The following is a 70,396-nucleotide window of genomic DNA, read 5'->3' as shown; positions in this document are numbered from 1 at the left end:
ACTTTTTCCCAGTCTTTTGCTACTATGCAATGGTGCATGAATAATTTGTGCCCCACTCATTCAGCATCTGCGAAGTGTATCTGCAGGAAAAATTCCTAGAAGTGGAATTGCTGAATCAAAATTATGTGTCTTTATAATGGTAATAGCTTTTGCTGAATTGCTTACCAAAAATCTATGGAGTATCAGTGTCTCCACACCCTCTTCCACACTGTGTGTTAGTGAGATTTTTGATCTTTAACAGCATGATGGGTGAAAAATAGTATCTCAGGGTTGTTTTAACTTGCATTTTGTTTTTACTATATATAGGTTGAAAAAATGATGTTATCTCATGGGGTTGTTGTGAGGATCAGATGTATTAAGACGATTAACTCATATCAAGTTATTAGCCAACAGTACCCAGAACCCCAGAACATAGTAAGCACTTGATAAATGTTCAGTGCTATTACTATTACATGTTATGTGAAGGTGGTGGAAGAATAAGGCACAGGGCAATATGTATAATATGCTTACTATCTGCGGGTGAAAATGAAGCAAGAATATATATACACACACATATACATACATACATACATGTGTATATATGTACTTGTGTATATATGCATACATAACAGTCCTCAGGAAAGATATGCAAAAGTAGAAAACATTGATGCCTCTAAGGAAGGAAATGGTTGCTGGTGACAAGAGTGAGAGATTTTTCACCTCATTTCCTTTATTTCAAAATTTTTAAACCAGATGCACAAATCATTTAGTCTCAAATGTCTGTAGTTCCTGATATCCTCCTGCAGCGGGAGGGGAAGATTCCAGCCCAATGGTTTCGGCCCCAGTCCCCAGGAAGCGGCCACAGCCCCTCTTGCCGCGTTCCCACCCTTGCCTTTTGAGAGTGCCAGACTCAGCCCTGAAGACAGTTCAAAAGAAACAAGGTTTACACAAGCTGAGGAATTGAAAGGTTGGTGTTCATTCTCCCCCATCTCCCCACCTTCTCCAGCCCCTATCACTGTATCCATGCCCATCAAGGTAGGAGGAGAAAAGCCAATGCAAAAAGGAGGGAACCTGAAGCCTCTGCCATCTTCAAGACTCCCTGAGGGGTAAACAGAAAACAGTCCTGGACTTGGGTGCCCTGAGCCTCAGCCCCCTACTTGCCACTGACCTCCTGTGGAGGCAAGAGCCATCACCTCCCTGGGTCTCAGTTTCCTCAGAGTTAAAAGTGTTACTGACACATAGCCTCCATCAGGGCATTTGGATTAAACGAAGTAAGAAATGTGTAGGCACAATGAAAAATACCAAAGTGTAATGTTGGTGAGGCTTCCCGAATGTAAGAGTAGAGTAACAGGCAGTGCTCTGGAGCTGTCACCAGAGAGGGGTGTCTCTTGGTATCACTGCCAGTGCCACTCCACGGGGCACCTGCTGCCAGCATAGACCTCCAACCCAGGAGGACCTCCTCTCATTCAAGAGAATGAATGAAACACCTGGCCATGCACTACCGGATGTCACAGTCACTGTATAGAGCATGAAGAGAATGATGCAGGAAAAAGAAGTCAACTCCACGTTTAGTAAGTGTCTGCAGGAACTTTGCAGAATGCATTAAAACATCAACCATTGATGAAACCCATGGATTTAAAACTTACGTGCTCAGCCATTAAAAGGAAGGAAACTCTGACCCATGCTACGGCATGGGCGAGCCTTGAAGGCATTAAGCTAAGTGAGCCAGTCACAGAAAGACAAAGATTGTATGATTCCACTTAGATGAGATATCTAGGATAGGCAAAGTCATAGGCACCAGAAGTAGAATAGAGCTGCCAGGGGTTACAGAAGGGAAGTGGGGAATCATTGTTTGATACCTTCTGAGTTTCAGTTTGGGGTGATGGGAAGTTCTGGAGATGGGTAGTAGTGATGGCTGTACAACACTGTGAAAATACTTAATGCCACTGAATTATAAACTCAAAAATGCTTGCAATGTTCAATTTTATGTTATATATTTTTACCACAATAAAAAATTGTTCCCTCCAAAAAAAAAAAGAAGAAAAAAATTTCCCAACTTAATGCTTAAAGCAAAATTTGAACAATCACCATAGCAGATACTGAACTAGTTTGGAAATAAGAGCCTTGAAATAAACATTCAATCCCAAGACCAGCAGTTGTGGGCTTGGAGCAGTGTGGAGAGCTGAAGGGAGCAGCAGGGCCTGTCAGAAGAGGGACCCACCAGGTCCAAGCAGACGTAGTCTCCTGGCCACGCTGTTTGAGGTTCCCATCAGTTATTGATGAGGAGCCAGTGGGCAGTGAGACTAGAAGCCACTGTGTAATTTTTTTTTTTTTTTGAGATGGAATCTCGCTGTGTTGCCCAAGCTAGAGTGCAGTGGCACAATCTCAGCTCACTACAGCCTCTGCCTTCCAGGTTTCAAGCCATTCTCTTGCCTCAGCCCCCCGAGTAGCTGAGATTACAGGTATGCACCACCACACCTGGCTAATTGTTGTATTTTTAGTAGAGACGGGGTTTCACCAGGTTGCCCAGGCTGGTCTCAAACTCCTGACCTCAAGAAATCTGCCACCTCAACCTCCCAAAGTGCTGGGATTACAGGCATGAGCCACCGTGCACGGCCACCACTGTGGAATCTTTATGGTCCTGTAGATCTAAGTCTGCATAAGCAATGTCACAAAATGTGTATGGTTCTCATGTTACATTGTGATGTCACTCATGCTAAAATGGATCCTTTTTAATGGATACTTCATATAGCCCTGATTAAGCAAAGGGGAGGACACATCTAGCGGATTGCCTGGGTCGGGTGAACCTCACGTCTCAGTCCATTTGAGTTGTTGTGACACGGTACCATAGGCTGTGTGGCTTCTAAACAACAGAAATGTATTTCTTGAAGTTCTGGAGTCTGGAAGGCTGAGCTCAGGGTGCCAGCATGGTCAGGTGCTGCTGAGGCCTCTCCTGGGTTACAAGCTGCCCTCCTGAGTGGTGTGCTCACACAGTGAAAGAGGGTGTGAGAGGTCCCCAGGGCTCCTATGAATCCCATTCATGAGGGCCCCACCCTCATAACCTCATAACCTCTGAACAGCCTCACCTCTGAGTACCATCACATCGGGGTTAGAATGTCAACATATGAATTAGGCGGGACACAAATATTCTGTGCATAACACCTAGCCATTAAAATAGAGATTCTACTCTTCTGAGTGGGCGACATCAGGAAAGCTCCGGTCCCGTACCTCCTAATAGAATTCTGTCCTCAGGAGGCTTAGTTTGATTTGGGTGTGTGACCCATGACTGTTCTCAGGGAGAAATGATGTTATTAAGCAGTGTCCACCTCTGTGCTGTTGCCACCTCTGTTCCTGAACAGACAGAGCCTGAGAAGAGAAGGAGGTTGGGATACAGACACAGCTCAGGGGGAAGAGAGCTGGAGTCAGAAGCAAACTGTGAGTAGTTCCCCAAGGCCGGGAGAAGGGTTTGCTCTTGTTGTTTGCAGAATCAGTCCCCTGCACAGGCAAGGGGAATGACCACCAACACCTAGAGAAAGCCTGACCACTTGTAGTACCTGCCACCTCATCGGCCAAGACCTGACATACCCCTCAGAGCATGAGTGTCCCATGGCCTGATTAAGGAGAGCAGCACATGTTAAAAGTACTAAGCCACATCTCACTTTGGAGAATGTATTCTTTGGGATAAAATTTGGCTGTCATGACAGAGACCCAAAGCTCCCCAAATGTTATGCCCATCACAGCACACAGAGAAAATCATAATAATTGTGTAGCTCATGGGGGTAAAAGAATAAGGCTGTGTCTTAGTTCTTTCAGACTGCTAAAACAAAATACCATAAATTGGATAGCTTATAAACAGAAATTTATTTCTCACAGTTCTGGAGACTGGGAAGTCCAAGATCAAGACACTGGCAGAGTGGTGTCTGGTGAAGGCCTGCTTTTAGTTCATGGATAGTGTCTTTTTGCTGTGTCCTCATATGGTGGAAAGGGAAAAATCTCTGGTCTTGCTAGTCCCTTATAAGGGCACTAATCCCATTCATGAAAGTTCCACCCTCATGACCTAATCACCTCCTAAAATCATCACATTGGGAATTAGGTTTCAACATATGGATTTTGGAGAGACACAAACATTCAGTTCATGGCAGGCTGCTTATATGCAGAAGCAACTGGCCTTGAGACAAAGGGTATCAGTAGCTTCATACACCTGCAACCCACTGACAACACTCCAGGAAGGCCCAACATTGGTTGGAAAGCTCTGGCTTAATTAATATAGACGTTCATGTTCCTCTCATGTAGAAGTCTGAGTTGTTATGCTGACCCTGTCCTATGAAGCCATCAAGGGCCCAGACCCCCTCTATGTTGTTGCTCCTCCATCCCTAGCATGTTTCCCTTATCTGCAAGATCCCAGATGGCACACTGCACATCTACCTTCCATCCACATAGAGGGTAAAGGAAAAGGGAAGACCAACCCATCCTTTTAAGGGCATGTGTCAGTTGTCTATTATTGCAAAACAATTACCCCAAAACTGGGTTGTTTAAAACAATAAACATTTATTATCTCAGTTTCTGTGGGTCGGGAATTCAGAGTTTATAGTCAAGATGTCATCCAGCATCACAGTCACCTGAAGGCTGCTTGGGGGGTTAAGGACTTGCTTTCAAAATGGCTCACTCACATGACTTTTGGCAGGAAGCCTCGGTTCTTTGCCACATGGATCTTCTCTCCACAGGACTGCTCCTACGTTGTCCTCATGACATGGCAGCTGATTTTCCCCAGAGTAGATGATACAAGAGACAGAGAGCAAGAAGGAAGCCAACTGCCTCTTCGATTCAACCTCAGGTGTTCATTGCTTCTACCACATTCTATGCATTAGAAGCAAGTCACAAAGTGCAGACTATGCTTAAAGGAAGGGAATTCAGCCTCCACCTAAATGAAAGGATTGTCAAATAATTTATGGCCATATACAGAACTACCTAGCACAGGGCACATCCAGGCAGTTGTATACATACCTCTTCTGCTTGCACCCATTGACTAGAACTCAGTCCCACAGCCATACAGAGCCCCACGGGAAGCTGAGATACGTTGTCTTCATTGTAGTAGCTGTCCACACAACTAGAAATTGGTGATCTATTACTATGGGAGAGAAATGGGAAATGAATAACATTTCTGCCTCAGAGGAAGCAAAAACACAGATATGCTAGGAGGGAAAAAAAAGAATCCTGTGGAATATAATTTACATTCTAGGAGAAGAAAACATGTTTTTTCATCATTGACATTCTTGAAAATGCTCATGACATATAGTTGAATGAAAAATGCAGGTTGAATAAAGCATGATGCCATTTATGACAATGTGCACATGTATATCTCAATGAGTATGGAGGCAGAGAGGTGCCTGGAAGGATGTTCACCAACACAGTCACTGTGGTTATCTCCAGGTGATTGGTCATTTCCTCATATATTTCTATGTCACTTTTCTATATCTCAAAACAAAACAAAAAAAAAAAAACAGAAAAAGTGGTAAAAATATTTCTTCCTATTCTTTCTAATCAGTGCCACTTCCCTGCCAACCCCAAGCCAACCTAGAGGAAGAAGATTGATGAGGAATTCCTGGCATTGTGCAGTGAGTCTGGCTAGTGAACCTGTCAGCTCTGAGTCATGCCAAGCGCAGGGCAGGCAGGTGGGGCAGGGCCAGGGACCTGGTTAGATAGTCAGGATGTGCCAGTGAACACAGCATCAGGGCATGAAGTCACAGCTGGGACAATGTGAGTGAAGAGGGCTTATGCCAAAAATCATGAAAGCAGAGGTCAGAGGCTGGAGAGTCAGCCCAAACAGTGAGAGTGGCCAAGGTGTGGCATTGGAGGGGATGTTTCAGGGTCCAGGGTCCACATGTTGGCCCTGAATGTCAATGATGAAAAAAACATGTGGACCTTGCACCAGGGCCAAGCATTAGGCTGAGCATAATGTTCCCATTTCCAACAAGACCCCAAGGCTGGGAGAAGAAGAGATTCCAGAAAGCTGTGCTCTGTATAAGAGATGGGAGCCAGTGCAGGTTGAAAAGACCCCAGGTGCCTCTCTCACCCCCAGGGCATGGCTAGGCAGGAGGAACCAACTGGATTGCAGCCCCAACATAGCCACGAGGGCTGCCAGGGAGCCTGTTGCTGCCCCAGCAAGAGAGTTCGCTGCCAGGGCTGACTGCGCTGCCCCCTGCTCAGGCAAGGATGGTGACTGGGTTTAATGTCGCCTGCCAGCTCTGATCTGTGAGCAGTAGCTCCCTGGACTATGGGGCTGAGAAAGATTCTAAGGCTGAGCTGGAGCTTAGGAGGAACTGCTGAAGTGATTAATTAGTGATGTCTGCCAAGGCACAAAAAGGAGGGTATGTTAGCCCAAGTGCCACCATTCCAGCAGGCACTCTTTTTTCACTAGGGGTTCACCCTTACCTCTTCTTCCCCCACTTGTCTGCCTTCCATTGCAAGGAAAACTTCCATGTAAGAAAAATTACCCACAATCCTGTGTTTTCATTCTGGCCATTCACTGCTAGAGTTTTCTGCATACAGAGAGCCTTTTTATATCATTCTCATCAGAAAGTGCATCCTAACTGTAAATGTTTTTCCACAAGGGTTTTCCTATGATTGTTTTTTAATATCCTTTTTTAAAAAGTAACACAAGATCATTGTAGAAAGTACAGAGTACCAACAAGAAAAAAAATCTTAAAACCTTTCATTCTAAAACCCATAGAGGACCCCAGAGCCTGCCAGGCAGTAGCAGACCAGGAGGGTCCTTATACTAGAGCAATAGCGCTGGGAATGGCCATAAGTATCAGAATTACCTGGGATGCTTTAAAAAACAAAAATACAGATTACCTCTTACACACATGTTAGAAAACATCAGTCCTCCCCTACCCACCTCCCCTGTAAAAACAAAAACGGGCAAAGGCTATAATAAACAAGACAATCCACAGAAACATAAATTCAAGTGGTCAATAAACATGAACAATGTTCTCTATTAGGCAGGAAAATGAAAATTAAAACAATGAGATGCCTTCCCTGCTTCCCTAGAAGACTGGCAAGAACTTAAGTGTGATAACATCCAGCACAGGCAGAGAGAAATGGGCATGAATTGCTACAACCTCTTGGGAAAGTAATCTGGAGTTGTTTATTAAAATTAAAAATACTCTATACATACACTGGACAGAATAACCACACTTCCAGGATCTCTTCTACAGAAGTCAAATCACCAGGACATCAAGATACATGTACAAGTACACTTAATGAAGCACTCATCCATTTGCACAACAAATATTTGTTCATCAGCTACTAGGGACTGAGGACAGCATTCCTCATTCCAACAAGCCCCAAGGGGGCACTGTTTAGACACAAGGGATACAGTGGTCAGCAAAACAAAAACCCCAGCTCCCATGAACTTTATGGTCTAGAGGCAGGTGATAGTGTTTTCAAACTGACACAGCGTGGCAGTGGGTGATGAGTACTACGGAGAAAATAAAGCAGGAGAGAGAGGGCTAGGGGAAGTAGGGGAGAATTGCAATTTAAAATAGAGCCATTGGCTGGGTGTGGTGGCTCACACTTGTAATTCCAGAACTTTGGGAGGCTGAGGCGGGTGGATCACTTGAGGTCAGGAGTTCGAGAACAGCCTGGCAAACATAGTGAAACCCCATCTCTACTAAAAATACAAAAATTAACCAGGCATGATAGCACACACCTATAATCCCAGCTACTTGGAGGCTGAGGCAGAAGAATCACTTGAACCTGGGAAGTTGCAGTGATCCAAGATTGAGCCACTGCACTCCAACCTGGGTGACAGAGTGAGATTCTGTCTCAAAAAACAAACACACACACAAACAAACAAATAAATAAATAAAATCGAGCTATCATAGAAGGGTTTGCTAAGAAGGTGGTGGTCGATCAGAGAACTGAAGATAATGAGGGAGTGAGCCAAGCGGATACTGAGGAAAGCATTCCAGGCAGGGGAAACAGCTGATGCAAAGGCCTAATGCAAAGGGTTGCTGGATTTGGTGTGTCAAAGAACCACACAGATGACGACAGCAGTGAAGGTGAGGTCAGGGAGGTGAGGTCAGCAGGTGGTGCAGGGCCTTGAAGGCAAGGACTCAGCTTCGCTCTGGGTGGTGCAGATAGGAATATCTATTGTGATAGACAGAGCGATATCTGTTCCTATCCATCTCTGGGCTACAGACAGGAAATGGAAGTCAGCAGCCTACAAAGGGTGCGATCCTGAGTGAATGGGGAGCCCCAAGGACTGAGCCCTGGGGTGTGACAACAGGCAAAGGGGGCCTGGAAGGAGCAGCCAGAGAAGCAGGAGACAAACCAGGGAGACAGAGCTGCAGAGCCAGTGAAGACAGCGTCTCAGCAGGGGAACGGGCTGCGCCGATGCCTGACACATCCAGTCCAGTGAGGCCTAAGGCTCGACCCGTGGAGTCAGCACCATGGACACCCTGAAGAGACCAGCTCAGGGGAAGGACGTGGATTGCTGCTGGTGGGCACTTGAATAAGCCCCTCAGGGAGGAGAGTGGGAAGGACCTCTGAGAGCAGGGACGGCAGCTGACAGGCCCGGGGCAGCAGCTGCGGAGGGGCAGCTGTGTTTCTCCGGAGAACAATGGGGGACCCTGTGTCCTTGAGCTCCAAGGCGGGCGTCTCTCTCCCAGAGCCAGGAGGAAAGCTGATCCCTGCGTTAATTAAGTCTCATCAGCAGCAAGGCAGTGCTTGCCAAGGTCCTGCCTCTGAGGAAGCACTGGGCAGCAGGGACAGGCGCTGGCTCCTTGGGAAAGTGCTCAGGCCTGGGAGGAAATGAGCCCTGCCTAAGGTCCCGGCCAGAGGAAGGCCACAGCCCTGGGAGGGGCCCAGAGGACCTGGGCAAGGACAGGCTGACCGAGGCCAGTGCTGAGGGAGAAGGCAGACAGAATGAAATGTCTCTGCCTGCCTGTTGTGGATGATGCCCAGTGGGGCAGGGCTGGCTCTAAACGCTGGGTTTAGACTGGAAATTCCTTAGATATTTAACTCAGTCTGTTGTTGAATGAGCAGATATTATCCTATCCGTCTCTGGGATAGAGACAGGCATTGGAAGTCAGCAGCCTGAGTGGGGAGTCCTGAGGACTGAGCCCGGGAGTGTGACAACAGGTGAAGGGGGCCTGGAAGGAGCAGCCAGAGAAGCAGGAGCCAAACCAGGGAGATGGAGGTGCAGAGCAAGTGAAGACAGTGTCTCAGCAGGCGAAAGGGCTGCATCAGTTAGGTACCTGGAAGAGGCTTGAGTCATCATCTCTTCCAACCACTTTTTACAAAGGGAGAAACTGAGACTCAGGGAAGGGAGCGACTTGCCCTGGGTCACACAGCCGGTGAGTGGCAGGGCCAAGAACCAGCACAAGGGCCCTTGGCACCCTGTGACCACCTGCGGGCCAGACGGTGCCTAGCAGATGTTGCTGCCACTGGAATCCACCCACTGAGGACAGCAGCTGAGGCAGAATGGGCCAGGATAGAGCGAGGAGAGCCGAGAGAGGGCTGGCTCTGAGAGGGTTGGACTCTGTGGGGAGGAAATGGGGTCCTGAGGACAGGCCTGGCTCAGTGGGAAACAGAGACGAAGCTCTGGAGGGAGGCAGGCCTCAAGGTAGGCTCAGGACCTGGGGCTGGGGGCTGCAGGCAGGCCCTGGGAGGAATGGACACTGCCACCTTGCGAGCGAGACATTCACTTCGATCGCTCCGAATGGCTTTGGGTTGGAGAAGCGCAGTACTTCTCACTGTGCGCTCCGTCTGGTTCCAGCTCCTTAGCCATTTTGTGCCCAGAGTATTCATTCTAATTCAGACTTCCTTCCCACACCTGACTCTGCTGGGCTCTGCAGGATAACCCCAGGGCTGGGCTGGGCTGGGCTGCGCTAAGGTGGGCAGGACCCTGCAGCCCCTCACCAGGGCAGAGAATCTCGAACAGCTTTTCTAGCCCGGGCCGGCAGCGCTGCCTCAACACAGGTCCTGAGGGCCGTTCTGCCTGGGGCAGATGACCAGACACACTCACCACCTTCCAGGAGTGCACGACGGAGCCGGGAAGACAGATGGAGATGCAAGGAACCAGGCCACGGGGGAGACAGGATGTGTCCTGGGAAGCCCAGGCACAGGGAGGTCTGGCCAAGGTCAAGGGAGCTTTAGTTGAGCAGCAGGTTTGAGGTCTGGGGAGAGGAGCTTTATCCAGATTTGAAGGGTGAACCCCCGTTTATTTGTAATTCCTCTGGAGATGCTGTGTTGTTTTGTTTAACAACTCTGGAAGGTCTTTGCTCTTTCAAATAATTCTCTGGCTCAGAAGAAAATCTCTCAGGAGGGGAAATACAGCTGTTCCAGCAAAAACAGGGAGGGTCCTCGGCCTCCGGGGGCAGTAGAGCCCGCAAGGGGAGTTTTTTTTGTTTTGTTTTTTGTTTTTGTTTTTTTTTTTGAGATGGAGTCTTGCTCTGTCGCCCAGGCTGGAGTGCAGTGGCCCGATCTCAGCTCACTGCAAGCTCTGCCTCCCGGGTTCAGGCCATTCTCCTGCCTCAGCCTCCCGAGTAGCTGGGACTACAGGCGCCCGCCACCTCGCCCGGCTAGTTTTTTTGTATTTTTTAGTAGAGACGGGGTTTCACCTTGTTAGCCAGGATGGTCTCGATCTCCTGACCTCGTGATCCACCCGTCTCGGCCTCCCAAAGTGCTGGCCGGGCGCGGTGGCTCAAGCCTGTAATCCCAGCACTTTGGGAGTTTTAATCTGACCCTGAATGCCAGCTTCGGGGCAGGACAAAGCAGTGTGAGGCCCAGGTGGGAGACTGCCAAGCCAGGAGCGACCTCAGAGGTTACAGGCATGGAGTGGAGGATCAGGCCAAGCTGGAGACAAGGCCTTCGGGTTGCTAGAGGGGCCCATGTTGTCCATGTGGACAACATGGAAGCTCGACTCTGGGCGTCTCCTCACTTGCCTGAACTGGGGTTCTGGGCCCCCTAACCCATTAATCCCCAGCATGCCTGCCCGCTAGAAAGGGGTCTCCGTGGGAGGTGCTGACAGGGAAGGGCAGGGGCAGTTGTTCAGAACAGCGTGTCCAGTTCCTTGTAGGAACAGAACCTGTGAGGCTGCCAAAAGGGGCCAGGGCCTCCCGGGCAACTGCTTCCCTCAAACTTGGCTCCTCTCCAGCCCTGTTCTCAAAACCAGGGACGGCAGCCCTGACAGATGGCACCAACCCTGAGCTGTCAGCCTTCCCAGCAGGCCCCACAACCCAGCAGGACCAAGTGTCTTATGGGGTTTAGAGAACAAGGCTAGCCCTGGCTTTCCGCCCAGGGCTAACCACTGACCACCACTCCCCAGGTACCTCCCAGATAGCTTCTCCACTCAGGGCTTCAGCCTTTGCCTTAAGTTTAGAGACTGGGCTGACTGAAGGCCTTCTGTCAGTGCCTGGGGCAACCGTGTGGGTAAGAGCATGAACATCCTGGGTCCTTCTAAATCCAAACATTCTAGTGGCTCCAAAAACCAACAGTGCCCAGACTGTGTTCTGGGGACCTTTCCTGGTGTCCCATGAAGAGAAGGATCCCTGAAATAAAGGATAAGCATTCTCTGTCAACAGAGATGTGATCTGTTCATACAATGGAGCATTGTTCAGCCATGGAAAGTAATGAAATTCTGACACATGCCAACACGCAGATGGACCTTGAAAACCTTCCGCATAGCGAAATAAGCCAACAGAGAAGCACAAATATTGTGTGATTCCACTTATATGAAGCCCCTAGAATAGGCAAGTTCATAGAGACAGGAAGTAGAATAAAGGTTATCAGGTCTGTGGGGAGGCGGGGAAGGAGAGTTATTGTTTAATGGGTGCAGAGTTTTTGTTGGCTTGAAAACGTTTGGGGTATAGATAATGGTGATGGTTGCACACATTATGAATGTATTTAACGCCACTGAATTGTACAGTTAACGGTCAAAATGCTAAATATTATTTTATGTATATTTTACCATAATAAAATTTTTTTAAAGGATAAGTGTTCATAAAAGTTTGAGAGGCACTGAGTACAAAAAGTTAAATGAGATTTTCTACTGCAGGACTTTTCAGAGCCTTTAGGAAAAGGATATATTACATTGTGGTCCTCAGTGGACAGGATCATTGAATCAGTTGCTCTTAGACAGCCTAATCTTATTCATCTTGGAGCTGCTCCCCAGATTACGATATTGGACTTCCTCGACTGCTTCTCACACCAGGACCTGTCCAGAAAAAGCACTTGAATCCTCATCAAACCTCTTGTCCTGATTTTTATTTAGGAAATAAAGGTCAGTGTAGCCATCTCAAAGCATACTAAAAATAAAGAAATAAATAAACTTGTTGTTTTTGCTCTATTTTCTTCTGCAAAAATAGAAATTCCTTTCCTGGGATTTAGAAGCATTTTTGAGTTCTTTATTTATAAAAAAAAAAAAAAAAGGGTGTGTGTGGGTGCGTGTGTGTATGTGTGTATCATGTGCATGTGTGTGCTTGCCAGAGGGGAATTCTCTAGAAACTTCTGGTTGTGGTGCTGGAAATGAAATCCCAAAGGATGAAAGCACGTTGTCTGTGGGCCAGATGGCTTTGGAGGTGGTTGGGGGCATGGGCTTGGCTCTGCCGGTTTCTTGGGGAGGGGGCAGGCTCTGTCCTGGTCTCACTCCCTGCTGTGTGGCCCATCTGCTGCCTTTGGACAAGCCTTGGTGACAGGAGAGCCTGGGGAGAGGCTGGCTGGTCCAGGGAGGTGCATCTTTCCTCCCAGAGGTGAGATCTTGGATACTTGCTCGGCCAAGGGTAGGTGAGCGCCCTCACCAGCTGCTGTATTTGCTCATAGTCTATCCATTAGCCACCATATTGGTGGTGATGGGCATGGAGTGGGGCAGGGGAAGATGTTAGAATGAAGAAAAAGTACTAGATTTAAGTGCCAGCTGTGGGACAACCTCGGGTGAGTCACAGCCCAGAAATGTAGCACCAGGGAGTGAAGCCAGAGGGGAAAAAAGTTACAACTGCCGGAAACATGATGAACCTGTCAAAAATACATGAAATCAGCTGCGTAAGTTAGGAAGTAAAAGGCAAGGTCCTGTTTGTTTTTTCACGCGTGTAAGCATTTAAAAAAATTCATCAGGAATGGAAAAAATAATTCCTCTCCACACCACTGCCTTGGGTGAGGGATATATTGGGGAAATCGAGGAAAGGTGTCTGTGTTCTCTTGAAGGCCGCAAGGTAGAGAGAAGGAAGCAGCCTTAGGGGGCCCCTGAGCAAGAGATGAATTCAGTAGACCCCAAAGATCAAAGCCAAGGATGTAAGTCCCTCGAAAATCCTCAGAGACATGGGCAATGCTGGCTGGCTTCCCACTGAACATGGTGCCCGGGAGTGGAGATGTTTTTATTTACATGTGAAAAAAGATGAGCTCCGGGAGCAGAAAGGCGACCACCGAGGTTGTTGCTGTCAGGTTACGTAGGGCCTCTCCGTCCGCTGATTGAAAGAACTAGAGTTCCCCAGGGACCCAGGGGCTAGGCAGGACACAATGACGGGTAATATTAGGACAAAAAGGAACTGTTTCCTTTGCAGCAAACATTAAGGTCAGAAAGAATCTTGTTTCATGGGCAGCCAGAGAGGACACAGGGCCACGGCTGAGGAAGAGGAGCTGTTAGTGATTAACGATATCTGAGGATGGGATTCGGCCACCACCTCCAGATGGCCAAGCTGTGGGCATGCCGAGACCCGGTGGTGACAGGGAGATGTTGTGGACCTGGAGGGCACATGAGACCATCATGATGGGCAACTAAGGAGCCTGGGCTGTAGTCTGGAGGCGATGGGCCCAGGGAGGAAGTTTGGAAATAAACCTCAATCAGCCATGGCAGAGGCAGGGTGGGAAGGGACAGATCATTGACAGGGAGGCCAGTCAGGAGGCAGCCACATGGCCTGTGAACAACAGTGAAGGTGAACTCCTGATATAGCCTCAAACACGCCATGCTGGGGTGGCCCAAGGAGGCTGGCCCACTCCAGGGAGGCCACGGGACCAGGGCGGCTGAAGGAGCTCATCTCTCCAATTGATTAGTAGTAACTGCTTGGAGCATTGTCTGGAGCAGAACTCAGGCAGTGTGGGAGCCCCTCCAGAAAAACAGCCACTGTCGGTTGGTGATGTCCGAGGTGGGGCTGTAAGGAGGCGACGTTCACTCATTCATCTCCACATTCAACAACCGTTCGTTCAGAGCCTGTGTGCCAGCACGTGTGCCGCGATGCTGTCCTCCGTTCACTCATTCATCTCCACATTCAACAACCGTTCGTTCACAGCCTGTGTGCCGGCACCTGTGCCGCGATGCTGTCCTCTTCGCTCAGCTCTCAAAGGCTCGGCCACATAAACAGCAAAAAGTCCATGGCCAGGCTTCTCTCGGCTCTAAGCCCCTCTTCCTTCAAGCCTCTCCAAAGTCATATAAAAGATCACCTGGCCCGGGTCCTGTTTTCTCCAGGTCTTGAACAAATTAGATGCTTGGGAGTTATTTGTGGAAGGAAGAAAACAAAAATGAGTGAATTACCACATTTTCCATGTTTTATTCATTCATTCAGCAAAGAAACCAATATATACACTTTGCAAGAAGGCCCTTTCAAGGATTGGGGGTTGAATTAGATCCAAACTTTACTCTCCAGGAATTTATAGTACCATCTGAGATTAGACACATACCCACAGTTCTGGAAAACACTGTCATTGTTTGTCCAAGTTCCTCGGGGTGCCTGGCTTCAGGGAGGTAGGCATAATTTGTCTGGGGTCTGGGTCACCAGAAGGGAGACAGGTGGGACAGCAAAACCCGGGGGCAAAGGGTGAAGCCAGCCCCTCCCCACAAAGCAGGGACCCTGTGCCCCACTGTCTTCCTGGAACCAGGAAACAGAAAGCAGCTGTGAAGGTGGCAGGGCAGCAAGAGGGCAAGAAGAGAACGACGACGGTACAGATCCACTCGAAGGGTGTCCTTGAAGATGTCTGAGTCTTGCTGTTTGTTGCCTGGACGGCTGGCAGTGACCACTTCGTGGCTCAGGAAGCAGCATAGGAGGGATGCAGGTGTAACCCCAACTCCAGCCCACTAGCCGGCTTCCCATGGCTGACCACAGCGCGGCCCCTGTCTTATCCTAATTAGCTGCACCTGTGCCTCTATCCAGGCTCACTGGCAAGCTCTTGAGCAGAGAGTTCTGTTTGTACCTGCACATGGCAATGCTACCCAGTTCCTGGCCCCTGGGACCTGCCTACTCATGCCTCCGCTAGCTGTGAGAAAGGGGAATTTGATGGAGGTGGAGAAATCCAGAAAAAAAGAGAACAGCACAGAGCCTTGAAGGATGTGGCCATGGAGACAGGAAGGAGCATGGTGTGGGGAGATGGACACTTGCTCAAAACCTCATCTGCAGAACTTAACCCTCTCTTCTGGGATAGTCTCAAGCCAGACCCAGGAAGCAGCACAGTCTGTGGGCAGTCTTTGGAGAGTCTTGCAAAGCTTGGCCTGTGAGCTGAGATCTCCAACTCCCAGAGCCATTCTTTCTGGTTTGGTCTTGCAGAGAGCAGGAGGCTGGCACACATGCATGAAGATGGGTGTGCACACGTGGGGCTTCATGCAGATACACCCATGAAGATCTTTCGGGCCCCTGGAGAGGGTCCCCTCATCCCTTAAAGGCCTGTGCCTGGTGACTCAGAGCAGACAAGGCAAGGAGAGTGTGCAGGTGACTCTGTGACCACAAACCAGAGGCTGGACTGCAAAGCGTTTCACAGGCCCCATGAGGGCAGCTCCTCATCATTTATATTTTGCTGAGGGTCTTCTTGAATGGCTGCCTGCATAAAACTATTTAGAAGATTGCTGGTGGAATCTGAATCTATCCGAAATAGAATTCCATTTTCTGGAAATGTACACGAGTGTGTGTGTGGGTGTGCATGTGCCCATGAGAGGGAGTGTGCGTGTGTGTGCATATGAACACAAGTTGCTGTGCTGGAGAGGAAGCTGGGAAAGGAGAGGAGAGCATGCATTTAGTCATCCACATACATACATATATGTACACACACATGCATTCACCCACAGCCTGTCTCCCAAATCCATGGCTCGAAGTCACTTTCTTTTCATAGACCAGACCTCACTTAGACCAGCAGCTTCAACCTTGCCTGCACATTAAGATCACTTGAGGAGCTTATAAAAATCCCAATGACCAGGCCACACCCTAGACCAATACCTCAGAATTTCTGGAGATGAAATTGGGCTTCAATACTTCATATCAATATGTAATAATCTCCTTTGGCGATTCCAATTTCCTGCCAGCGCTGAGTGCTCCTCTGCCTAGAAAGCCCTTCTCCTACTCCCCTGCTCAGAAAGCTTCTACTCACCCTTTAAGACCCAAGTCCCATGGCTACTTTCCAGGAAAATCCTTCCTGAGAACCTCCCCAGGAGTTAGTTCTTCCTTTCCTGAAGCTCCCAACAACACCTTAGTCATCTGAATGTAATCATAATTATTTGCTTGTCTACCTGTCTGTCCCACCCTCCGTACAGAATCCGGAGCTCCATGATGCCATGCACTACACTAGATCCATCTCTTCATTCCCCCTGCCTGTCTTAGTGTCTGACAGGCAGCTGGTCATCAATGACGCTTCAGAATGCAAGGCAAGTATGTAATGAAGTATGTATGCAGGAGGGGGATGGGAGGTGGAGGATGGGCTGTTTCTGGGTGGTAAGGCCATGAGTCTGCTCCTTTGGCAGCAGAATGGAGTACACTCCCTTTAGTAATAGAAAGCGTCCTCTATGTCAACAGTTAGATGCTGGTCGGTCCACATGTCCTGCTTCCTTAGGAAGTACCGTCAGGGTTACTCAGAGGCTCCGAGGGAAAACAGAGCGGTGCTGTTATCTGTGCCAGGTCACAGGGTGACTGAACCTTCCTAACGGACCCTCCTGGCCCCATTCCATGCCCACTCTGTCCAGTCTGCATCCAGAGCGCCTTTGCTCTGAGGAGTGCTCAGGGCCACCTGGGTCCCCTGTTTCTGTGCCAGTGCAGGGATCCAGGACAGCATGGACACTATGGTCCTCAGTAAAGGGCCAGCCTGAGAAACACTACTGCAAGAGGGGCTCCCTGCAGCCTACCCCAGCCCAGCCCAGGAGTCAGGTAGCAGAGATGAGAAAGTGACACTGGTGAAACCAAGGGACAAACTGTGTCCTGCATGGCTGCAGCCTCTGGTCCCCTCCTATCCCCCTTTCCTTGGCCAGCCCTGTCCCTTCTGCCTTGATAGTGCTCTCCTATTTTTTATCTTATCACCCCTTCCCCCAGTCCCAGTGGGCCTTTATTGTCCCTACCTTAGGCCCACTGAGGTGAAGCAATGTGACAAGGCCACACAGAGACTTTGGGCTGGGACTGATGATGGGGCTGGAAAAGGTTTGAGAGCACAGGATTTGAAGTAAGGCCATCCTGATTCAACAACTGGCTCTGTCACCAACTGGCCCTGTCTCCTTGGGGCCTTAGTTTTCTCATCTGTGAAGTGGGGTTAATAATAGGGGCCCCTCCATCTCATAAATCCATGGTGCAGAATGAGTGCAGTGTGGACAGAGAGGGCTCCTCATGTGTTCCTGAACAGGCCTCCTGGTCACTAGTCCAGGCTAAGACTACTGTGAGAACCACCCTTCACCCCCTTCCACACACAGACACACACACTCTCACCCACACAGCACTTGCTCCTGAAGGGCTCTCAACCTGTCGCTAGAGACCGACCCCTCCCTCACACTCCCCAGCCGATGACCAGCCAAAGTCCTGGTCACCCACAGAGTCCACTCGACACAAGTATTTTCTTGACATCTTGGGGCTTTTACTTCAATTTGAAGCAGATGGTTGAGCACAGACGTGAACAGCTTTGGCCATTTGAGCACAAGGAAGGGGCAGGCCTTGGCTTTGAACACGCCCCCCTGCTCCCATCCTCCACATACTGGCCCAGTCCCCTGGTCCCTTCCTCCTCTGCCCCTGCACACCCTGTAACAGACCACCGTCCTCCAAGTGGGGCTCCATCTTGCCCAGTAGGACGGCTCCAGTCAACCCAGCCTCTACTCCTTCCTCAGGCCACGGGCAGGGTAAACAAGAGAAAAACTCTTTCTGTCCATGGCAGGGCCCGCTCATGGTGCTGGCTGCCTGGGATGCGGGCCCATGGGGATGGGTCACAGTGAGGGGAGGCTGGCTAGGGGAGCAAAGACCCGTAGGTAGCTGCCCTGGTGCAAGTCCCTGGTGTAGGGGAGGGAGTAGTATTGCTTCTCTCCCTGCTTACTCCCTTCTGGTGATGCTCAGGGCCCAAGGAGCCTGGACCCAGGGGACACTGAGAACTGGGACCGGCGGCCTAGGCAGCCAATGAAGGGGAAACAGTGGGCAGGGAACTCAGGCCCCACTCCTGGCCCTGCCCAGGCACCCCAGCCTCCCTTTCACAGCCCCTAAGACTTGTCTTGCACTCAGTCAGTGCAAGGCCTGGTGGAGAGAGAGCACCAGGTCAGAGGGCCCAGTGCCCCAGGGCTCATCAAATGCCCAACCCTTCCATGAGCTCCTGGCAGAACCACTGACTCATCTTCGGCTTGAGATGGGGCTCAGGCAACAGGAGGAGCAAAAGTCACAGAGCAACGGTGTGGCTTTTCACTGTGGGGTTTCGTCACCCCATTTCCTTCGGTGTCTCTGTCGAATCTTTGGCAACGAATTTCTGCAGCTGGACAGTGGGCCTTGGGCTCTGAGTGAGTGGGGGACTGAGCTCTCCCCTCCCCACCAGGCAGAGGGCAAAGTGCGAAGCAGCCTCGGAGTGGCTGGGTGAGGGCGGAGGGGAGAGGGAGGCAGACGTGCTCCGATCCGACCCTGAGAGGCTGTAGGCCGGGCGTCTGGCGGTATCTTGGAGAAGACCACGAGGCTGGACTCAGCGAGCTCACCTTGTCCTCAGGCCTGACTGGAAGGAAGGCCCACAGTGGTGGCCTTGGTCTCACCCGCAGCCAGTCACTCCTGAAAGACATGACCAGCCATTAGAAGCTGCCCCTACTCCACCTGGTTCCTATTTCCGGACACCTGCAGAATGTCCCCTCACTGAGTCCTCCAGGCACGGGCCTCCATCTTGAAGGGTTCGATAAGTGGAAGAGCCAGGATTCAAACCCAGGCCTGGCTGCCTCCAGAGCCCACACTGCCCCCCTCCTCCTTAGTGCTACATTTCAGAGGCCTTGCGTTTTGGTTGGTTTGGGGAAAGAAGAGGACCACAGTGGGTAGTGGGAGCCAGGGCCGCTGGAAGCTCAGGGACACCTGGGGCTGACACCACAATCTCCAGGGCCACCCCTTTGAGGGATCTCAGAGGCCTGTCCCCACCTGGGGTGGCAGGCTCCTCTGCAGGCTCAGCCCCACTGGAATGGCCGTCTGCAGCTTCCTTGCGCTGTCCTAGGAGTCACAAGGCCCATTCTAATTGTAGCACATTCACCTGCCAGCTGGGTGACCTCAAACAAATCACTTGACTTCTCTAGGCCTCAGTGTCCTCATCTGTGAAATGGCATGGCTGGAGCAGATCGATGAAAGCTCCTTTTAAGCAGGAGACGGAAGTACGTGTTAGCTAATACAGAAAACATGGTTCTGTCTATTTGGTGCAGTGGAGTCAGGGGACACAGAGGGAGGGGGACCCAGAGACCTACTGCATTCCTTCCAACAGAGAGCCTGGGACATGTCTGAGAATCAGGGTGCTAAGGAGCACGGTTTGAAAATTGCTGGGTTAGACCACCTTTAAGTTCCCTGCAGCCCTGATCTGTGCAATCCTCATTCTGGCAGCTGAACTTGGCGCTGAGCAGAGGTTGTAACTGGCTACCAGGAAGCAATGGGACAGGGGGCAAGGTCATGGGGGCTGTGGGGTTTCAGCTCTCTGGGGAGGTCAGAGCTGGTGGGGAGGCTCTGTGAGACCTCCAGATCCAACCAGGATGAAAAATAACAAAGTCCCTGAACCTGGTACAACACATCCCTCTTAAAGCAACTCCAAACACCCTTTTGATTCGTGCTCCAACCCTCAACCAACAGCTATTAATAAGTAGTTATTTTTAAAGTAAAACATCTGTCAGGCGCCTCCGACCTGCCAGGGAGCACTCTCATTCCCCCTCTCATGAGGGAGCAATCCCAGGCTCCGAGAAGGAAGTGCTGGAAGTTGCCAGGGCCAGGATTTGAATCCAGATCGACAGTGTTCATTCTACCACACAGAGGCTGCTCTCACTGAGACAGAGGCTTGGGGAGCCAGGATGGAGCCAAACCACGACGTTGGAGGGCCTGCTAACCACAGGCCCTGGTGAGCCCCGTGGGCCGGGGCGGCCAGCCAAGATGCAAGGCTGGGGCAAGGCTGAAGTGGGGTCCAAGGAGGGTGAGGGAGCCGGGCCAGAGGGAGGGAGTGCTCTCCAGCTAATAGCGGCTCAGGAGGGAGAAAAGGAAAAGTGAGAGGCGGGAGCATCTTGATGTGGTAAATCCCAGGCTCACATTCTCCAAGCCCACTGCGCATGGCTGGCCCCAGCAGGAATCTGCTTTGTGTTACCGAGTCTGAGGAGGAGGATTAAGAAGCGGAAAGGAAACCCGTGGGGATGGCACTGGGTCTGTGGTCCACGGGGTGATTTACAGCCCGCGTCATCCCGGCGCTGGCTGCCTGGGCGGGCCCTGCCATGGGCAGAAAAAGTTTCTCTCTTGTTCAGCCTGCCCGTGGGCTGAGGAAGAAGGGGAGGCTGGGTTAGCTGGAGCCGTCCTCCTGGCCATGCTGTAAAGGCGGTCGGGGCAGCCTGGGGCCAGCCCCAAGCCCTCTGTTGGCTCTTAGTCCCTGCTGAAGCCACAGCTACCATCCAGGATTAAAGGAGACAGGGGTTTCTCTGGCCAAGGCCTGATCTTCAGTTCTTGACCCCACCCTTTTCCTGGTGTCTACACTGGACCACCACCACCTCAGCCCAGGAATCTCAGCACGTACATCATCTATCCAAGGAAGTCTTATGACAACTGGGATGTAATGGGAAGAACACTGGGAGGCCTCAGGTGCCAGGACTTCCTCTGCAATTCAGCAGCTGTGTGACCTTGGGTAGCTCACTCTCCCACTCTGTGCTTTCATTCCCTCACTTGTACAGTGAGGGGAAGGGAGGCAGATTGGCATTGCCCAAAAGGTGTTCTGTGAAACATGAGCTCGGTGAGGCATTCCATGAATTTGGGAAATACCACATACCTTGACCCCAACTTGGAAAGTCGCTGCATGTATTACGATATCAAAGGCTCCGAAAAGTCCTGTAGCGAAGAAATTTGTGTGGCTTTAATGACCCAGTTTCCCAACTGACTTTTTTTTTTGAAACAGGGTCTCACTCTGTCACTTAGGCTGAGTGTAGTGGCGAGATCATGGCTCAGCGCAGTCTTGACCTTCCAGGCTCAAGCGATCTTCCCACCTCAGCCTCCCAAGGAGCTGGGACTACAGGCATGCACCACCACGCCTGGCTAATTTTTGATTTTATTTTTTGTAGATTCAAGGCCTCACTATGTTGCCCAGGCTGGTCTTGAACTCCCAGACACAAGCAATCCTCTCGCCTCAGCTTCCCAAAGTTACAGGCGTGAGCCACTGCAGCCAGCCTTCCCAACTGATTTGATCATGTAATTGCTACTGCATTGTGAGGAGCAGAAACTCACTTCAACCCTCCAGGAAAGGGAAGCTCATTTAAAGTTACAAAAGGGTGTTTCACAGAGACCGGGGGAAGGTCTCAGAAAAGGTAGCAAAGGGCTTGCAAAGGTCAGTAGGGGCAGTCTGTGGCCCTGCCCTCTAGATGCCTGCTAACAGTCACTTGCAGGTATCTGCCTTCCTCCCTGACTACCGACTGGCCTGGTCTCCCGGCATGCCAATCCCCGAGACCCAGTGGAGGATGCTCATTGGTCTAGCCTAGGTCTGATTTATTCCCCTGGACCAATCAGCTGTGGCCAAGGGATAGGAGACAAAGATGCCAATGATACTTCTTCATAAGAGGCTGCGTGTGGGGTGGGTTGCATGTGGGGATGCATAATTGCAAATATGGAGGATAGCAAGCATCCCCACTGTGACCACCACACCACAGAACCCCTTTCATGGAACGCCTGGCAACATCCTGTGTCCCATGTGAGGGGCACAGTGCGAGAGGCTTGCATTCCCCCCAGCTCTGGCCCTTTGTGGGTTTTTGTGTTTCTGCTGCCAGCCAAGGCTCTGGGTCTGGCTTACTCCCTAGCTTACTGTCCTCAGAACCTCTGCCACCACGGAAGATGTCCTTTATTTATGTATTTATTAATTAATTAATTTATTTATTTATTTATTTTTATTTGTTTTGAGATGGAGTTTTGCTCTTGTTGCCCAGGTTGGAGTGCAGTGGCGCAATCTTGGCTCACTGCAACCTCTGCCACCCAGGTTCAAGCGATTCTCCTGCCTCAGCTTCCTGAGTAGCTGGGATTACAGGTGTGCACCACCATGCCCAGCTAATTTTTTGTATTTTTAGTAGAGACAGGGTTTCTCCACGGCCAGGCTGGTCTTGAACTTCCAACCTCAGGTGATCTGCCCTCCTCAGCCTCCCAGAGTGCTGGGATTATAGGCGTGAGCCACCGCGCCCAGCCGAAGATGTCCTTTAAACAACAGGTTCTGGTGCTAAAATTAACCATGAGAATGACTAGATGAGATGGCCTCACAGGTCCCTCTCAGCTAGTCTGACATACCAAGTCAGAGCAAGGTGATTTGGTCAGTGTGGCAAAGTGGGAGCATTTATCACAAGCAGAAATCATCTTTTTATCTGTTCACTTGTTTATGGCCGGAATGCCAGCTCCACGAGGGCAGGGACGTGGCCTGTTTTGTTTGCTGTTGTAGCTCCAATGCCCAGAACAGTGTCTAACACACAGCAGTATCTCAATAAATACTGGGCCAGGCGCAGTGGCTCACACCTGTAATCCCAGCACTTTGGGAGGCCAAAGCACGAGGATCTGTTGAGGTCACGAGTTCGAGACCAGCCTGGCCAACATGGCAAAACCCCATCTCTACTAAAAATGCAAAAGTTAGCTGGGTGTGGTGATGTACGCTTGTAATCCCAGCTACTTGAGAGGCTGAGGCGGGAGGATCTCTTGAACCAAGAAGGCAAAGGTTGTAGTGAGCTAAGATTATGCCACTGCCCTCCAACCTGGGTGTCAGAGGGAGACAACAACAACAAATAAATACTGGTTGACTCAATCATAGCTACTTCAAGTCACAGGCATTTTACTCACTGTGGCTTTATATGTTACAAAATATTTCTCCTATTTCAAATGCAATATTGAGCGTTTTTGTAAATGGGTCTATCTATACTTTCAGGGAAGTTGTGGTAATTGTTATGAACCCTGGAACAATTTAGCATCCTTTATGCTTTTGTTTATTTCTAGTTTAAAAAAAAAAAATTCTAATTGTTTTCCTCTCCTGATCACTTCTGTGTACTGCAGGGCAATTTTACCACTTTGGGGTATTTAAAAAAACGATTTTTTATCTGCCTTTAAGTTATTTTACCTTTTATATTTACTGTCAGTCTATGATACCTACTTTACCTACTTAACCATTTTCCACTATTTCAAATTATACATTTTCTGTATTTAATCAATTTTGATACAGCCTTCTACATGCAGGAGGGAATAAACCTCCAATGGGGTTGAAATCCTGACTTTTTTTTAAACTGGTCTTTCCTAAACAGGGCAGTCAGATTTCAAATGTTATTTTAAAACTAAAAGGTGAAAAAAAGAGCAGATATGGCATGGGAAGAGAATTTTTGAAAACCACAGTTTGCCTTTCACTGTTAAGTACACCAGTATATGGGCTAGAAAGGGGGCTGCATGTTTGCCTCTGAATGCTGCTCTTGATTCTTACTGGGGTTCATCTTGGCCCCAAAGTCAGCTGAGGGGCCCTGAGCAGGATGCTTAACCTCTCCAAGATGAGTTTCCTCATCTTTTTTTTTTTTTTTTTTCTGACAGCTTCTTGCTCTGTTGCCCAGGTTGGAATGCAGTGGTGCAAACAAGGCTCACTGCCACCTCAGCCTCCCAGGCTCAGGTGATTCTCCCCAATCAGCCTCCTGTATACCTGGAACCACAGGCTCATGCCACCACACCTGGCTAGTTTTTTTTAATCTTTTGTAGAGATCGAGTCTCACTTTTGTTGCCCAGGCTGGTCTTGAACTTAAGGGCTCAAGCGATCCTCCAGCCTCAGCCTCCCAAAGTGCTAGGATTACAGATGTGAACCACCGTGCCTAGTCAATTTCCTCTTCTTTCTTTCTTTCTTTCTTTCTTTCTTTCTTTCTTTCTTTCTTTCTTTCTTTCTTTCTTTCTTTCTCTCCTCTCTCTCTCTCTCCTCTCTCTCTCTCTTTCTCTCTCTCTTTCTTTCTCTCTTTCTCTCTTTCTCTCTTTCTTATTTTTGAGTCACAGTCTCACTCTGTCACCCAGGCTGGAGTACAGTGGCGTGATCTTGGCTCACGGTAACCTTCGCCTCTTGGGTTCAAATGATTCTCGAGTCTCAGCCTCCCGAGTAGCTGGGATTACAAGCGTATGTAATCACACCCGGTTAATTTTTGTATTTTCAGTAGAGATGAGGCTTCACCATGTTGACCAGGCTGGTCTTGAACTATTGACCTCAAGCGATCCACCCACCTCAACCTCCCAAAGTGCTCTGCCTCAAAAAAGAGAAAAAGAAAATACAGAAGAGTGAACAGAAAGAAAATTGTTTCAATCACCTTAATCTCTCCACTGACAGCAAACCACTGATAACATTTGGGTGACTACTGTCCCATATGCTATTCCCATGCATATGCGTCCTCACATACAGTATTTTATGAAAAGTGGAATTACGCTGTACAAGCTGCATCATAAGCTGCATTGGTGTTTTCTTTAACACTCAAGCCTGGACATCCTTGCATTTGACAGATCTGCTTTCACATCTTCTCCAAGGGCCAAGCTTTGCAGAGGTTATTCTGGGCACAGGCGCAAGTCCTGGGCTTCTGGCCTCCAAGCTCCCCATGGACCTGGAAGCAGGTATGGTCCAGTCGGCCCCCAGCACCTCCTGCCTGCCTGGCCTGGGCACCATGGGTGACAGGCAGGAAATTTATGAGCAGTTGGAGTTGGCTGCTATTTGCGGGGGGCAGGAACAGGGCATGAATCGAGGATAGTGCTGTGTCCGGGCTGGGAGGGCCCTTCAAGGTCCCAAGTGTCTAAGAGTTTCGGTTATGGCCAGAGCCTTTAGTGAGCCAGGACAGTTGGCCTGGAGGCCAAAAATGGAGAGAAAATGTCATTTATTCAGCAAAGATGTATTAGTTCCTAATAGGGGCCAGTCCTGTCCCAGGCACTAGGGCAGCTTACAGTCTAACTCTAGGGGAAAGCTGAGGACCACCGTTGCTGGCTGCTCCTGCGGATTCCACCCAGTCCTTTCTGTATTTCTCAAGGCTGCTCACCAGAGAGGAGGGGACTGGCACAGCCTCAGCTGTGCTGTGCAGACAGCTGCCCCACAGGCCCCAGGTTAGGAGCAAGGTAGGGCCAGCAGTCAAACCCCTCCTTCACTGAGGCCAATGGATGTGTTCAAACCTCAGAGTCAGTCAAAGCCGTGTAGAAGAACTTTCCTATCAGTAAGAAACAATCATTGCATCAGGCAATGTTGAGGATGAGAGCAGGTAACCTGGGGAGCCCTTCCTGTGGTAAGATGCTAGAGGTGTTGCTGGGTCCCAGGTATCCTAGGCTAGCATTTATTGAGCACCTACCACGTACTCCACAGTGTTGCAGCGCCTTACTTGGAGTTACTTCCACCCACTAGAATGTAGGTTCCACAAGTTCAGGGCTGGGGCTGGGGGTTGTCAGTTGAGTCCTTGCTGCCTCCCTAGTCCAGGACAATGAGGGCCTGCTCATGTCCACCCTCTTACCCCCACCAGCCCCACACGCAACACAAGGTGGGGACGACGGGTTCCTCCTCTGAACTCCTGAAGCTCTTTATCCCAACTCCTCCTACATCCTCCTACGCCACGAATGGTTGTCGGTGTGATTGCCACAGTTCCTTCCCCTACCCCACACACCTCCACCACCAGTACCCCATCCTCCCAGAGCCTGGGAACAGAAGCAAGTGCATCAGTGCTCAGAGTCACCATTTACAGAGGGTGGCCCCTTACCAAGCACATGCTGCACTTGTTTGCATGCGCTGTCTTTCGTAATTCCTGGGAGGTGCCTACCACTGTGCCCATGTTGCAGATGAGGAAATGGAGGCCTGAGTGGTGACCTCCTTTGCCCTAGGCCACACTGCTAGGATGCAGCAGAGCAAGGTAGACCCTTAACCCCTACAGACCTCAGTTTCCTCACAGGCAAACAGGAACAGCAGGTCCCCAAGCCATCCACCCAACTGTCACCTACTTGGTTCTAAGAAAATCTTGGCCTTCGACTCCTGGAGCCTACAGGAAGGTGGCTGGCAGTGGGAGGCCCAGCACGCCCAGGGCCAGGGCCGGAGCTCATAGGAGCCCACTGGGCCTACAGGGGCAGCCATACCATGCTGACGCCTTCTCAGGCTGCAGACCACTCCCTGGCTGCCGAGCTGTCTCCCTCTCCGTGCTCTGCCTGTGTGTCTCTGCCAACTCTTCTCGGCCTCTTCTTTGTTTTTCTCTCCACGTCCACCAGTCTATCTGTCTTTCTTGGCCCCCACCCCAGCTCACCCCCAGCATGGGGCACTGTGAGGGTCGAGCTGGCCCAGGCGAAGCTGCAGGCAGCTGCTGCGGCTTCCCACCTGCTTCCGTCCTGCGACACTGTCCGGTCATTTTACTTGGCTTCACTGCTCTTCCAGATGCCAGCAGCTCAAAAGGCCCATGGCCGCACTGCACAGCCAGAAGAGGCACCCAGGCTGGAAGAGGTACCCAGGCTGGAGGGGGCACCCAGGCTGGAGGAGATACCCGGGCTGGAGGGAGTACCCAGACTGGAAGAGGTACCCAGGCTGGAGGGGGCACCCAGGCTGGAGGAGGCACTCAAGCAGGAAGGGGCAGCCCACTCAGGCTGGAGGAGGCACCCCGGGTGGAAGAGAGCAGACCAATAGGCAGACTGGTGGCCCAGTCATGCGAGAAAGGCTCTGCTCTTCACCTGCCCTGTGGGCCTGGCTCACGATCCTTACACAGACACCCCCACACGACATGTAAGTTCACATGCCCCAACCGCGGTGGAGGGTCCCCATCAGGCCTGCCTCCTTCTAGACTGGGAACTACTCCCATCACCCTGCCGCTTCTCGAAGCGCCTCCCCTCCCCAGTCCGTGCTGCAGAGTCACACCTCCCCTCCCCAGTCCTTACTGCAGAGTCACACCTCCCCTTCCCAGTCCTTACTGCAGAGTCACACCTCCCCTCCCCAGTCCTTACTGCAGAGTCACACCTCCCCTCCCCAGTCCTTACTGCAGAGTCACACCTCCCCTCCCCAGTCCTTACTGCAGAGTCACACCTTCCCTCCCCAGTCCTTACTGCAGAGTCACACCTTCCCTCCCCAGTCCTTACTGCAGAGTCACACCTCCCCTCCCTAGTCCTTACTGCAGAGTCACACCTCCCCTCCCCAGTCCTTACTGCAGAGTCACACCTTCCCTCCCCAGTCCTTACTGCAGAGTCACACCTCCCCTCCCCAGTCCGTGCTGCAGAGTCACACCTTCCCTCCCCAGTCCTTACTGCAGAGTCACACCTTCCCTCCCCAGTCCTTACTGCAGAGTCACACCTCCCCTCCCCAGTCCTTACTGCAGAGTCACAGCAGGGATTGATGGGCACCAACCAGACAAGCCAAATCACACCAAAGTACTGGCCAGCAAACCTTTGCAGAGATCACAGTGCTTCTCCAGGAGACTCCCAGAAGGGAGCACGGCTGTGGATGCTTCAGGATCACTGGGGTACCCATGGTTTGGAGAGGCCATGAGCCATTTGGGAAGCCCAAATTCCATACAGATGCAGTTTTAAGATGAGGAATACCTCCCCTAGCCTCTTCCATTGTCCCTAAGCCCCTCCCGTAGCTAGATGCTGGTGCCACCGAGGGATCCAGGTGGGGGGTGGGGACATCTCTGATTAGAGGTCTTTACTCACTGCCACACACACACACATGTGCACACTCACTGGCAAACAATCCAGCACAGTGGTTAAATGTGCCAGCTATGGCACCAGACGACCTCTGTTTGAATCCTGACTTCCCCATTCTACCAGCTGTATGGCCTTGAGCAAGATGCTTAACCTCTCTGTGCCTCAGTTTCATTACCTATAAAACGGTAATAATAGTATCTACTGCATGAGCTTGTCAGGAAGATTAAAGAACACAATGGCTGCAAAGGCAAGCACTGGGTGCTTAATATCTACAAGGAGCACAGAGACTCCATGGGAGTGGGGTAGGAAGGGTCCCCAGTCGCCCCATTTACCCATCAGTAACTCAAGGCAGGAACTTTGTCTCCACTTCAGATCACCAGGGCCTCCCTCTGTGTGGGCACAGAGGAGCTTCCCCTTCGATATTTGTGGAAAACAACTGAAAACACCGCCTTGTCTCATGCTTCCATTGCTCCATTCATCCAGCAAATGTTTACCAAGCGTTTAGACCACGCCAGGCTCCACTGGGGGCTCTGGGGACCCCACAGTGAACAAAACAGATGAGAAGCCCAGCCCTCCTAGCTCCGCCATCCTAGGAGAACAGGCTCCTGCACAGAAGCTGACTTCCCTGGAGAAAGGAAGCCACATGTTTTCTTTGCCAAAACTGCTTGGATGGGCCCTTTCCCAATAACTGATGCACTTCCCTGCATTCTCAGCCCGATGTTACTAGATGTACTTTAGCTTCCTCTTGACAACTCAAGGTCAAGTCCATGAACATCAGTGCACACACAATTCCAAGGTCCCAGAGGCTTGCGGGCTCTCTGCCCTGACACTAAGGGGGCCATCAGCCTCTCGGTCCTTCTGAGCCTCTGGCCTTGTTCTTTATCATGTGTCTGTTTCTTCTTACTCGATGAGGCCGATGGCTGATTCTGGGTGCTATCTCTGTACCTGCTACAGGACCTGACCCCCCGACCCCTGCCCTCATAGGCTGTTTTTGTTCTGACGTTCAGATCTGAGGGACCTGACAGTCAAGCTCATAAGAACTGTATGCAGACTAAGTGTAGTGGGCTCCAAAGACCGTCCCGGGGTGCCCTCCTCTGAATTTTTATGCATAGCCTTTCTGTAGTTTAGCTCTGAGTTCCGAAGGGTGGGGCCTCTGTTTTATTGTCCAAAATGCCCCCAGCACTAGAACAGTACCTGACACAGAGTAAACACTCCGGGCGACTTATTTTTAAGTAGATGTGCAGGGCAGGGCCCTTCATGTTTCACTCATTTTTTAATACTCATGTACCTAAAAAGACAACAAGTGAAGAACCCCTGTGTGTGCGTGTGGAGGGGGTGGGTGGGCTGTGGTGGCAGAGACTCGTGTGTACATGGTGGTGGCAGGAACAGGGCTGGCAGGAAAGCGAGGCAGGAGGCACAGCTGCTGAGAGGGGGACGGATAGTTCCCAGCAATGCCCAGTCGCAGCTCTCAGATTCCAGGCGGGCTCCGCATGGCTCACTCCCAGAGTTGCCCACCACATGCCCAGCTGCCTGGCTCTGCCCTCCCCTGCCTGCCACTGAGGGGCCATCTTTAATGGCTCCTGGGCCCTGTGCAGGGAGAACAGTTTTGAAATCCTTGAAGACAACCAGCCGCCTTCCAGGGGGTACCCCCTTCCCACGTGCATGGGAAATCGGCCAATCATGCGGGATGCCCTCCACTGGACCCCAACAGATGGGGCCTATGGACACACCAGCACACCTGCGTGTGTGCATGCATGCACATTCTCTAAGTCACTGGGTGAAGAGAGGACACTTAGGTCCCTCTGCCCACCTTCTTGACGGGCCCGCAGTGGCCTCCAGTGACCCTCTCTGAGTGCTGTGCCTCCAGTTGACAAAATGCTTTCACAGCCCTCATTTCCCCAAACACTCCTCACCTGGTTTTATCCATATTTTATGAGGAAAGTGAAGCCTGTTGAAGGTAAGTGCCTGAGGTTACAGAGCTCCTGAGTGGTTGGGCTGAGACTCAGACCCGTGCCTCCAAGCCTCAGGCGCCACGCCGCCAGGCAACCCATGAAGCTCACACCCTCACCATTGAGAAAGCAGAGGACAGAGGACAGCGGTGGCCTAGATTCAGCCTGTCCAGGCCCCACCCAGCCCTGCCCAGCTGCTTGAGCCTGGGCGACTTCGCCTCATCTCACTTCCATGTTTAATAATGTGGACCCCAGGAGCTTGTTCTAGGATTCCAGAAAATCATGGGTGTGAGAGGGCTTTGCAAACTGGAAAGTGCTGTGCACAGGAACGAGGTCGCTGGGGGCCTAGTCAGGTCATTTCGGTTCTGTGAACCTCAGCACTGTCACCTGAAAATGGGGTTGGTGACACCCACTTTGTGGGACTGTAGTGAGGACTGAGCAAGCTCAAAGAAGTGGGGCTCTGACACTGTGGTTAAGATAACGACAATGGTTAGCTCCCCGGGAAGAAAACCACCTTGTCACAAATCAGGGTCAACCCTCCAGGCATGAGCCACGTGGCTGTTTTCTCTGCTGCCCTCCCAACTGACAGACCTTGATGTTTTTCTCGGGTTCGAGGGGAGCATCTTCCTTTGGAAGAAGGGAGGGGCTGTCTGGGCAAGGCTGACTGCCCTGGTGAGGAGAAACACTCTTTCTAGCATGGCACCCTGCCCTGACTGTAGATGCAGCTTGAGGATGAAAAGCTTGGTGCTGTGGCAACCGCTCTGCAGCCATGAGGCAAAGATCAAAAGAAGCCTGGACTCTTGGATCCCAGGGAGCAGCTGACTTCTGAACTATGAAAAATGCCAGCCCCTGTTAATTTAAGCTGCCGCTTGAGGGGTTTCAGTTATTTGAAACACATGCTTTCCTTATAGATTCAAGGGAACAAGGGAGTGAGCCCAACTGGAGCACAGGAGAGCCCAGGGGCATCTCCCTAGCTGTGTCCTAAAGCCCTTAGTTAATCCTTCCCTAGAAGGGAATGTCCCTTGCTGTCAGCATAGGGACATTCAGCCCTCACAGTGTGGATTGTAGTGGGAAGAATGGTGTGTCATTATTTGGGGGCCCTAGTATGTGCCAGAAGATGGGACACAAAGAGAAACGGGCTCACAGTCTAGCCAGAGACACAGGCACTAATGCAACACTGTGTAACATAGTGTCATGGGATGTAATATCACATCGCATCCTATGTCACATAGCATATCACCTAAAAATATAATATAATGCAATGTAATCACATGAAATCGAATATATCACATAATAGAGTTTCATATTGTATAACATTTTAAGTCATTACTTTAAAAGTGTATCACATGATGCTCTCCTGAATTAGACCAAAAGCATCCCTGTGCTATGATGCCCTGAGGAAGAAGCTGGGGTCGGGGTCAGGGAGGGCTTTCAGGAGGAGCTGTGCCTTCCAGAATGAGCAGGAGTTAGCCAGACAGACAGCGGAGAAGGGCATTCCAGGCAGAAGGGATGGCATGAGCACAGAGGCCAAAAATAGCCCCTTTGGGCGAGGAGTTCTGTGCTGCTGGGGTATAAATTGGGACACAGGGAGTGACCGGCCAGGGTCAGGTCATTTGGGAGGCCCATCAGGTGTCCTGTTGAGTCTGACCTCATCCCTTGGCCAGTAGGGAGCCCCCTAGGTCTTAGGGGAGCTAAGCAGGGGATGGAGTGAGGCAGTCTGACCAGCTTTCAGCAGAGCAGCCAAGAGGGGCTCTCGGGGGGCTAACAGCCAGGGCAGCTAAGACAGGCCCTGGTGGTTGTGAATTCTGGGCAGAGGTGGCAAGGTGTTAAAGGAGAGAATGGCTCCCGACTTTGCCCTCTAGAAACACTTATCCCGGGAGCACAAGGAAAGTTTGTTGTTTCCCATGGAAACTGCTTTCTGGTCTGCTGGGGCAGGTAGAAAGGGCACAGCCTGTTTAAGGATGAGGTGTGGGGAGCCAGGGCCTGCTGACACCCTCTGTTTGAGGCCTCACACTGTGCCAGGTGCAGGGCTCAAGGCTGAGCAGTGGGCAGGGCAGCCCTGTCCTCCTCTTCCTCTTGTCCTCTGGAAGCCTCAGAGTTCAAAAGCAATTTCTGGTCACTAGGCTGACTCCACGCCGTACCAGGAGCTGGGGACAGTGGTTCCTCTTCCTTCCTCAGGTCCTCCCTGCCTTTGGCCCCATGAAGACCGACTTCTTGGGCAGGACACACGGGAGGGAGAGCAGATTTTGCAAAACAGTGTTATGTCTTTTATGCCATTGATCCGTGAACAGAGCCAGGAGCTGGCGGGGTAGCTTCATGATAACCAGTAAGGGTCCTGAGGTTAAAACACTTGAGCACCCGGCCGCACAGCCCCCAAGGGCAGAGTAGGGACCAGCTCCAGCATCCAAACCAGATACCTGCCCCCAGAGGTCACTCAAGGAGAGAGGATCCCATGGGCCTGCGCTGAGCCCAGGTGAGATGAATGGCCCTAAAACTGCGATAAACATCTATATTTTGTCCTGCCAGAGCTGCCATCTCTCTTACTGGAAGTGGGAAGAAAGCCGCGAGGAGGGCAAGAGGAATGAGGTGCAGGAGCCTGTGTAAAGATGAAATGCAAAACGCCCTCCAAAGCCCCAAATGTGAGGCTTTTGCAAAGCTGGCCACCCACAGCCGTGTCGATGATGGGCTTTTTCCACTGCTGGGGTGAGGGGCTGCTGGGGCTTCTGGATCTGGGAGGCAGCCCATGGAAAATGGGTGCAAAGAACTGAGAAAGGAAAGGGAAACTCCCAGTACCCTGCCCCTGACCTGTGTCCCCCATCACATCACCACTGTCTGACACATGGCAGACCCAGGCCCGACTCAGCTCCTCCCTCAGGGTCCAGGGGCTGTGAGGAAAGCAGCCCAGCCTTGCCCTTTCTCCTTTCCTCCCCGGCGCTGGCCTTCCAGCTACCGGCCCTGCCCCAGGACCCCACAGCCCCTGACAGGCCACCCAGTGACTGCTCCCAGGAGGTGCCCAGGTTCCGGGCAGACATCTCCCAGAAGGCATTGTCAGCAGCAGTCAGTTCTTTAAAAAGGCTTCGTGTCATGCTGCAATCAGCGGCGGGGCCGAGGCACCCGGGTATTTATGAATGTGACTGTCCTCCCAGAACATCTCCGTGAAGCTCTCAGATGAGCTGATGGGGGTCTCTGCATGGTGTCCGGTCTCCCAGACCCTCCCTCTGAGGAGACGTTGTTCTCATCTGTATGCCCGGGGTTTATTCAGGGTGACGGCGGCACGACTCGGCCACGGCGCTGCCTGTTTTGAACCTCACCACTGACGTGCCCTTCCAAGCACCTTCTTGCTCCCATGTCCCCTCTAGCTGTTTTCTTAGGAAAACAGTCACTTCCAACCATCCCCAATGACAACAGCCTTGAGAAAGAAAAGTTCGGCAATGTCAGGAGCACTAATGAGGTGGCCTTCGGGCTCGCAGAGGAGGAAAAAAAGTCACAACTGATGTGAGAAGAGGAAGAAACAACATTAAAAGAAAATGGGAAAAAAATAAAAACCAGAGATAAAAAGTCAAGAGAAAACCGCGGCGCCTGAGAAACAAGAATTCCAGCCGCCAACTTTTACGGCGTCCAGTCCTGTTATTCATAAGCGAGCTTCCTCTCTCACAAAGAACCTTTTGCACGGTTTTCCCTGCTGCCTCCAAACCAGCTGCTCGCGCTGTTGTATCCTGAGTGATGATGAGGCTCTGAAAGGGTTTTTTGGGAACAGATGGCCAGGGGAGAGCTGGGGAATGTGCCAGCAGAGGGCCGGGCGGGCTGCCAAGGCCTGCGGTGACTGAGTGCTTGGGCTTCCAGCTCGCGTGCTTTCCCTGCCCTCTGCCCTCCGTGGCGCCAGCAGGCCTTCCCAGCGAGCGCTCGGAACATCTGGAGTCTGGGGCTGCCAGGAGGGGGGGCCGCGGCGGCGGGGCGGGGGACCCTCTGTTCCAGCGGAGCTCCCATGGACTCACCAGCAGGCCCGCCTCGCAGAACAGCTAATCAAAACCACAGCACCCGAATGGGAACCAGGCGCGCTCCCAGCTGCAGCCAGAGGCCGCCAGGCGACTTAACCTGGTGTCAGGCCTCACCGGCGGCACAGAGCTGGGGGTGCCCGCAGCTGATAACACCTCCCTGCCCAACCCACCCCTCACCACCACCAGGGCCACCACCAGCAGGCTCTTGGCTCCCCGCAGCTAAATGAAGCCTCCACACGCTGCAGCCGGGCTACTTACATAAGAGCTGTTGCTCCGGGCAAGGCACGGCACCAGGCACTTGCTGGGGGCCTCCTGGGCACAGGCCACTGTGCTGGGCAGTGTGCGAGCTTCAGGCAGCGGGCTGGCCTCAAGAACTGAAGAGCTCAGAACTCAGAACCAAAGAGATAAAACAGGCTGGAAACTGAGCTCCGTCACTTCCTGGTCATGTGGCCCCAGGCTACGCCCTTCTCCTGGCCTCAGTCTTCCATCTGTGCAATGAGGGAAGTGGTCCCAACTTTGGGGTTAGTATAACACGGGGTAGAGATCATGTGAGTGGGGTGCCCATAAGGGGACACGATGGCACTCACCACGTGGTTGATGTGCTTGTTGGTGGTGATCTGCTGCACTGCTGATTAGCATTATTGTACGACCACATGTTATGCACGTTTCTTGGTATGACTCCCTGCACTTTGAAATCCGAGGATTTCTGGATGGGCTGCAGGCTGCACCCCATGCTAAGGGTGCAGAACCAGGGGTTTGGGCTGAAGTGCTAGAGAGGAAGGAATCTGTCACTCAGAAAGGCTGGTCCTTCCCCATCTGCCTTTTGGCTGGTCAGTCATTCACCCACCCTGGCACTGCCCTTTTCTGAGCTGTTCCTTCCTGGGGTTCCAGTTAAGTTGTTACCTTGTAGCTATGAATTCATGAGATTTCCTCTCTGGCACTCAGCGAGAACACACCAGCCCTTTCTCTTATGGGGTCTTGTTTAATCCTTTCAGCAAGGCAGCAAGGCAGATTTGTGTGCTCTCACTTTACAGATGAGAAGACGGGATCAGGGAGGTCAAATAACATGCCCAAGGCCACAGAGCGAGAAGTCACAGTGCCAGGACTCAAACCCAGGTCTCTGGCCCCAAAGATCTGCACTTTGCCTACTTCACAGTTTTGCTGAGGGCCGCCATAGTGTGCGTTCCTGGTAGAACTACAGAGCACCAGAAAATGGTAGCACTACAGAGCACCAAAAAGAACTATAGCGTTCTCTGGGGTTAGCCCCCACCCTACACAGACACCCCTTCTCCAGCGTCCCAAGGGCCACTGAGCCTCCACAGGGGCTTCCAGAGAGGAACCTGGCTCAGAGGTGCTCCGGGGTTCTCTGCATTCCCTAGGGTTGTCAGTTAGGGCATCAGAGGGGACTTCCCATGTCTCAGAGACTTTCTGAGCAGGAACAGCTGGTTTTTCTCCCTAAGTCAGAGACCCCAGGTTTTCATCCATTCCCAGTGTGTTGGGGAGAAGGGTGGGGCCTGGGAGTGCAAGTTGAGGGTGGGGAGTAATTTGGAAAAAGAGAGACGAGGAGGAAAGGGGCAGAAAGTGTGAAAAGAGGTAGGAAGCAGCACCCTAGCCTTTCCCCCACCTCGCCTCGAGACCACCCCGGGAACATCAGAGGCACGGTCCATGTTCAGGGAAAGCCAGCTCAGCTCACCTGGGAGGCTCCCCAGCCAATGACCCCTCCAGCCCAGGCCCGGCCAGACTTGTGGCCTAACAATGTCAAATGGGAGAAGAGAAACAGCAGCTGAGAGAACACTCCGTGTTAGAACAAACAGCTGGCGACAAACGTCTATGTAATTGGAATGCCAGAAAAAATAAATTGCATCCATTTTTATGGCTAGTTGGGAATTTGATGGTGGTTTCCCACCCACCCCCCTTTTCCCCAGCATAGATGGCCTCCTTGGGCTTTGAAAGCAGATGGTATTTAACTTAATAACTGGGCTGAGGGGGTTGGAGATGTGAGCCACCAACTTCCCCCCAACCCCACTCCCATGTGAGAAGCATGACAGGGAAGCGGTAGGAGGTGGGGGCACACACCTCTCTTAGTGGTTACGTGATCTCAGGCAAGTTCCTTGGGTTCAGGGAGCCCCGGACTCATGAACTGTGCATCAGAGTAACACCAGTCCCCCACTTCAAAGGCTGGTGAGAGGAGCCCACGAGGTGATATCCGGGAAGTGCCAAGCACATGCCTGGCACACAATCCATACTCTCCGAACATCAGATGTCGCCAGTAGTCTCAGGGCAAACTGCCCTGGGGCCCCAGTAGTCTCTAGGAGTGACTTTCAAATCTCTGTGAAATGCCCTGAGAAGTAACATGGGGGTCAGTCATTAAAGCAGAAAGAGGATTGAGGTGGGCTTGGCAAGGGCCTTAGAAATCATTTATGACAGCTCCTCACTTTTCAGAGACAAGGCCTTAGCAGGGCTGACAATGTACATGGGAAGTAGGAACAAAGCTAGGACAGTGCCCCTTGGTGGGCACCCTCAGGGCCATAGGTGGGACTGAATCCAGGCAGGGTGCGGCTCTGGAGACTCCACCTCCCACAGTCCACAGAAGGGGCTGGCGCCCAGGGATCCTGTCCGAGGCCTGGGCTCAGCTGTCCAGACAGAAGGGGGCCCCTCCTACACACCCTCAGCTCACACCAAATCCCCCTCACCTGACAAAATCCAATATGCCTGTCATCTTGTCCCTGGCACCGAAGCTAGATGGGTCTGCACCCAAGACATTCTTCCAAAGAGGAGCCAGGCCATACTAGGACCCGTCCCCTGTCCCCAGAAAGCAGCAAGGAAAAGAGGGAGGACACAGATCTCATGAAGCTGCACTGGCTTAATTGCCACCTCTGGCTTCAGATCACCCACAGGGCCAGGAGCAAACCTCTCAGCCCCGCAGACCCAGCCTTCCCGGCACCGGCACACACAGCTGCAGGCACACCGCCCGGGGGCATCTCATTTGCTGGCCAGGCCTCTGGTACAGCCCTCAATTCAGCACATTCTGGTTCATCTTGTCTCCCACGCAAAACCAGGGCCTTTGAGCAACTTGAGGGCAGGAACTTACTGGCCGTTTATTGCCAGGGCTCAAAATACCCTATCAGTTTGAGTAGCTGTTGTTGTGGTTATTATTATACTATTTGATGGCTTAAAATTATTAGAAGACAACGCCCTGGTTTGTGCAAAATCAGTGCTTTCCTATTCCATAGGTCTAGGGTGGCCCATCCAGCCCAGGTGTGGAAAAATAGTTCTGCCTCCTCCTTGTCTTCCTCTTTTCCCTCCTCCTCCTCAGAAGTTCCCAGGAGTTGCTGCTTTAAAAACAGGAGCTGCGGAAACGTGGCCCAGAGCCAGGTGCTTAACGTGCATTATCTCCGGCTGCAGCCAGAGTCAGAACTGAACTCCCCAGAGTCCTTACACGCCTCCCGCCTGTCTCTCTGCTGGGCGGCCTCTGACATGGGCCTCTGCACTACTGGGGCTTCCAAATAGGGCTCCAAATCCTCAAAGTCATGATCTGTGAGGCCCAGAAGGGGAGGATTCACTGGCCAAGGAATGCAGGTTCCCCACCCGCTGCTGAGAAAGGCTGAGATGGGCGGAAGGAAGCACCTGGGCTTGGCAGGGAAGCCGAGTGCGCTTTAAATCTCATTCTTAATGCTGACCTGGACCCACAGCGCAGCTCCTTGGGGTGCGAGGGACCTCCGAGGACACTGAGCTCAACCTCCCAAGTGGGCATCTTGAAGGAGGGCCGCCCAGCCTCTTTTGGACACATGAGCTCTGAGGAAGCAGTCCCTGCATGGGACAGTTCAAATGGCCACCAATCACACCAGCGATGACCACCACCATCGCAGCTGCTACAGAAGGCATCTGCTTGCGGCCTTACAGCCTTTGGTCCCAAAATTTTTTGCTCCCAGCCTCCCGCAGCCCTGCCTGACAGGCCCATCAGCAGTCCTGTACCCTAAGGCTTTAAACCCCAGTTAACATGCAAGAGTTGCCAGGAGGGTGACTGTGAAGCTATGGGCCACCATGCACCTTGTCAGGAATTCCTTTACCAGGCAGACTTCCACAACCATAGACACATGGGGCGGCAAGCATGGCTCACTGGGGTAGGAAGGGCTGGGAAGCAAGTAGGCCTGAAGTGGTCATCTCATTTTCCAGAGAGGAACAGCAAGGGACTCCAGCAGCCCTGAGTGGCCGTGAGAGGGACAGTGGCCTGAAGTCAGGTGGAGGGGCCCCACAGAGAAACTACACACTTGTGATATCATTCAGGCTCAAACTGGGCCCACGCTTCTGTCCCAGGGCCATCTTTAAGGTGATGCCAAGAGGCAAGCCCCAGGGTGGTGGCCTAGGGACTGTGTGCTAATCCAGACCGTATGTGGTGCAGACTCCAACCCATGAACCCACCTCCTGGACCAGACAGGGCAAAGCAGGTCTGGATGCAAGGCTCTAGTTCTCACCCCTCTCCCACCCTCCTGTGCCCCTGCAGGACTCCGGGCAATCTCCCCAGCCCTCCTGGGTCCCCTCCACAGTCCACAGCTTCCTGATGGCCCCTGATGGCTAGAGATTTGTGTTAGAAGCAGAAATTCTTTGGTTTGCTTTTCCTTTTTCTCACTCTAACCACTCCTGGCTTCCAAATCCTCTAGACCAAGAAGTGTTCAGTCGCTGCACAATGGTGGGGACTATGTGGTAAATTATTTTGTATCTGCACCGTGTCTGGTACATAGAGGGCACTCAATAGCTGTTCATGGAAGGAAGGAAGGAAGGAAGGAAGGAAGGAAGGAAGGAAGGAAGGAAGGAAGGAAGGAAGGAAGGAAGGAAGGAAAGAAGGAGGGAAGGAGGGAGGGAGGGGAGGGAGGGGGGAAGTGAGGGAAGGGCAGAAGACGGGAGGAGAGGGAAGGGGAGGGCAGAATACCAAGGAACACTTTGAGATTCCCATCTCTTGCTTGGGGAACCCCTACAGTAGTCACATGTCCTGTTGGGGGCAGGGGGTGGATACCTGCTGAAGAGGGTGAAGGGTGGGGAAGAGGGGCTCTTCCTCACTGCACGTGCTGTAAGTTCCTGGGCTTCCCCTGGCTCCTGCCTGGCTCCCAGGCTGTGGTGTGGCAGGACTGAGCGCCGTGAGCAGTGCGTACTCTCAGTCACCTCTTCCCAAAAACTCATAACCAGGTGCAATCTACTGGTAGACCTTTGCAAGTCTTTTCATAGAAATAGTCCCAGACATGAAGAAAGAATGTTGGTTCGATTGTCCTGGGGGTTTGTTCCTCAAACAGAATCTCTGTAAATGGAGGTGGGGCCTCAGAGGCCCAGGCTGGGAGGTCACAAAAGGAAGAAAATAAAACTGGTGAGGTTCCAATTGCAATTCAAAAGCCAGGACATATCTAAAGATGTGCTCCTCATTCAGGCCATCTCAAGCCCCCCCAAAAAAGGGAAGGACAAGCAGCCCCAGGAGGCAGGGAAGTACCCTCCCCTGGGGCTCCAGGCCGCTCAGTCTCAGGGCCCACGAGTCCACTCCTGGGGCAGGACATCTGCCGAGGGCACCAGCTAAGGCCAGCTATGCTGGGCTTCAGTGTGGGGCCACACATCCCCACCAAGAGAGCGGATAAAGAGGGGACAGTGTGAGCCAGACTGAGAGAGAAAGACAGGTAGACAGACAGGGAGGGTGACAGCTAGCAATTATGGCAGCAAAAGCATAGGTGCCCAGAGGTGGGACACAGGGATCTGCCTGAAAGGGCCGCCTGGGAGCTTGAGGGTTCCAGCGACTCCAGGGGTCCCGAGCTGGGAATGAATCTGGCTGCTTGAGATACCCATATTTGTAAAGGCTGCCGGGTCAAATCCTGGTTGTCCAGATAAAACTATGGAAGGGGTTGGTGTGGGAAGGGCTGGAATTATGAACACCGGCCCCCATGGGGAGACGCAGGGCCAGCCAGGGCTTCCTGAGTGGTTTCATATGAGAAATGTGTCACCACACATACGATGTGAGTCTGTGAGACCATGAAGGTCATTAGGGCAAAGACATACAGACCCCACCTCCCAGAGTCCCAGCTGGGTGACCTCCTCACCCAGCTGGGAAAGACAGAGGGCAGGAGGCAGGAAGTGCCCTCAGGCCCCGGCTGGGTGTGGGGGAGGGAGGGTGGAGAGGAAACAGACGGTTCCTACCGTGGAACTTCCATCTCGACCCCCAAAATCCCCCTCTAGAGCAATTTCACCACATAAGTAAGCCCCATAGGATAAGCCTCAAGTTCAGAGCTCGAGCATTTTAGGGGCTCATTACCCTGAGGATGGCGACCATGCGGACACTGCGCTCTCCTGCAGTAACTCCTTTCATCTTCACAGTGGCCCATGAGTGAGTATTTCCACAGTCCCCACTTATCAACAAGAAGACTGAGGCAGAGGAGGCTAAGCAATGGGTGCACGATGACACAGCTGGTGGGTGGTAAGCCGGGGCTTCAACTCAGGGCTGTGTGATGCTCTTCACCACAATCTGTAGCCTCAGGTAAAGTCCCAGACTCTCCACAATGGGGAGGTTGGACTAGGCCCACACGGTGTCTAAGATATGTTAGATTTGAGGTGATTTCAGGGGAAGCCAAAAGCTTGGCTCTGTCGGGCCTCTCCACCCAACTTGTCCCTCTTTCCTCACCAGCCAGGCATCCAGCCTCCTACCAGCCCAAGACCCTGCTGCAATCAAAGGGAAGGTGGGACCTCCATGCTGCACTTCTGCCTTCCCTGGGTGAAGAGGAGGGCGTGGGGGTAGGACAGTGAGGGGTTTGAGATGGAGACGGGGCGCCTGCCCACTCTGCCCATCTACACCTCCAGACCGCCTGAATGCCAGGGGAAGTTCACCAAGAGTTTACAAACCTCCTTTGTCACTGAGCGCCGCGGGAGCCATCAATCACGCCCTAATTTACCAGTGTCACTTTCCAGAGGAAAGCTGCCCAGAGCCGCCAGTGGCGCTTCCTCTCTTGCCCACTTGATGAGGATTTTGTCTAATTGGTCCACGTTAAAGCACTCCCAGGAATGCAACGTGCAGTTACCGTGGCAGCGGCAGCAGGGAGCCCTGAGGAGGTGCCCTCCCTGGCATGAGCCTGGAGTCCGTGGAGGACCTCTGGGAAACCCGGAGAATCCACAGAGGGGCCTGCTGGAAAGGGGTCTGGAGAGGAATGTCAGGGATGGGGGAGGGGCAGGCTAGGAAGGAAGAAGGCAGTGCAAAGGATGGATGGAGAATGACAGGGTCTGCCCCCTGCCCTAGGCGGGGACAGGCATCTTGCCTCACAGACGTAGACTGGGTCTCACTCTCTGTTGCTCTCCCCGGAAGCCACGTGGGAACAGAGATCCAGACGGCTGCACTAAGCCTTGCTCAGCACTGACCCCTGACTGGGAATGCCCGGAGCTTTGGCCATCTGGGGCCCTGTAGCTGCGCCCAACACCTTTCCTCCTGCACGCATTTCCCCAGCCCCACCAGGCTTCGTTCAAGCTGTTCTCTCCGCCTCGGATGCTGTTCCCTTCTTCATCTGCCTGGTGACCTGGTTGTCCTCCTGGTCCCAGCTGAAACATCACTGACACTAAGATGCCCTTTCAAACTCCCGTGGGAAGGAGGGTGAAATCTGTCTCTCTTCTACCTGGGCTTCCACTGTCCCTAGCACAGGGCTCCTGCCCTCATCTACTTACAAGAGGGTCTCCCTAACCCTCTTGTGAGCTGCATGGGGACCAGGATCATATGTTTGTCATCTTTATACCCCTGCCCAGTGTGCTCGGAACATGGTTGGAGCTTCATCAGTCTCTCCAGAATGAATAAATGAATGACCATCACTCCCCTTAATGCATAGCCTCAGATAACCCACAGGCCAAGTCACCCTCCCAAAACCTGCCAAAGGGCTCTCCTGGGCTGTCACCCTGCTCAGGGGAATCTTGTCCTGGTATGACATTTATCGGGGGCCACCCAAGGAATTCAGCACCAGAGCACCTAAGGCCAGGAAGGGGCTTTGCAGATAAAGAGTCCTCTCCCCTGGGTGACTGTTCAAGGCCACCCAGCAGCCACTTACCAGGAGGAGAGACACACCTATAATCCCAGGCATTTGAGGAGTCCTGAAGCTGAGGCAACTCCCAGCAAACCTCTAAGAGCTGATCTCTCTGGCCCCTTCAGAATTCTGGGCATATGCAGGGCACCCCCAAGTTCCTGTCCCTGCCTCCCCTATGCTCCCCAGAAGCTACCACCCACCCGGCTGGTGCATACCTTGCGCTTCTTGGCACGTCCCTCGGCCTGCAGGGTGCGGGTGCAGCGCTGCACACACTCGGAGAAGCTGAGGTTGCTGTGGTCGGCACTGTAGTCGAGGTCAGCCAGCCGCGCCAGGGACAGGATGTAGTTACAGGCGATCCTCAGGATGGCCAGTTTGGACAGCTTCTGCCCATACGAGTAGCACGGCACCTGAGGGGAGAAAGTGTCAGGAAGGGCTGCAGGGGCGTGGTGCCCAGCCTGGCAGGCATGGGAGGCAGCCTGTCTACGGTATATCTGGGCCCTTCACCTTGGTCTTGTGATCTGCTCTATGCACCTGCTGTTTACACACACACATACACACACACATTGGCTCGTCTGCTCTGAGAGGTACCCACATTCCCATTTTGCAGGGGAAGAAACAGGTTCGGCTCATGCCTGCCAGCCAGTCAGTATGAATCGAAGCTCAGTGAATTTCCACAACCACCACGGAGCTCTGTCCTCCACCCTCCTGAGCAGGAATCTCTCTGAGAGAACAGGCATTTTGTTTTTTCAGCTCTGATGTTCCCTTCATTCATTCAGCAACACCTGTTTTGCTGGACACTTGGGGAGTACAACAGTGAATAACTTGATTCCTACTTCAGAGAACTTATGCTTGAGTGAGGTTATAATGTCACACCTGGGACTCTGGGGACATACGGGAAGGAAAGTGTCAGTGCTCAGCTGGAAAGACACAAGCATGGCTGGTTTTCATTTTTTAAAAATCTTTTACTCTGTGCCCTGAGGACTTGGGGTGCTGCTGGGCAGACAACAGCGGCATAATACACACTCACGGCACCGAACAAATTTGACACGTTTGTCAATGATTCGTCACCAACTAGCTCCTCACTAATTGCACAGGGATTTGTATGGGGTGAAAGATGGAGCCTTTGATTTTTTAATACCTCTCTCCACCAATATTCGAGCTGCATGAGCAAAAAGCTCCAAAGACTGCGGTACACTTGAACAGAGTTCTGTCTTGGAACCTGGAAATAGCTCCACAAAATCAACCTGATAGATGCTAACTAATAGACCCCACTGTTCCTATAATGCACTGTTCACCTAAAGGGCTAAAAACCCAGCAACTATGGCTCCTGGTTTTCTCCTCGCTATGGCTCTTCAGGATCTACCCGTGTCATCCATATCATTGATGAACCCGTATCCCACAGGGGGTGGGACGGCACGATGCATCTACACAAGTATTTAGTGAGCGCCCACCATATGCCAGGCATTCTTTCAGGCCAGTGATTCTCAACCAGGGATGATTTTGTCCCCTAAGGACAGGGGAGTGGGGGCATTGCAGGGACGGAGGTGGGGACGTTGCTAAACATCCCACAGTGCATAGGATCCTACAGTGCCCCCACAACAGAGAACTACCTGCCCCCAAATGTCAGTAGTGCCAAAGATGGAAATCCCTATTCCAGAGCATGGAGAAAAAGCATGAACAAGACAGTCACCCCAGACTGGGGACCCTAAACACATCACCCACTTTGATCTCACTTTAAACCTCACTGTGTCCAAGAGCTTTCCCTGACCTCCCCTACCCTACACCAGGAGGGACAGCTTGCCCTCAATAGTGCCCTAATAGCACCCCATCTGTCCTTAACTGCCCACACTGTGGATCTTGAGTGCTCAGTCTCCCTATGAACTGTGCGGGGAAGGCCTATGTCTGCAGAGGCTAGCACAGGTCCTGCCCGTAACAGGCCCTCAAAGGGGTTTGTTGATTGAGGCAATGAGTAAACAAATCAATGACCTCTCCCTCTGGATCTTCACTCTAGAATATTTTGAACTGGGCTCAAACACCTTTCCTCTCTCTGATGGTGAAGATGAAGCTATCTGGCATAAAGCTAAGTGTATCTTTTTGTCACATGGGTTTAACTCCTGGCTCTAGCTCTGTCTAGCTGTAACACTCTGGGCAAGGGACAGAATCTTTCTAAGCCTCGGTTTCCCTGTCATATCGGGAACAGGACTGACCTCACAAGGTGGTGAGGATTAAATGAGATGAGATGTGTGCATTGCATGGAGTAAGGCCTGATAGAGGTCTGTGAAAGTGTTATGGTTGGTTTTGCAGAAGGTCCTCAAAGAGGGGCTCCGGAGGGGGTGAGAAGCAGGAGGTCTGGAGCCAGGACACGTGCCTGCCCCACCCTCCACCCTCTGGGGGTGCTGAGACTAGGAAACCCAGAGAGGGAGAGGAAGGCAACAGAGAGAGCCAATTCCCATGCATTTCCACCCCTCACCCCATCTCCCACTCCCAGGCCTGGCTGCAGCTCCAAACCCATCCCAGAAATGCTGGCAGAACAATGCACTTTGCTCGTTCCCAGCCAGAGTCCAGGGAATTCTGCTTTATCAGCCTGAACAAATAAACAAGGTCTGGTAGTCCTGGGGCAGGGAAGGGGGTCTCAGGGGCCAGCCAGAACTTCTGCCTCCTCTTCACCCCAGGGAGGGTGTGGCAGCCTGAGGGAGGCTCTGGGGACTGGGTGCAGCTCTGTGACACAGCCCTCAGCACTGTTTTCACACAGACGCCACGCTAGGAGTTTCCCTTAAAGACCCAGCTCTTTGAGCCCTTGGCCTGTAACAGCTGGGCTTCCAGGAGGGAGCAGGGATTTTGGAAGGGATCTGTACCCTGTGATCCAGGGTCACTGTAGGACCCCAAAGTGACAGCTGAGGCCAAGGCCAATCTAGAGGTCCCCATGCCAGGTTCTGGGACAGTTCTGTCCTAGGTATGTCACTTTGCCCTATTGTCTCTGTCAAGCTCTAGATCTAACAAGAAGAAACCCATCCATTGAGCTCTTGTATATCTGACACTGTGGAAGCTATTTACAGGTAGTATTAGCCCATTTAAAACCTTCCCCACCATCTGTACACACAAAAACAGAGAGGTGACATATTGGGCCCCAGATCACTCAGCTAAGACCTGGCTGGAGTCAGAAACTCGTCTGACTGACACCAGGCACACAGCCACTAGGCTCTCCCAGCTCCCACACCACACCAGAGGTAGCCGCATACGGGACACCAAAGGCCTCTTTCAGGTTACTCACCTCTCCTCCTCCCCAACCCCTAGGGGCAGCTCCTCACCACCTGGCCAATTCCAGATCCTCCTGCTGCCCAGGCTCCAGGATGCAGCCCCTCAGCCCCCAACAGCCCAGCTCAGAGGCACCCCAGACTGGGCTGCCACTGCAAAGTGAGAATTTAGCACCCGTTCTGGTTCTAGGATGTTGAAGTATGGTGGAAAGAGCTGGTCTGAATTCCAGGCACTTACAAGTGGTGTAGCTGTGGGAAGTGCCTTCACGCCTCAGAGTCTCCGTTTCCTCATCTGGAGAGTCGGGGTAGCAATGCCTGGGCAGCCCACAGAGCTTCGAGGACTATATCAAGCAGCTTCCACTGGAGTCTGAGCAGCATAGATTCTCCGTGACTGTTGGGCCCAGGCCACTTTGCTGTTATTACGGTCTACTAAGGCCAGGCAAAGGGTGGATGTTTCAAATACAATGTCTGTATTCATCTTTTAAGCAGCGCAATGAGGTAGCAATGGCCACTTCCACTTTACAGAAAAGCGTGTGATTCTCAGGCATGTAGGAATTTCCTGGATCTCTCAGCTGGTGAGTGATGAACTGGGTTTTGAACTTGTGGCTTAGCTGGGCTCTTTCCAGTTAGCCGCAGGAACTGCTTGGGGATCTGAATAAGTGTCTATAGCTTAAGATGGGGAGGTAGGCAGCCCACCCTCCTGAGCTAGGGATGGAGAGTTCTGGGCTGATGATGCCATGAGATCCCTCTTAGAGTATCCACAGCAAGGCCCAGAGACCACCCACCCCCACCGCCTACAGAGTCCCCCACAGCAGTTGTCGGCTCACCCTGCTCAGAGGACACGGGCCAAGGGAGGAGGCAGAATTACCTGGCTCCCACTCCCGACAGACTGCCCAACTGCCAGGAAAGTAAAAGGATCTGCCTTGTGCTCATCCACAAGGATTTTTAAACTTTGGTGGAACAGACTTTGGCATTTTCGCAAGGTCCCATATGCCCCCAAAACATTCCACCCCACCCACCCTAAGCCGGACCCAGTTCCAGCAAGCATGAAAAAACATGAAGAGCACTGGCCTGGGAGCCCGAAGGCCTGACTCTACTACTGGCCAGTCAGGTGACCTTAGGCAGATCCATAAGCTTACAGGACCTCAGTTTCCTCACCAGTAAAATGGGCATTAGAACACCTGCTACCTCAGAATGAGATCGCAGGGGCAAATGAGGGAAAAGTTCCTACACCTGCTACCTCAGAATGAGATCGTAGGGGCAAATGAGGGAAAAGTTCCTAAAGAAGCAACGCTGAGAACCACCAGAGAATGCAGGAAAGGCCTCAAAGCCCTCTATGCTCTTGCTTCTGTGCCAACTCCTGCCCACCCTTCAGACCCAGCCCAAGACGCCCTCCTGGAAGCCCACCAAGACTCCTGAGCCCATAGAGCTCCAACAGCACCACATCCACTACACACAGAAGAGCACCGGATTCCAGTGAAATGATCATCTGATCGTCTCGTGTCAGTGAGTGCTGGATTCCCGACGTGAAGCCACTCTACCCAGAGCTGTTCAACGTCCTTCCCAAAGTCTATCTAAATAGGTCCTTTAAAATCCCAACCTCCTGCACTGCCACCAGGCTGGACCCTGAGAACCTGGGTCTTGGTCGTTAGGAGCTATGGCCCCAGGGCCAGACAGGCCTGAGTACAGATCCTGGTCACACTGTGGGCTTGAGCAATCTGCGTCACCTCTCTGTAAGTGTCTTCATCTGTAAAATGGGAAGACAGCACAACGGACACCCCACAGCAGGCTCAGGTAAGGCCTCATTCAGTGCAGTGAGGCTCCACAGCAGCCACCCTGGTGACTGCGGACATGAAGGAACAGGAGGAAGGCCTCTGTCACCCTTACCTACCTGCATGGAGCCCCCAGTACAAGCAGGCCTGTCCCTCGTTGCCCGAGGGGATGGTGCACAGGCTGCTTTGCACTCCCCATGCCCTCCTTGCACCCTGTGGGGTTTCAGAGTGAGGGAGGTGCTGAGAGCACCATTCCCACGCTCCCTCCAGGGCAACCCTGACTTCACTCGATAAGGACCCCCTGGGAGGCTCCAGGGGCAGCAGGGGAGGTAGCCTGGGTCCCAGTTGCTTGGCATGTCCTCCGTGGAGAGGACCACGGCAGAAACCGGGGCCCCGCACTGCCTTCCATTGCTGCCATCTTCCATCAACACTGAGGGGCTTTGAGGGGAGAGAGGAAATCCACACGCACACCACACGCCCCAAGGGTAGGCACAGCTTGTGAGACAGAAGGTCCTGCCACTCTGGCCCCTTCCCTCACCACCCCACAAGGCCGGCCTTTCCCTTTCACCCCTCCCACCTGGCAGGGAGCGGCCCCACTCCTGGGCCAGGCCAGCTGTGCACACATGGCCTTCCATGAGGCGATGGGGAGGGTTCTGGTGCAGCTGTGCTGGTGGCATGTGCTATGGCCTGACCATCTGCCCCACACCACCCAGCCTAGACCAGACCAGAGGGCTTCTCTCTCTCTCACCTGCACCTCCCCACCTGCAGCCCTGCAGCCACCCTCCCTGCTCCCTTCCTGGTTGAGAGGACGGTGGATTATGACACAGTAGGAGCCTGTCTGGCTTCCTCATGCTGAGGGTAGATGGTTCCAGGACATTAGACAGGCTGAGGAGCAGAGCTGTTAGGAGTCGGGGCCCTGGGAGTCCAACCCAAGCTCCACAGTAACAGTGGCCCACAACTATGCAGGCTGCCACTGTACATGGCCACGAAGCACCGCCACCCTGGAGTCTGGCAAACGGTGTGCCAAGGTAGCGTGTAGCACAAAACCCACAAGGCCATGTGCAGTGGCAACAGACCGGGACAACTTACATAAGCTCTCTGAAACTCAGTCACCATCTGTAAAACAGAGCAGGAGGTGCGATAACAGTATCTATTTCATTAAATGAACTAATACACATAACAAGCTTAGCACTACGCCTGGTACAAAGTAAGAATGAGCTAAATGCTAGTTTCTGTGACAGTTATTAAAATAATTAAAGAATTCTTATTGCTTCATCTGTCAAGAGCCTTGCCCAGCCCTGAGGACCGTGGAGATGCTTAAGAAATGTTCACTGCTCTGGCTGTGCACAATGGCTCATGCCTGTAATCCTAGCACTTTGGGAGACCGAGGTGGGTGGACCACCTGAGCTCAGGAGTTCGAGGCCAGCCTGGGCAACATGGTGAAACCCCATCCCTACTAAAATACAAAAAATTACCCAGGTATGGTGGTGTGCGCCTGTAATCCCAGCTACTTGGGAGGCTGAGGTGGAAGAATCACATGAACCAGCCTGGGCAACAGAGAGAGACTCTGTCAAGAAAGAAAGAGAGAAAGAGAGAAGGAAGGAAGGAAGGAAGGAAGGAAGGAAGGAAGGAAGGAAGGAAGGAAGGGAGGGAGGGAGGGAGGGAGGGAGGGAGGGAGGGAGGGAGGGAGGGAGGAAATGTTCACTGCTCTTATAGGCCTCCTTCCTTTCCTCACTTGCTCTTGCTTTTCTAAACACTGTGGATAAGGTCAGCAATATTACCATTTTACAACTTCAGCAACTGAGGCCCAGAAAGGGTCAGTGACTTGTCCACAGCCACACAGAAGGCATGCAGGGGAGGACAACTCAATGCCTGGCCTCCAATTTCCCAGGTCAGTGCTTCCTTCATGGTACCAGGAAGCTACTCAGGAGAATGAAGCCCCAGGCCAGAGCCACAATCCCAGAACCCATCTTGGTGCCACACTGGCCAAGGTCCCATTTCAGGCAGAGCTGATCTGCCTTTCCCATTTCCAAGGACCCATTTCAGTCAGGCCCGAGCCTAGCTCCAGAGCTGCAGCTTGTCTGGATTGGGCGAGGGGGTGAGGAATACATTTTACCCAGAAGACTGAGGCCCAGAGGAGGAAGGGGCTCCTCCAGAACACAGGTCTTCCTCTATCAAATAGGTGCCATGGTGGTGAGGGGGACATGGTGGGTGCGGCCTTGGCCCCTGGCTCTATGACCAGAAACATCCTGGCTGTATTTCTTTCCTTCCTAGCTAACAGGCAGGTGCCATTATGGCCTGGCAGCCTTTCTAGGGAAGGGGCAGAATGGCTGGGGCAAGGAGGAAACAAACAGGAACAGGCACTTCTGTGACCGTGTGTGCTCTTGAGCACGTGTAAGGAGCATGTGTGTGTGTACCTGCCTGTGTGTTTGCATTGCATACACACTCTCTCCCTGAGAGGGCATGAGTGTGCCTTCTGCTTAGATACACTGAACTTGCCCTTTTTATAGAGAACATCCCACGGTAATGGGGGAAGTAAAAGGAGACCACGATGAACAATCTCATCTCAAAGGGTCTGCCAAGTGTGCACCCTGCCTTGATTGTTAACAAACATCACAGGCTAGGGGTTGGGGAGTGATACGTGATGCTGATAAAGATGGCACTGTGGGAGGCATTTGGCCAGGAGGGCGTTCCAGAAACTGCTGTCATCTTCCCTAACCCACTAAGTGATCTTGGACAAGTCTCTTTCCATCTCTGGGCCTCAGTGTTCCATACTATAAAATGAGTTAATCCAATTTTGACAGGGATGTTGTTTAGATCAAATGAGATGGAATTGATTGTTGAACGAAGTAAAAGCCAGCGGGCACATAAGATGTAACAGAGCACTCAGATGAGTATTCTTTCAGCATACAGAGGGGCAACAGAGGGGCAGAAGGGCCCAGAACCTGCAGTCAAAGCCCCTAGTGCCAGCCCTGACCTGCTACTCAACAGCTATGAGGCTCTGGGCACGTGCCTCCCCAGTCTAGGAGAGGCTTCCCTAGTGGCAAGGTGGGCAGGTGGACAGGTATCTCTCTGCCCTTCTGTAATCCTTCTGTCCTGGGGAGTGGGTTGCAGGATCCCCCATGCACTGCCACCTCTACCCAGCGATGCAGACACAGAGCTGCTGGCTCAGGGTGGGACTGACTGCTCCACTGGGCCCACTGCCCAGGGTTCCAGCTGGTATGGCTGAGGGCAGAGGCCCAGCCTGGTCTGTGACAGCCACTCGTCCCCCACCCCCACCCAATCTCACTCACCACTTTCCCCAAGCCCAAGCAAGACACTTTGGCTCAGAAGTCATATGGCCTCTTTCCTCCAGGGATTCAATTTCCTTTCCATGGATGGACACAGGCACTACTGCCCCACCCCACCCCAACCCCCAGGAGGAAGAGGAGAGTGATCCAAAAAGAAGATCATGGTTTCTGAAATGTTTTGTTGCTGGCTAAAGACCAGAGAAGTTGAGCAACATTCCTGGAGTCACACAGCAAGTCAGCTGCAGAGCATGCAAAGAAAAAGGGGGGAAAAAAAAACAAAAAACAAAAAAACACCCTTCAAACCAGCCACATCTACCCTAACCCTTCCCCACGCCCTGTGTAGGGGTGGGAGAGAACTCACCACCTCCTTCCTACAGCTCCTTCTCGCTAAGAAAATAAGAAGCCTAGAAGCCCAAGCAACTGTCCCGCCCCATCACGGGTAATTCTTGGGTTAAGTATTCTTCCACTACCTGCGCAGGGGCACTGTCTGGTGAGGGCAGCCCGCACCAGTTCCAAACTAAAAAGTCCCCAACTCACCCCAGAACTAGGCTCTGAAGATGCCCCAGAGGGAATCCCCCAACTAGGCAGTCCCCTCAGCAGAGCTGCCTGCTTCACCACGGGTGAAAGGAAGGGATCTCCTAGAAAGACTCCCACCAGCCCATTCCTGAGCCCAACCCTGGGGAGAGGGCACAGGCTTGTAGTGCGGGTTCTTGAGGATGCCAGGGCAAGGAGTGCACAGCCCGCAAGCAACCTGAGTGTTCGGGACATCACTGCTGGGTCCTGAAGAGGGGCTGACAAGTGCCCCCGGACTGTCCCACCGCAGCATTCCGGGACTTGCCACCACCAACGGGGGGCCAAGACCCTGACCATGCCAAATGCCTGGAGAAGGCTCCCCCTCTTCCTGCCCTGACCAAGACAGATTCCCACATGTCCCCTCTCCACTCCGCACCGCGCCCAGGGGACTCCGGCAGGCAAATACTCGCTGCCATAAAAGTGAACTATAGAGGCTGAAGTTAGACGCGCAGACAGCGTTACCCGAGGCGGGGGTTGAGGGTGGAGGGTGCTCTGGCCAGAGATACCCAACTTTTATAGCCACTTTGAAAACTATGATCCATACCAACGCTGTGGCAAAGTCACTGCCCCAGGACTGCCCACACCTGTCTGGGCACCACTGTCGGACCGGGTGGGGCAGCCTGCCCTTTAAACACACCTCCATCGCGCCTGGGCCACTCGCCCACCCATTCCCTCAGTCGTCCCCGGGTGCAGTGAGGGCGTGCGGCGGGGAGCGGGTACCTGCTTCCTGAGCGCCTCGAAGGCTGCGCTGATGGTGTGCACCCTCGTCCGCTCCCTGGCGTTAGCCAGGAGCCTCCGGGTCTGCTGCAGGGCTTTGATCTCGGAGGAGGCGGCAGTCGCTTCTCCAGGTCGTTTCCTAGGCGACGCGGAGGAATCCGGGTGGTTATTGTAAATTACGTGTGAAATTGACGAGTAGGAACTTTCCCCCGGGCGCGTTGGGGGCGCTGGGCGCACAGTGGACTCCGGGGGCGCTTGCGGCGCTGGGGGCGCTGACGGCGCGGGGCGCGCGGGCGGTGCGCACAGCAAGATGCGAGGACGCAGACCCGGCTCCCGGAAAGGCTGTGCCTCTGGGCCCCCAGGAGCCTGGCTCTGGGGCGCAGGAGGCGGCGGCGGCGGCGGCGGCGGTGGCGGCGGCGGCGGCGGCGGCGTGGGGAGTCCTGGCCCCACTGCGCCCAGGGCGAAGCCGCGTTTCCGCGCGTCGGAGACCTCGGGCACCCGGGAGCCCCCGCGCTCCCGGGCAGTGTCCGCGCCCCCTCTTGGGGGAACGGCCGGGGCCACTGGGGCTGGCACCGGCACCGGGACCGGGACCGGCTGCAGCCGATGGGTCCTGTCCCGCAGCCCGTTGGTGGCGACTGCGCGGGGCTCGGGCGCTTCCAAGTCCAATCGGAAAGTTTTATAGCCGTTCGCGCGCCGCGCCGGCTCCTTGCCTTTCCGCTTGAGCTTCTTGAGGCCGTTCAGCTCCTTCACGCACACGGTCTTCCATGGCCCGTCCTCGAGGACCGGGATGTGCTTCATGGCGCGGGCGGCGCGCGAGGCAGGAGCGTGGGGCTGCCCGGGCCGCCGCCGCGCTCAGCGCCGAGGAGTCTCTGGCTCTCCCCCTTCGCCCGCCCTCCCCTCCCTCTCCTCTCCCTTTCTCCCCCTCGCCCGGGGCAGCTGCGCCGCCGGCTTCGCGAAGCCGCCGGGCTGTCCGTTCCCGGAGCGCTCAGAGTGTCATCTGAAGTCGCTGCCGCCTTGCCAGCATTTCTGGAGAACGCCCGCTGCGCTCCATCTGTGTTTGTTTAGCCTCAGTTTACACAGAAGCCCAGTTCGCGAGATCAGTCAGCGCCGCCGCCCGGAGAGGAGGCAGCTCCCGCCGCCACCGCCTCCCCAGCCCCGGCCGCCCGAGCCGCGAGCGCCTTTAAAGAAACAGGAAGCATTTTTCAAAACAGCTGGGCCGCCGGCCGCCTCCTTTGTCCGCGTGCTCCCTACCTCCCCCCACCCCCATCCCCTTGGCCCAGAACCTGCCTCCTCGGCTCTCCCTCCCCGCCCCTACTCAAGTCGGGGGCGCTTCTATGTTCCCAAAGGACAGTCCGCTTCTTCACAACAGCCCCGAGCACGTGACTTATGGGCCCCCCGGCCCTTCCCCAAATCACAGCGGGGCCTTCTCTCCCTGGCCTTGCAGGCCTCTCGGTGACGCAGCTCCGACCTTGCCCACCCGGCACCTTCCCGCCACTCCCTCCGCCCCAACTCTCCGAGAGACAGAAAACGCCGGGAGCTGGGACTTCTGCTGCGGGCCGATGGGGAAGGGGAGACTCCGGAGTTGCCCGGCGACCCGCACCCGCCAGGCACGGCAACCCAGTCCACTCTCACTTGCTGGAGCGGGGAAGCAAGAGGAGCAGAGGGCTTAAGACAGGGAAACTGAGTCTCCGAAAGTTCCAAAGTCACAGAGGCAGAGGAGGGTGGAAGCTTCGGTTTAGGCAGACCTAACGTCTGCGAGCCTCTGCAGTCACCTCATTCCAGGCGCCCTGCTAAGCCGGGATTTACTCATCTATGAAATGAGAAATTCGGACAACATCAACGCCTAAATCATAGCATTGCTCTGAGGAATTAAAGCACTAGGCACATAGGAAGGGGTCGTCAAATGGTAGCTGTCATTATTATTATTATTTATCGAGGCAAAACAGCTACTTGAGGCAGATTTCCTGGGCCCAAACCCCAGCTCTGCCACTCACTGCATGACCTTGGAAAAGTGACTTAACCACTCTGTGCCTCACTTTCCTTACCTGTAAAACGAGGGTTATAATCGTACCTGCCTCCCCAGGCGGTGTGAAGAGCGTGTATGCGCAAGGCACTCAGAGCAGTGCCTGGCACCAGGCGAGAGCTTTGCTGGTGCCCACGGTTATTGGCAAGGCACAGAGGTCGACCCCCCAGACCCTCAGTGCTCTCTGTGCCATTCCACTGGAGATTCTGGAAAGAAGGGGTCAAACTAGTAGGCCCTCGCCAGAGGACCACCTCCCAGCCACTCCCTTTGGAGGCTCAGAAGAGGGCTTCACTCCTTGCTGGTCCCTTCTCTGTGGCTGTTGCTCCTTTAGGAAGGTGGGCACTAAAAGCCAGCAAAGTGGTTAGGGAGAAGATGAACTGTCAACCCTGGCCTTGAACTCCGATGGAAACACAAGGGCTCACACAGTGCTTCTCTCCTCCATGGGAGAATGCCTAGGGGTTGAGGAGGCAGATGGCATGCAGGGTACTGGGAGTTGGGATGGGGATCTGGGCAAAGCTTCGGGGGCAGGAGCATGCAGCTGGGGCCGGCAGTCCTGGTTGGGCCTTGGCTTTTCAACTGTGGAGCCCCGTGACCAAGAGCAAGACGTTTCCTCCCACTTTTCTGTCTTTGAGGATATTTCTGTCCGGCCAACCTTCTCAGGGTAGCTGGGAAAGGACAAAGAGATCATGAATGTCAAAGGACTTTGACATAAGGCTTCAAACATAGACACACACACACCCACACACACACACACACACACACACTGAGGCACGTGGTTTTCTGACTGTAGTAAATGCAAATATCATTTTGCTACCAAGGTGGGTGCCAGCATCATAAAGCATGTGCTCCCAGAGACACCCTCTTCCCTGGACACCTGCATATTCCTGCACCTTATCTAAAGTCCTGGTTTTTGCTCCCAGCTCTCCTCCACAGCTCCCCTTTGCAAAGCACACTCTTCCTCACCCTTCCATGATCAGCTCCAGTCCCCCTCCTCCTGCGAACCTTCCCTGCTCACTACAGTCTCCAATTGCTCTTGCTGGCATCTGCGCATGCTTGCTCAAAAGTCCTGCTGCAACTTCGCTTCCACTGCAGCCCTGTTGGAACTCCTGGGCTTGTGCGTTCCTCAAAGGTGCACTCTTGCCTTCCTCCCTGTCTCTAAGGGCTGGTGCTCAGAAAGCCTCTGATGAGGACAAGCAGCCCTCATGCCCTTTACAGTCCTGTCTGGAGACCCAGTCCTCCTGTGCATCCAGCCAGTCAGCGGCAGAGATGGAGGAAAAGCGACACTCCTCCTCCAGGGCTGCTCAGGCACTCTCTGAGCTTCAGTATCTTCCTCTGTAAAATGGGAGTCATGATACCATGCCTCACAGAGCTGCAAGGACTCAAAGACGCTGCATGCGCAGCATGTGGCATGATGCCTGGAGTCTGGGAAATGGTGACCTGGGGCATCCTGGGTTAGCCAGCTGCTCAGGCCCCCTTGCATCCCAGACTTGGGTGTAGTTGAAGACTGGAGTACCCATGGCTAGTTAGGGGGTGTGAGAAGTCTCTAGCAGGACTGAATTTTGTCCTTAAAGAGGCCAAGCTGTGTCTGGGAAAATCACATCTTGGCTGAATACCAAGGGATCCACTCATACTGATCCTGAGCCCTGTGCCAACTTTCCCCAAATAGGGGAAAAGGTCACTGAGATCCCCTGGGGCAGGAGGAGGAGAAGGGATTGGATAGGAATGATCAGGCATGCAGGGTGGAGGTAGAGCAGGGCTCCAAGCCGGGCTACAGGCTCCCAGACAGGCTCTTTCTCCCCAACATGCTGCCTCTCCCGCTGGCCAAATGCCAGGGCCCCAGAGTTGGCAACAGCCAAGCCCAGAGGGATCTTCACCTTGTCACATACCAGGTGTGTGACCTTGAGCAGCTCCCTGACTTCTCTGAGCCTCTGTTCACTATCTGAGCATCATCTCTTGAGTCTCGAGATGGAATGGTGTGTGTGGGAACAGGCGGCAAATTGTAAAGAGGCCAATTCACGTGGAGTCCCCGCTATTGCCACTGTCAGCCTGCCAGGTTGCAGACCTTCCAAGTCCAGGCTGGCTACCCATGCCCCACCAGCCTAAGGGTCAAACCTGTCTTCCAAGGGCTCTTGCTTCTGCCTTCCTCAGCCTTGTTGGAAATTGGGGCAGAGACCAGCTGGGCAGCACCCCCTGGTGGTATCACACTATTGGGACTGCACACAACACTACAGTCTCCCCATGAGGAACTTGTGCCCATTGTGGTGGCCCTGTAATGACAGTAATGTGGATTTCAGGAATTCATAGACTTTCCAGGATAAAAAGTCTCCCAAGGCTCCAGGTGGCCCTACTCACACCTTTGGATGGGACAATGCAGACGACACCCTATGCCCTTCATTAAAAACATCACCCACTGAATTAACCGTTTGAGGTGACCCTGGGATCGAGTGATGCTGTCACTGGAAGATTCCATACCCCTTGGATGGCAGGTCTAGGGAAAAGTAATAAAGATAAAAAGGGAAGGCAAGGCAAGAGCTTAGGGGTCAGGCCACTGGGAGCAGATGCTAGAAAGCCAGGCAGTCGTAATTCTTTAATACTGCCATGCAAGGAGCGCATACGAACTCTGTCTCACTAATCTTTATCATCACCCAGGGAAGTAAACCCACTTTATAGATAAGGAGATTAAGGCTCCTAGTGGGGGAAAAAACATCTTGCCAACAGAAAGAACAGTCGTGGGATTTGAACCCAGGCCAACTGACCCCAAAAGCCAAGCTCTGAACCACTGTGTCCGCTGCCTCCTGAGAGCTCAGCGACTAGCATCTGGGAGGTGATAACTGAGCCATCTATGGAGCTGGCCTGTGTCAGCCAGCTCTTCCTGCTGTGCTGCCAGCCTGGTGGGCTTCTTGCTGTTCACCTCTCAGCTGGAGCCACTGGCCTCCCTTGGTGCAGCACAATGCCATTCTAGCTCCTTCTAGTCAGGGTCAGATGACAAGGGCATATAGAGCCCAGATCTTGGTATCCAGGCACTGGGGCCCTCCCTCCTTGCCAGTGGAACATGCCCAGCATTTCCTTGGTGCACACACCACCCGAGTGCAGACAGGACAGCCCTGCAGGGTGGCAGCCAGTGATTAGCTGCTTCTTGGCCGGATGGGATGGAACCTTGGATGCTTGCTACATGAAGCTCTGCATTCCTAAATCTGGAGTCCCTATTTATGGCTGTTCAGATTGTTCCAAAGTAGGTGTGGCACCCATAAGAGAAAGAGAGGAAGAGTGGAAATTAGACTGCCAGGAGGAAACTCTCCTGGTGGAAACAGACACAGTATGAATGGTGCCCCCCTGGGGTGGTACTCACAGCAGCACCAGAAAGCGCCACCCAGGAGAATAAGAAGAATCCAGAGCTTCTTCCCACCTCCCATTCACAGTGCTAGCACTGCCACCATTAACCAGCAGGACATTGGATCCAGAGGACAGTGATGAGGCATCCAGGCAGGAAGCTCTTTCAGACTCTCCTGCAATCTTCCTTCTACCTTCCTCTATTCAAATGGCCATCCCAGTTATGGAAAACTGAGTCTTTGGGGCTGGGCAGATGCCAGATAAGGACACTCTCTCCCTGAGACCTGCTGTGTGCACCATCTCAGCACATGCACTGTATACCTTCAAACCCATGTGCAGAGGGCAGTGCCCAGCAGGTAGGGTTTAGTCCTGACTCTTGGTCAGAGTGGAAGGGGAGAGTGGGGAGGGGAAAAGGTCACGAGGGTTGTCAACAAAAAACAGGAGGAGCCTGGCATGACAGATCTCCACACCACTGGTCAGGTATCCTATCATGTCATTTCTCTGCTTAAAACCTCCCCTTGAATTCTTTTGCTCGGATGTGTTAATGGCTGCTATGAATTCCTTCCCTCCCTATATGCATGGAGAGATGGATTCTGTCCCTCCATTGCCATGAACCTGGGCTAGCCTGTGGCTGCTCTGACTGATGGAGCCCTGCAGAAGTGCTGCTGTGCTTTATGGAGACTGGCTGTTTCGGCTTCCTGCCAGTTGGAAGCCTTTAGTTGCTAAGTGAGAAGTCCAGGTGGGTTCTACTGAAGAGAGAGGCCACATAGAAAGCAACACAGTGCCAGACATATGAGTGAAGAAGGCGCTCAGCAGAACCTTATGGGTGCCTCCAGCCCCAGCCTCTAGCTGGCTGCAGCCCCATGGGAGAACCCACTAAAGAACCACCTGGCTAAGCCCAGTCAACTCACAGAACCATGAAAAAGAATATTAAAGGGTTGTGTTAAGCCACTACAGTTTGGGGTGGTTTCTTATACAGAAATAGAGAACTGGAACATTTGAGGAGGAGCAAAAGTTGACATCTGGTCCCCCATTTCCTCTCTAACCTCATCCCCTAACCTAGCCCATACACTCTGCTCTCACCACACAGGGCTCCCTACCATTCGTTGAATCTACCCAGCAGGCTCCCACCTCAGGGCCTTTGCACTGGCTGTTTACTATGCCTGAAATGCCCTTGGCTCAGGTAGCCTCAGGGTTCGCTCCCTCACCCCTTTCTGGTGTTTCTATGTCCCCTTCTCAGTAAGGCTGCCCCTAATCGCCCTCTATGAAGTTTGTACCCTTCCCTTTCTGTATTTTCTGCCTCTTCCTTGTTTTATTTTCAATGGCATTTACTATCATCTACCATACTGTAGATATCACTGGTTGCTTGGTTTCTGTTTCCCACACACTAGAAAGTCAGTTCCATGAGGGCAGGGATTTTTGCCTGACTTGTTTACTGCTATATCCCAGCTGGTAGAACAATCCCTACTACAGAGTAGACACTCAATAAGTAGTACTTACTGAGTGAATGAAGGCCCACTCCTCTGTGCGGACCAAGACCTGCGCAGCTATTCAGTCAGCTGCTTTGACCAGAAAAAAACAGTGGATCCAGAGACAGAGTTGGTCATGTCAAAGGCACAGCTGCCCTGACTGCCAAGAACTTGTGGTTGTCTTGAATCCACAGTCTTTTCTCCGGCATTGGGTTCCCCCACCTGATCAATTGAGTTGAGAACAATGGATTCAAGTCAACAGTCATTCTTTTTTTTTTTTTTTTTTTTTTTTTTGAGACGGAGTTTAACTCTGTTGCTCAGGCTGGAGTGCAGTGGCACAATCTCAGCTCACTGCAACCTCTGCCTCCCGGGTTCAGGTGATTCTCCTGCCTCAGCCTCCCCAGTAGCTGGGATTACAGGCGCCTGCCACCACACCCAGCTAATTTTTGTATTTATAGTAGAGACGGGGTTTCACCGCGTTGGCCAGGCTGGTCTAGAATTCCTGACCTTGTGATCCACCCGCCTCGGCCTCCCAAAGTGCTGGGATTACAAGCGTGAGCCACCACACCCGGCTAACAGTCATTCTTACATTGGACAGATCTTGAGCTGAGCCGGGCACTATAATGGGACTGGTTAGAAAGGTAAGTTTGGTGACCAGGCATGGTGGCTCAATCCTGTAATCCCAGCACTTTGGGAGGCTGAGGCAGGTGGATCCCTTGAGGCCAGGAGTCTGAGACCAGCCTGGCCAACATGGCAAAATCCCATCTCTACCAAAAATACAAAAAATTAGCCAGTTGTGGTGGCACGCAACCTCTAATCCCAGCTACTTGGAAGTCTGAGGCAGGAGAATCGCTTGAACCTGAGAGGCGGAGGTTGCAGTGAGCCGAGATCACACCATTGTCCTCCATCCTGGGCGACAGAGCAAGACTCCATCTCAAAAAAAAAAAGATAAGTTTGGTGAAGTTTCTGCCACCAAAAGCTCACATCCTGCGAAGAGACCATCCCCATCCCTTCCTTTATCCACCATAACCCTTCACTACCCTCTGTAGAGCATCTGCTTAGGCTGGGGTTATGCAGCTGTAAATAGAGAAAACCTCTACCCTGTGGAGCTGACATTCTAGTAAGAGGAGACACCTCAAGGAGCTCCAAGTCCAGTAGGAAAGAAAATCCAAATCTGAACCAGTACAACTAAGGAAAACGTTGTGGGAATTCAGAGTGTAGCCAAACAGCTCTGGGGGACTTCCTGGAAGAAAAGGCATTTGAACCAGGCTGGAAAGATGGTGGGATTTGGCCAGGCAGACCACCTTCCTGAGAAATGCCTATGGCTTGCTTCCTCTCCTCCTCCAAACCTTTGCCCTTATGTCACTTGGTCACTGAGGCCTCCCCTCACCACCCATCTCCAGCTGGAGCCACCAGCCATTTCACCTTATGACATGCTCTATGCTTTACTTGTACAGCATGTTTGTTTTATGTCCCCACTTGAAGGATAGCGGAAGTGGCAGGTAGGAGCAGTGCTTGGATGTGGGCAGAGCCCAGTGATGTTCCCACTGGCAATTGACATGACAGTGTCCTGACCATCGAGGGTCTGCTAGGGACGATTTCAGCCTCAAGGAGCCCTGCCTAAGGAAGAAACATTGTCAACCCCAGAGGATAAGCACGCTGCCCTGGAGCAGCCAAGTCTCCAGGCTCTCAGCTTCCTCTGCCTGGCATCTGACTTGTCCCTGCCTTCTCTTGCTCCTCTTCCCTCCCCCTGACATGCTACTCTCCCCCAGATTCCTCATTCTGAAGGCTCTGATGGATGCAGGAAGAAGGCTAGGGTCCCTGCTGGTGCTCTGCTCCTCTCCTGTGCCCTATGAGATTCTGTTTCTGCAAGACAATATTATTCATCATATTAACATGTTTGTTAATGTGAATTTTGATCGCCTTTGTAGTTTGGCTTGTATTTATTTATTAATTTGTTTTGGGCTTATAGTTATATAGAAATTAAAAGCATAAAGCACAAGAGCATAATTCAGATCTTAAGGCTCTGGGACAATGTGTTTCCTTTTGGGACAAGGGCATATGTTACTCAAGTTCAAGAAGCTCTGGGCTGGACACTATCTGAGCTTTCTGCAGCTCTGACTTGGTGGTCTGGAAGTTGAGAGATGCATTCTCTTCCCAGCATCTGCCTCCCCTGTCCCCGACCTCCCCCAACCCCCCACCACAAGCCTCAGCCTCTTCATCTGTAAATGGAGGCCTCTTCATCTGTAAAAGGGAGGGGGAGGTGGAACCCACAGATCTCAAGCTCTTCCCATCCCTGGTGTCTTAGGATTTGTCTTAACCCTCTTAAAAACCCCAGAGCACAGCAGTGGGGAAAAGTGAAACATTCACCCGTGAGAAAGCGAGCTCCCCTGCATGCCTAACATCCATCGCAGGCAAGAAAAACTGTCTCCCAGGGCCTCCATGAGCCCAGTGAACACCAACGAGGGACCAGCCGGGAGGGCAGGCGGTGAGTGAGCTGCTCATTAGGGCTTTGCTCATCAGGACCTAGTTGTCAACAGCCTAACAAGGCTTGACTTGAGCCAGTGATCTCCTGAGAGCTGTTAGCAATCCCCGCAGATGCGCTTTGCGGCTAGATGTGAAAGAGCGTGCTGACTTCTTCTTCAACTTCTTCTTCTTTAAGGAAAACAACTTTCAGTTCCCCAAGGAGCACATTCCTTCATTGTGAAGTCTTCCCTCCGCATTTCCCCATTCCCTCAGTAAAGAAAGGAAGCAAAAAAGCCTTGGCTGCTGCTTCTGCGTAGGATCCTCAAACAACAACAGCAAAAAACTATTTTTGCAGCTCTCTGAAAAAGTCCCCACTGATGGCAGCAACCAGAGAACATGAGGGGGCAGAACAGAGCTGACGCAATGCACATTTATTAGCAGTGAGGAAAATTAATAAGGCACCAGCTCAAGGGCAGCCCCACAGACCTGGATACCCCAGGGACAGCTGTAGACCTGGTGGTCCCCAGGCTGAGTCCTCAAGATGCCTAATCAGTTGCAATTCTAGATCAGCACAGCTGGAGTGAGGCTTGGAGATCATCTAGTCCAGAGGACAAATGCTTTTTATCACGCATGCCAAATCTAATTGATTGGTAGAGGCTGCCTGAAGCTCTGTGTTAAAAAGGATCCTGAGGCTGCATCTGGGTCCCTTTGGGAATGAGTGCTATAATTGATTAGCAATGTCTGCCATGGATGAAAGAAGAGGAGTGGCAGGATTCACACTATGTGTTTGCCACTCCTGGTGTAGTTCAATCCCACCTTTTTTTTTTTTTTTTTTTTTTTTTTTTTTTTGATGAGAGAGACTGAGTCCTGATGCCCATTGTTGGTAGGGCTTTCCCAGTCTTCTCAGGAATCTGACTCCTGTTGGTCAGTGGCAAGTAGCCTGAATGTCTCTGAGGACTGAAGATGTCAGATCCAAAGACGGTCTCCAAAAAGCCAAAACAACTACTGATTTGTTAATGCTATAAACTGCCTGTTTCCTGGAAATAATCGGTAAAATTAGTTGTCTCGTGGAATCGACTGGTCAGTTCAACCAATGTAGGTGATGTATCAGGCCCGGGTAAGCCCCAAGCCAGTGTCTACCTAACATTAGTGGTCAGTTTTGTCAAAAAGAGTTCATGGGGGAGACTAACCAACTATCTGAGCTCAAGACAACAGAATTCCCAAGTGGTCAACAAAGTTGTTCTAATCAGATGGATCACCATCTGTCTGATTACTACCAGACAAACTTGAGTCAAGCTGTTCTAACCATCGTGGCCAGGACTCCACCTCCCTCACCCTCATCTCCTCCTGCCTTTCCAGCCTGGCTTCTTTCCTTTCCCCTCTTGAGCCGGTGACAGACCCTGCTTCCTCTGGCAGAGAATCCTTCTGCGGTGGGTTGAACACCTTGAGAAAGTCTTCCTGACTGACCCTTCCAACACCTGCAGATAGTTCAACTACCTTAGAGCCTCTCCTTCCATCTGTGACGGCTCGGAAACCATTCAGGCCACTCCTCATTTTAAAACTGAGGCTTGAGAATGGAAATGGCTCACTTGATATCATAGAGGAGGTAGACTGTTGACTTTAACCAATTGCCCCCCACTCAGTTGGCTCAGGTCTCCTGATTCCAACACCAGGGTTGTGGTGGCTGCCCAGGGAAAATCCATTCTGTCTGGTTCACTGAGTTTCGTGCGTGACTCAGAGCAACACAGATAACTTCTGAGGACTCCCGGAAGTGGGCGGACCTTCACTCTGGGATGGCAAAGAACTTGACATGTGATGGGGGTCTGCGGGGGAGTGTGAGGGGGGTGTGGGTCATTGGTAAGGGGGGTAGGCTGCAGGAGAGGGCTGGCCTGGTATGAACCCTGGGGGAACTGCCAAGGGGCCCAGCCACTACCTCCTGGGAACAAGGAAACAAGGTAGTTTATCGCTCTGGCCTCTGAGTGTTTGTCATACTGCCCCCTGGAAGTCTACCCTGGCATCTTAGGTCCCCAACATTCCCCATCTTGAATTCAACAATCCTCTTTTGGGTGGGGCAGGGAAAACAAGCCCTTCCACAAGGAACTCGGCTAAGTGAAAACTGGCCCTCAGTGGTGGTGGACAGAGCCCAGGTTTTGGTCAGGGATGGTCCTGAGTTGACCCCCGGCTCACCACTTACAAGCTGGGAGCTTGGCTGAGTTCCTTGATCTCACTGGGTCTCAGTTTCCTTGTTTGCAAAGCCAGGATAGAAAGATTACTGGCCCTCATAGGGTTTTTGTGAGGATTAAAGGGAGATTATCAATGTAAAGGGCTGAGCACAGGGCTTGGTACATGGTAGCTAATAACTGCACCTTGAATGTCTCTCCTCTCCTCTCAGTGCAGTACCGTACATGCTTCATTCAGGGCTCTGATCCCACCACACCTCCTTCAGGAAGGCTTCCCTGGACACACTCAGCCCAGAGGAACACACTCAGCTCTGGGGAACTTCCAGGCTCACCTGCCAGTGTTCTATACTGAAAGCCTTGTTTCTCCAAAGAACCCACAGATCACTGGAGGCTGATGTGGTCTGCTGCCCTCCTCGCTCCTGCAAGCTCCCAGCTCAGAGCTGAACACACAGCGCATGCTGATTAACATGGCTGCACAAGCTCCTGGCACCCTCTCCCGGCCCCGGCCCACCTTATTCCCCCAGATCCCCTGATTTTCCAAACCCCTGTCTCATTTGTTCCTAATGCTTCTGTCTCCACGTCTCCAGTGCTCTGTTTGCATGAGGGAAAAAAGTCTACACACACACACACACAGCCCAGAAAGCATCCAGTTGCTCCCGGGCCGGCTGCCAGCGATTGAGTGACCTGCAGCTTCCTCCCCAAATCACATTCCACTGGCACGGATCTTGCCCCGCCTGACGCCAGCCTCCGAACTCGCCCCCAGAGCAAACATTTCCAGTTGGCAGCTCGGCCTTGTTTTTCTGAGGCCCTGATTTGGGCTCCCTTGTAGAAAATAGAAAACAAAATTCATGGGACCAAAAATGAAATAAAATAATTTTTAAAAGGATGGACGGCCGGGGGAAGGCATTTGCTCCAAGTCACATGGAAAAATAGAAGCTTCAGGGTGTGCAAAGAGTGTTTAAGAAGCAAACACACATGCTCACCATCCCCCCTGTCCTGCTGGCTTTGAGGCTGTGATCAATTCATTCAGGCTGCTGCCTCCCGCTAAAAGACTTACTCTGTTCTCATTCACAGCTGCGAGGGGAGGACCTGGGAGAAGGGTGGCGGGAGACCACAGATCTGAAAGGGGAGGGTGGTCAGGGTTACAGGACTGTTGTTTGTTCCAAAGGGGAAATTAGAGGAAGAAAAATAAACATGGCCAGCCAGATTTTAACCCCAGTGCATGAGGCGTCCGGGGATGGACAGGGTATGTGTGTGCGTGTGCTGGCGTGTGCACATGCCTGTGGGCGCCGCCGTGTTTGCCTTCTCAAAATAAGAGCTGCTCAGTGGAAAGATGTCATAACCCAGGCTCAGGCGGCGGGGGGACAGGCCAGCCGGGGGGGCCGAGGCTGGCGCCCAGGCCTGCCGATGGGGTCAGGCAAAGGCCGGGTGTCAGAACAGGGGAGCTGTGAGTCAAGGGCCAGGCGTGTGATGCCAAAGGTCAGCCCCCAGCTGGGGCTCAGTCTATGGGGAAGAGGTGGTCTCAGGAGCATTGCTAAGAAAGGATGAGCTCATGGGATGTGGGGCTCATCTCAGCAGGGGAGGGTGGCAATGTGGGGAGGGAGGCCCCAGGGGAGGTCCGTGGAGGTGGAAGGGACTAGGTGAGGTGGCAGGGTGGGGAGGAGGACAGAGAGGTGGTTAGCTGACCGCAGAGTGAGGGCAGATGGCCACCAATCTGGCTGGGTCACAGAGCTGAGGAGCAGGGCTGCAAAGAACCTCCTGCCCAGGAACAAGGATGCTGGGAGGTGGCATGGGGAAGGAGATAGGGATCCCAGGACTGAGAGCACGTGGGACCTGGGCTGAGGTGTAGGGTCCTCAGCCCAGCAGAGTCCCAGATGTGCTGTCAAGCATCAGGCCAGGAGTGAGTGGGCAGTCACACGAGAAGCCGGGCAGGTCCTTCAGCTTGGGAAGCCGTGAGATAGGGCGAGAGCAGGCAGCTCAGAGCTGGCACGAGGACCTGTGTGGCTGGGTTGCTTCTCCATGGTGCCAGCTTCTCCATACAGGGAAGATCCTGGCACCTTTAAGGGAGCTGGCAGTACCAAAGAGATCCCAGAGTGAGGGCCTGATGGAGTCTGCAGTGGTTGTAGGTGCTCAGCTTGATGGTCAAGGGCTCTGAAGCAGGAAGGTACACAGCCCAAGAGGGAAGATCCAGTATCCCCCAGAGGGCGATGGCAGGACCGCCTGTGTCCTAATCACGTGGGGTATGTAATAAAATGTACCTTTCTGCCATTCTTCCTACCTGCTGGATCAGAACCCGTGTGATTAGGCCATGGAGGAGCTGAACTTTAGATGGCCAGCCATGGGATTCTCCTGCACATTCAAGCTGAAGAATCCCTGCCCGAGCTGACGTTGCCAAATCCTTTGACCTTCCTGGCCCCTCTTCTCTGGCTGTCCACTATCTGTCCAGACCCTAGGAACCACAGGACTTTCCACTTTTCCTTTACCACAGTCTTCAAAGACAGCAGTCAACAAACCTTTCCCAAGGGTATTTTGACTTTGATTCTGAATCTTTGTGAACCCAAACAAATGAGTCTCTAATGGTGGAAATTCAGTCCTGGAGAGAGCCAGAAAAAGAATCTTGGGAAGAACATGGGGTGCCTTCCAACCAACCCTCAAATTCACTGTGTATCTGGGAGGCCCCAAAGATAGTTTTTTAAAAAACATGTTTCCTTAATTTATCAGTTCTCAGAATAGTGACTTGGTTCTTTTTTATTGTCATTTTGAATTCTTGGATTTTTGCAATATTTAATGTGTTTCAGTTCATTGCAGGATTTTTGTATGTTTGTTTTGGTTTGTTTTTGAATGCACAAATAATCCCATTTTATCCAGTGGGAGCTCCTTCAAGTTGGCACCTGAGTCCTTCTGACATGCCCCTCATGGTGTTTGATCACTTTCTCACTTTCTGGTTCAGGATGTTCTGGGCTCATCTTGTATATTTGTTGCTCCAGACCTGGAAACAGGCAATTCTCCAAGAAGCCTTGGTTCCCTTCAGTGAAAAAAGATACTTAGAGACCACAGTTGGGGCACTATATGTGCTCAACCAGAGAGAGCTTCTTTTCTTTTTGTTTCACAATCTTCTTGAATAACTTGAGTCTGGGCCAAGTGCATCTGAAGGACACCACATTCTGCCCCATTAAGTGTGTTTCTCCTGGATCCCAGGTTGTCTCTTCCTTGGAGGTAAGCTCTGCCCACCTGAAGCAGCCTCCTTTCTTTTTCTTCTGTCCCCAGAGATTAACCTCAGTCTCCAGGGCTGGTCCATCAGCCCCAAAACCCGCCCCACCATCTCTTTTGGGTGTGTACTGGAATGTGAGATGCACTGAGAGAGTTGCTTACCTCTCTATGCCATAGGTTCTTCATCTGCAAAGTGAGATTTTAAGGATTTTATTTTTCTTCTTTTAGAGTTAGGGTATCATTCTGTCACCCAAGCTATAGTGCAGTGGCACAATCACAGCTCACTGCAACCTCCAACTCGTGAGCTCAAGTGATCTTCCCACTGCAGCCTCCCAAGTAGCTGAGACTACAGGTGCACACCACCACACCTGGCTAATATTTTAATTTGTTTTTAGAGATGGGGGTCTTGCTATGTTGCCCAGGTTGGTCTCAAACTCCTGGTCTCAAGTGATCCTTCTACCTCTGCATTCCAAAGTGCTGGGATTACAGGCATGAGCCACTGCACCTGGCCAAAAGTATTTTAAATGAGATAATTCAAAGTTCTTAGCACAGTGCTTAGCAAATAGTGAGCACTAGAATACCATATAGATTTGTATTATTAATAGTGTCTGCCAGGGGAACCTACAAGGTCTTTATGTGTACAAATAGAATTTCTGGCAGACTTCTCCAATATTCCCCAGTAAGAGGGTTTGTAGATCCTCCCACCTTGCTGTAAAACAGAGACACAAAGGAATTTCTGCCGCATTAGACCGTTTGAAGGAGGGAGCCCCCAGTTGGGAAAGGAGCATTCAAAAGAAGGAAGAAGGCTATGGAGGGATGTCTTACGCTGCAAGAAACACACAAATGTGTGTGGAGGATGGTGGGCACTGCAAAGCATGTGTGGGGTAAGAGGAACTTTGTGTAAGTATAAACCAGAATCGCAGGATGGCAGGACTGCATGAAATTTTAGCCTGTGGCATCTGAGGCAGCTCTAGGGACCGGCTCCCCACTCCCCACTTATTGACCAGCAGTCAATAAGCCGGTCACAGATATTCCTATTTCTCCTCTTTCCACACAGACAGTAGCTTTGCACAATTCTTCCATCTTTAAAATTAGGCACAGCCATGAGGTTTGCTTTAGTCAATGAATTGTCAGCAGAAGGGGCGTGTATCACTCTAGATAGAAGCCTTAAGGGCCAATGTACAATTGGTCAAACTTCCTTCCCCTGCCTTAGCCTGAGTTCCCGTGTGACTGTGGTGCACAGAGGCTTCCCTGCTGACTTGTGATGGACAGGTCATGTGTGGTCAAGAAGAAATTCTTGTTGGGCTTAGCCCCTGAGATTTGGGGTTGTTTCCACAGCAGAACCTAGCACGCCCTGTCTGATTGCTCTCTATCTGCTTCTCAGTGGCTTATCCCCTGTCTCAGGCAGTCTGCTTCCCTCTGTGAATCTGCTCCATCCTCTTCTCATTCTTTCCCCTGACTCTAGGATAGCTCTTCTTTCCTTGGAGCCTTGTAGCTCCTCATCTCCGCTTTCACGTCACTTCCACTTGCCTGACATTCTTCTAGGGCCCATCTCTGCTTTGTGGCTTTACCTGTAACTGTCATTCTTCAGGATCTCTTACTTCGGAGAGACAAAGAAAGACCCTGACTGCCCCAGCGCATCTCTTCATGCCAAGCTGCACATCAGTTATTGCTGGCTGTGCAGCAATAACTGGCTCTCTGGTCTCGATCCCAATCCCTGGCCCAAATGGCTAGAAAGGACGAGGACAAGCGACGGTGGTGCTATTACAAGATACAAAACACAGCGCCTGCCCCAGGATGTGGTGGGGGCACAGCCACATGGCAGAGGCTATGAGTGGGCAGATACCAGGCCTAGGGAACGGGTGAGAGAGAGGGAAGGATGTTTGCGTTTAAGCACTAAATCAAGTTAACCTTCCATCTACAAGATACTAAACATCTGGCTGAAACAAGAGCACTTTGACAGAACATCTGGATATGCACTCGGCACAGTGTGCAGCAGCTGGATCCTTGGCAGCATCTGCGGGAGTGACTGATGTGGGGTCTCCTCCGTGTGTTTAACATCACATTTGTGCTTTCCTTTGCCTGTAACAGAAAACCAGACTCACACTGGTTTAAATTTTAAAAGGGAAATTTTTAGCTTGCTGGGCTGAAAAGTCCAGAGATGAGGCTGGCTTCAGGTTAATCTAACAGCTGAACAATGTCACCAAGGACAGCTGAACAATGTCCCCAAGGACCCAGTTTCTCTGTTTCCTGATATCAGTTTTATCCCCAAACTGGCTCCCCTTGGAGGTCTCAGAAAGGCTGCCAGAAGTCTGCACAGTTTCACTTATCTTGCTAACATCAGAAAAGTGGGTTCGTATTTGTCCCCCATGTTGCTAGCAATAAAGCCTGACACCACCTACTCTGATTGGACAGGACTAGGCCACATGCCACACTGATCCAATCACTGTGACCAAAGGGTAATGGAATGTGCTGACTGGCCTAGTCACATGCTCCACCTTGGAACCAGAACCATGCAGTTCTGAAGCCAATTTCTTCCGAACTGCATGAAAGCCGGGCGCTGCGGTTCACGCCTGTAATCCCAGCACCTTGGGAGCCAGGAGGATTGCTCCAGCCCGGGGGTTCAAAACCAGCCTGGGCAACATAGCAAGATGCTGTCTCTACAAAAAACAAAATAAAATAAAGTAAAATAAAATAGGTGGGCATGGTGGCACACGCCGGTAGTCCCAGCTACTCAGGAGGCTGAGGTGGGAGGATCACTTGAGCTCAGGAGGTCAAGGCTACACTGAGCCGTAATTGCACCACTGCACTCCGGCCTGGACAGCAGAGCAAGACTCTGTCTCAAGAGGAGGGAGAGGAAAAAAATGAACTGCATGGATTCCCAACACAAGTTGGAGAATGTTGGGAAGAGGCAAAAGGGCCATGGAGGTATATCTGCTGCTAGACATAGGGTTGGGGCGGGGGTGAGGCAAGCGAGGAGCCTAGGGCACAGAATTTAAGAAGATATTCCCTCTCGCGGTCATGTGCGGACCCTGAACTGTCATAGCCCTGAAAGGGAGCATCTCCTTAAATGTTGTGTTCATTTAGACATGACATTTGCCTCACCCTAGTGACAGTGTGAGCCCTGGCGGCACAATAAATTACCCCAAAACTTGGTGGCTCCAAACAACAAACATTTATCATCTTACAGTTTCTGTGGGAAGGGAATTTGCAAGTGGTTTAACTGGGGGTTCTGGCGCGGGGTGTCTCATGGGGTTGCAATCAAGATGTCAGCCAGTGCTGTAGTCATCAGAAGGCTTGCCTGGGGCTGGAAATCCACTTCCAAATGGCTCCTTCATGTGGCTGTTGGCAGAAACTGAGATCTTAGTTCCTCCTCATGTGGTCTCTTCATAGGACTGCTGGAGCTTCCTCATGGCATGGTGGCTGGCCTCCCTCATAGCAAGTGGTCCAAGAAAGAGCAGGGTGAAAGCTGCCCCGCCTTTTAGGACACAGTCTCAAAATTCATACAGCATCATTCTGCTACTTTCTATTCCTTTGAAATGAGTCACTAGCCCAGTCCATATTCAAGAGGAGGGAAATTAGCTGCCACCTTTTGTAGGAGGGAATGCCAAATAATTTGTACACATATTTTTTTAATTTTTAAAAGTGTTATTTATTTTTTGTTTATAGAGACAGAGTCTTGTTCTGTTGCCCAAACTAGAGTGCAGTGGCATGATCATAGCTCACTGCAGCCTCAAACTCCTAGGCTCAAGTAATCCCCCTACCTCAGCCTCCCAAGTAGCAGGGACCACAGGCGTACACCACCACGCCCAGCTATTTTTTTTAATTTTTTTTTCTTGTAGAGATAGTGTCTTGCTGTGTTATCCAGGCTGATCTCAAACTCTTGGCGTCAAGTGATCCTCCTGCCTCAGCCTCCCAAAGTGTTGGGATTACCGGTGTGAGTCACTGCTTGAATTACGGCTTCCTTACTTCTCATTATCTAAAACTGAGATAATACATATGCTTTATCTCATGTGCCAACTTTGCTTGATTGGTAATGACTGTCTGAGAGAGTTAAGATTGATTGTTAATGTCTGCTCTTGGCCAAACCAACACTCATTGCTT

General features: G+C 52.3%; 1 protein-coding gene across 3 annotated transcripts; it reads right to left on the bottom strand.

Moving 5' to 3' along the window:
* Positions 1 to 13,730: 13,730 nt before the first annotated feature.
* ATOH8 (atonal bHLH transcription factor 8) lies at positions 13,731 to 52,883 on the bottom strand. 3 transcript variants are annotated; one of them, XM_007970001.3, is made up of 3 exons: positions 51,618 to 52,864; positions 42,224 to 42,415; positions 13,731 to 18,953 (listed from the first exon to the last, which is right to left on the bottom strand). In XM_007970001.3, the coding sequence occupies exons 1-3, from the start codon at positions 52,410 to 52,412 to the stop codon at positions 18,948 to 18,950; spliced, it is 993 nt and encodes a 330-aa protein (XP_007968192.1). In that variant the 5' UTR covers positions 52,413 to 52,864; the 3' UTR covers positions 13,731 to 18,947. The 3 variants fall into 3 exon arrangements, with proteins under 3 accessions (XP_007968192.1, XP_007968191.1, XP_072879239.1); XM_007970000.3 differs by lacking the exon at positions 13,731 to 18,953 and adding an exon at positions 20,512 to 21,230 and having other exon boundaries at positions 51,618 to 52,873; XM_073023138.1 differs by lacking the exon at positions 13,731 to 18,953 and adding an exon at positions 33,289 to 33,711 and having other exon boundaries at positions 51,618 to 52,883.
* Between the last annotated feature and the right edge of the window lie 17,513 nt (positions 52,884 to 70,396).

This window comes from Chlorocebus sabaeus, chromosome 14 (genome assembly GCF_047675955.1).
Source record: "Chlorocebus sabaeus isolate Y175 chromosome 14, mChlSab1.0.hap1, whole genome shotgun sequence".
In the NCBI taxonomy this organism is placed as follows: domain Eukaryota; kingdom Metazoa; phylum Chordata; class Mammalia; order Primates; family Cercopithecidae; genus Chlorocebus; species Chlorocebus sabaeus.
The sequence above is the reverse complement of the archived record's forward strand: the minus strand, read 5'-3'. Positions and strand labels throughout refer to the sequence as shown.

Coding starts and splice junctions, on each gene's coding strand:
- ATOH8 (XM_073023138.1), bottom strand. CDS start 52,412: ATGAAGCACATCCCGGTCCTCGAGGACGGGCCATGGAAGACCGTGTGC. Junction 42,416..51,617: donor TCGAGGCGCTCAGGAAGCAG/GTACCCGCTCCC, acceptor TTCTCCCCTCAG/GTGCCGTGCTACTCGTATGG. Junction 33,712..42,223: donor GACGTGCCAAGAAGCGCAAG/GTATGCACCAGC, acceptor AAACCCTTTCAG/AGCCTCATCATCACTCAGGA.